Source organism: Diabrotica virgifera, chromosome 1 (assembly GCF_917563875.1).
Source record: "Diabrotica virgifera virgifera chromosome 1, PGI_DIABVI_V3a".
In the NCBI taxonomy this organism is placed as follows: Eukaryota; Metazoa; Arthropoda; class Insecta; order Coleoptera; family Chrysomelidae; genus Diabrotica; species Diabrotica virgifera.
The window spans coordinates 261,844,405-261,916,493 of NC_065443.1; the positions used below are offsets into that span (position 1 = coordinate 261,844,405).

Sequence of the window (72,089 nt, forward strand, 5' to 3'; positions counted from 1 at the left end):
CCAATTTCATTTGATATGGTCCCCAGGTGGGTACGGTATGTTATGCCAAGTCCCACACCCAGAAAAGGGTCTGCCTCGTGGAATCTGGGGGAGGCAAGAATTCGCTTAGTACACACAAAATGCACATCGTAACATATAACATCAGAACGATGAGGACAGAAGATAACCTAGAAGAGTTGCAAGAAGAACTTAAGACCATAAAATGGGACGTAGTAGGCTTGTGCGAGACAAGGCTTAAAGGCGAAGAAACGACTCTACTAAAATCAGGGCACACTTTGTACCAATACAATTCAGGAAATAACCAAGGTATAGGAGGCGTAGGCTTTTTGGTATATAAAAGAATTGAAAACTTGGTAACTAAATTCCAAGCGATTTCTAATAGAGTTATCTATCTGGTGATAAAACTAAATTGTAGATATAGTATTCAAATAATCCATTGTTATGCGCCAACTTCTTCTGCAGATGATGAAGAGGTAGAACAACTTTATGAATACATTACAAGAGCCAGAAACCTAGAGAAAACATATTACGTAATAATTACGGGAGATTTCAACGCTAAAATAGGAAAGAACGAAAATAACAACGACAACGAATATATTCGAAATTTTGGACTGGGAAGTAGAAATCACAGGGGAGATATGCTCGCAAATTTCCTCAGCAAAGAAAAGCTATTTTGCTTAAACACATTCTACAAGAAAAAGATGCAGAGAAAATGGACGTGGCACAGACGGCAAAGTAAAAAATAAAATTGACTTTATACTCTCTAACTTCAAAAACATTGCTAAAGATGTTACTGTACTAAATTCTGTCGACACTGGTAGTGACCATCGATTAGTTAGGGTGCGAATAGAAGTAAATACGAAATTCGATAGAAGAAAATTATTAACACAGGATAAATTACCAAACATAGAAGCACTCGAAATGAATCAAGAGGAATAAATCAAGAGGAATATCAAAGTGAACTAAAAAAGAAACTAGGACCTTTACCAGTATTCAACACGAAAGATATAAATGAAATAACAGAAAAATTAACGAATGACATAACATCAACTATAAAAAAGATCTGTGGTAAAAATAAAAATCCGAGAAAAACGAAACTTAAACAAACAACACTGGATTTAATGGAAGAAAGAAGAAGAACATCTAAAGAATTACCAGAATATAAGGCTATCAACAATAAAGTTAAAAAGAGCATAAGGTCAGACTTGCGGGCTTATAAAACAAAACAAATATTGCAAACCATCGAAGACAATAGAAACATGAGAGTATTGAAATCAAATTTAACTAAAGGAAAATCGAAGATAACTAAAATCAAAAACCAACAGGGGAATACGGTGACGGAAAAAACTCAAATAATCAAGGAAATACAAACGTTCTACAAGAATCTTTATACATCCACTATACAGAACCCCGGAACAGACCATAGAACAATTCTAAACGTCGACTCGGAAACTCTCCCTAAAATAACTTATTCGGAAATTAGACATGCCTTACAGCAAATGAAGAATAAAAAAGCTCCTGGCGAGGATCATATAACGTCTGAAATGTTAAAAATGGGTGGTAACACCGTTGTAGAGGTTGTGGAAGTCTTGCTGAATAAGTGTCTAATAGAGAAAAGAATACCCAATCTGTGGGAAAACGCCGAAATAATACTTTTACACAAGAAAGGAGACAATACTAATATTGAAAACTACAGGCCTATAAGTTTGTTGTCACATTTATACAAATTGCTAACAAGAATAATAACCAACCGCATAACACAAAACTTGATTTATATCAACCGGTTGAACAGGCGGGATTTCGAAAAGGGTTTGGTACTAACGATCACTTACAAACCATCAGAACACTGGTAGAAAAAACCACAGAATATAATGTACCCTTACATATGGCATTTATTGACTTTCACAAGGCTTTCGATAGTATTGAAACCTGGTCCTTTTTGTCAGCCCTCAGGGATGCTCGAATAGACTCACGGTACACTACACTCATTAAAAACATTTATGAACAAGCCACATTCCACATCAAAATCAATGAAGACCAAAAAACCGAAAAAATACGCCTTAGTAAAGGTATTAGACAAGGTGATACTATTTCACCAAAACTTTTTACCTTAGCATTGGAAAATGTATTCAAACAGCTCGACTGGGAGGAAAAAGGTATAAACATTGATGGTGTACTTTTGAGTCATTTGAGGTTTGCGGACGACATAGTATTATTCAGTACAGATATCAAGGAACTGGAGCAAATGATGAAGGAACTAAACCAGCAGTCAAATAAAATAGGTTTCAAAATGAATCTTCAGAAAACAAAAATAATGAGTAATGTACAAACCAATCTTGTTATTGACAACGTCAGTCTTGAAAATGTAGACCACTATATATATCTTGGACATACCATCAAAATCGGCAAAGAAAACCAAATAGCCGAAATAAAAAGACGCATACAATTGTCTTGGGTAGCTTTCGGCAAGAAAGCTTTAGGCTTTATCTTGAAGAATAGAGATATACCCATGTGTCTAAAACGTAGAGTTTATGACAAATGTATCTTGCCTGTAACTACATACGGACTGGAGACCATGGCCTTTACAAAGAAAACCTTAGAGCAGCTCAGTACAACTCAAAGAGCGATGGAGAGGGCCATGCTAGGGATTAGTTTGAGAGACAAAATTCGAAATATCGACATTCGTGAAAGAACAAAGATTACTGATGTCGCAGAACGTATAGCAAGGCTCAAGTGGCAATGGGTCGGACATGTTGCCCGAGATAATCCCAAAAAATGGACACAGAGACTAACAAACTGGAGACCAAGAGAGAACAGGCGAGGAGTAGGCAGACCGCAGAAGAGGTGGGCAGATGATATCAAACAAGTCGCGGGCAAACAGTGGAGGAGAATTGCCAAGAGTAGAAATCGATGGAAGCAAATGGAAGAGGCCTATGTCCAGAAGTGGACGAACACAGGCTGAAGAAGAAGAAGAATTTCATTTGTATATCTCGTGCGGTTTTAGAGCAATAAATAAATCGTCAGATTGTACGAACAAATTCAACATCCCGTATTTCTGAAACGAAGCATTTGCGAACATATGAATATAAACCTAACGGTCATTATTTTTTCATGCAGAATTACCCCTTAAAGTTTGTCGTACTTATTTAGAAACACCCTGTATTGATGAAGAACGTTGCTAGTTGTTAAAATACCTAACTTTTTTATTATCCAACATAAGCGAATGAATCAAAAAGAAAAATGTTAAGAAAGCCCAAGGCTACAGTTGGGTTTTAATTTCAATATTTTATATACGCTAGAACAGTGGTTTTCAATGTTTTTGAGCCATGTACCACCAAAATTCTTATAATTATTTTTGGTACCACCTAACTGAAGATTTATGGAGGTAGATAATCTAATTAACTACAAATATGCTGAATTTTGGCAGTGGTTTTGCGTTTTGTGTACCACCGCACCTAATGAAATGTACCACCAGTGGTACATGTACCACAGATTGAGAACCCCTGCGCTAGAATATTCCACAGGGTGTTCCGAACTTTGAGGAAAAACACACTATCATTGTTACACCCGGTATAAAATAACACTTACCTGTTCAGCAACAATATTATTACAGCGATATTGTTGAAGAATAAGGCTATAACATATTAAAAAAATCACTTAAATCGGCCAACAGGTTTAGAAAATACGAGACTTCAAAAATGACCAAATTTTTAGGTGCGCCGATTTCTATGCACGTAAGTTTATTTCATTATTTTCTGTTAATTATACATTTTAGTATAAACGGTAAGAGGAAAACAATTTTCGCTAAATTTTTATATACATACATTACAAATGACAAGTATAAGTAAAAGTATTTTATTTAATGATATATTAAATAGATAAATAGGGATACATAACAAAAAATTGTATAGGTACTTAAATAATTAGTTTAATCAATCATCTCCAAGGTGGTCTTTTTGTACTAGATCGGCTACCTTCAGGTTCACTTTGTGACATTTTTCTACTCCTTGTAGAAGAAGGACCACTTGGCCGTTTTTGCTGAGAACTGGGCGGCTTATTGCTTTCAGATGGGGGTCCATCACTGACCGTAGCGCTAGTAGATGGCGAAGTAGACTTATTGGCGTCAGATTTCCTAAATACTTCTCTAAAACTATCAAGTATCCCATGTTTCTTTTTGTGTTCTACCAACTTGTTATTTTTCATAAGATTGTGTATATCTTCTACATGCTCTTTTAATTGTTGCTGATCTTTATGGATCACCAAGTGGTGACCTCGTAATTCACTAGGTGTGAAATAAAAGTGTCTGGTAAGAGTAGAAATGATTATTGGAGACGTTAATGAACCGACACAACTGGCAAGTGTAATGATGTTTTCCTTATCTCCATCCGATTTAATGTTATTACAAAACTGTAATGTAAACTGACTGTCATCTTCTACAAAGAGCAAAACAAAACAAATTAATATCATATATATTATTAGGATCAGTGTAGGTATAAGATTTTTTAAACTTTAATTGAATGTTCGCCCCGAATAAGGTTGTAACCCTCAATATTTGTGAATCAGTGTTATTCATAGATATATAATGTTATTAGCGGAATAATATTGTAACCATCATTTCTCTATACTGGTATGCAATTGGTCGCAGAAAACCACCTGTTTTCATTTTTATTAGACTATTCAAGTAAAGCCGCGGCGAATAGGGTTGTAACATCGAAATATTAGACATGGCGGATGTAGCATGTGTTATTGTAGGTTTGGCCACAGAAAAGCAGGTAAATACGTAAATCGCGAAAAAGAAAAATTAGGTTTAGTGAGTGGAAGGACAATCAAAGAAAACATAAAATAAAAGCAATCCATAATATGGGTGCAAACGAGGGTTTTATGTGCCAATGGCATAAAATTGTAGCAAAAAAGGTTCAGCTGAAACAACATCCTGCCTACTGAAATATATTACCACTAACTTTAAGTCCATAAAAAACAGACAGAAAATTAATTGTTTGGTCAGACCAATTTATAAGACAAAATAATAACTGGCGTAGTATTGCATTATACCAGTACCTGGTTACTATTAGTTATTTTATATCTGTGGAACAAAAATTTTGCATCAGGGGGCACAGCTGCTTACCCTGCGATAGGGATTTCGCCCTTATTTATCGCAAGAAAGAAACTGCACCAATATATCATCCAAAAGATTGTATTGAAGTTATAGCCAATGCAAGCCACAATGTATTGCGACCTTGGACTACTTGAGAATAGTCCACGAGTACAGAGTCTTGATTAAAAAAGAAAGAGAAGTTAAGAAATCGTTTTTTGCCACCAGTTGCCATTCCAATTGAAAGTTTTCCTGTGTTATATAAGAATCCTTTGCCAGTAAAGAAAAAAAAAACAACTTAGTGGATATGTCTGCTTATATTACTAATCCAGAATATTGGGAATTTTACTTAAACTTGCCTTCAACGGAAAACTAAAAATGGTTTTTTTTATTCCCTTACATTTCCACACGAAATGTTAAAAGGTTTTAACCAATGCATTTTGATGAATTTTAGTGATGTTGCAACCTTGTTCCACTAAACTGATTTTCTATCGCAGTTTATAGTCTTAATTTTTTATATATAAAATTTGTGGTATTTTACTTGACAAATATATATTGCTTTTCACATAAATTCAATGTAAACCAGTAAGGATCTGTTTTTAGGTGGATGTGAGAGGTGGCATTCAGATTTTTGCGGATAAAGTTAGGCGACAACTTCGTTAATAATAATTGAATTATGCTCCTTCTCAAATATGCCCGGAACATTAATAAAAAAAATAAAATATTTAAAAATTTCAAAAAATTTCGTTTTTTTTTCTACTTTTTTTGCTTATAACTTAAAAACTATTCATTTTACAACAAAGTCGTACAGAAATAAAACAAAGATAATTAAATTTTCTATCAGATGCGATTGGCTAAAAATGTCTTAATTTATCACCCTTGCTTCAAAATAGAATTATATAAAATAAGGGGGCAAAACAAGCCTGTCCTTATTCAATGATTTTCCATCACTTAGGTTACACTTGGAACATTCCTAATTCGCTTAGAAAATTTTTGTAATGTGCTAGAATCGTACACCAAATTTCATTAAAATTGACTTACTAGATTTTGCATAATAATTTTGCAATCTAAACTTTTTTAAAAAATTAAAATTTTTTAAAATTTTGCACAACAAAAACTAGAACATACAAAGATTTGTCAATTTTTTTACATATAAAGAAGTACTCCACCTATCTAATGCACTTTACAGAATTGAAATCGGATTATTTAAGCAGCTTCAGCAATGTTTTAAATTTATAAACAATTTTTTGGCTTATAAACAAATTAGTGCTGTGGCCAGGAGGGGGTGCTACGGGCTCCTTTATTTAGATGGACTTACCCAAGTTTTCTTATGTATTTTGACCCGTATAACACGATTTTTTTGGGTAACAGTTGATCCGGATGTCGATAAGATTGTTATCAACAAAGAACTTGAGGAATTACAGAACATCGATTTTTCGCAAAATAAAACATTTTTTTGTATTTCTTGGGTAATTCTAAACAAAATATGTTCTTACAAGTTTTTTCGTAGGATGCATAGTTTTCGAGATAAACGCGGTGGAACTTTCAAAAAATCGAGAATCTGCAATTTTGGAACGCGAATAACGTTTGATTAAAAAATAAAATAGCAATTCTGCTCACATCATTTGAAAGTTTAAGTCAAATTATACCGGTTTTAATTATTTGCATTGCTAAAAATTAATTTTTTTAGTATTAAACAAAGCTATTTGTTTATAAGCCAAAAAATTGTTTATAAATTTAAAACATTACTGAGGCCCCTTAAATAATCCGATTTTAATTCTGTAAAGCGTATTAGATAGGTATAGCACCTCTTTATATGTAAAAAAATTAGCCAACTTCTATAATATGGTCTAGTTTTTGTTCAGAAAGATTTTAAAAAATTTGAACTTTTTTAAAAACATTTAGATTGCAAATATATTATGCAAAATTTATTAGGTCGATTTTAATGAAATTTGGTATACGATTTAAGTATGTTACAAAGAATTTCCTAAGCGAATTACTAAGGTTCTATGTGCCACCAAAATGGGTAAAAAATATTGAATAACAACAGACTTATTTTGCCCCCTTATTTTGTATTTATTGCTATATTGCAGGACAGGTAATACCTTAAGACATTTTTTACCACTCGTATATCATACAAAATTTAATTATCTTTATTTTATTTCTCTACGACTTTGTTCCAAAACGAATCGTTTTAAAGTTATAAGCAAAGATAGCAGAAAAAAAATCGATGTTTTTCGAAATTTTTAAATATTTTAATTTTTTTATTAATGTTCCGGGCATATTTGAGAAGGAGCATAAGTCAATTATTATTACTAAAGGTGTCACCTAACTTTATCTGCAAAAATCCGAATGCCACCTCTCACATCCAAAAATAGACGTTTTTTCGCAGATCCTTACTGGTCTAATGTTCAAGCTGCCACCCACCTGCTTCTTGGTAATTTAAACATTGAATTTGTTAAATAAACCGACAGCAGTACAGTAGTGAATACATTTGTTTTCCAAAAGCAGTAAGATGTATTTTGAATTAAATAAATTACATACAATCTTCTTTTAGTATCAATTAATTTCTACCTTTCAAATCAGCTAGCACACGACCCCGATTCTCACTTAAAAACTCATCGATTACGTTATCAAGCCCGCATGGGCTTAAACAATCATAATTTAAAAATAAAATTCGACCCGTTTCAAGATTTTTCTTTGAAGTTACCGGATGGTGAAATAACGAATTTATTCCTTTCTTTATTTGCACCATATTATGTCAATGATCATAATTTAAAAATAAAAATCGTCCTGTTTCGGGATTCTTCCTTAAAGTTACCGGCTTAAGAAATAACGAAATGAATCCTTTTATTTGCACCACACTGTATATCACGTTGGTGGCCGTGAGACACAAATGTTGTGTCTCAGGCAGTGCCGGATTAACCATTAGGCAAAGTAGGCAGTTGCCTAGGGTCCTCGGCCCCAAAGGGGGCCTCGCAGCCCTCGCAGAGCCCAAAACGAAAACTATAAAATTGTTAAAATATAAAAATTTGCTAAATTTTTACCTTCACCCAACTGACAATATATTCTAAATTCTAAACAATATGTTTCTACAAGTTGTATCTGTTTTGAGTAACACCTACTAAAATATTTTTATACCTAAACTGTTGAAAAACATTTCAGTTAACCTAGTAAATACAAGATTTTAGCAATATAAGTACCTACAATGGGATAAAGTTATATCAACTATAATAAATTTATTTGAATTTGGACATTTGCCACGTACATTCTATGAAGTTTTATAATTCTATTGTATATACTAAAACTTAATATTATTGGTGTTGGGTGGTTTTATTTAAACATCGATGGTTCTTTCAATCTAATATTTATATCGAAGTCATCTTTTCTTAGTTTGGTTTTGTTTGTTCTTTGGAAGAGAATAATTGTTATCGTGTAGTTAAATGCAATAGTTGATTTTATAAATTTGCACATCAGACATCAGATTGATTAATATTTTATTCTAATAACTCTTCATTTTAAAGCAGTGCAGGGCACTTTTAAGTGATCGCCAGACACCTTAATTTTTGACTTAGGGTATTTATCTGTTGTGCTTGGTATAATATTGGAATTTAATCATTTGTTTTGATCTCTACAATATTTAAACCAGGTAAGTTATTTTCAATAAAATGTATATAGTCCAGGGTAATACCTAAGGTTTTTTCCATGGCACTTCAAGAGCAAGGATACTGAAGCGTTTTTTCGACAAGTAATGCCTATGAGAGCAAATTGTAACTATTTCCTGCGTAGGATCTGGCGGCCATTTTTATTTATAAACAATTTAGTGTCAAAAAACGGCATTTTTCCTTTTTTTTTCAAATCATTTTAAAACAGTGAAACTTATGGGTTTTTAGTACAAACATCTTCGAGAGTATGGAAAAAACTTTAAAATGGATTATTACAAAGTTTGATACACTCAATTGATACTCAAAGTTTGATATAGTAATGGATTATTACAAAGGTTAATATAATTGCGAAAAAGGTCAAAATTGCAAAAAAATTAATTTCGCATAACTATTGTAAAAATGAATGTACAGCTTTGAAATTATTGTCAAATGAGGGTTCTTTGGTGTTTAATATGTGACAAAAATTTCAAAGCGGTTCATTCAATTGTTTAAATTTTATACAATCCGCAATGAAAGAGCATGAGCTATATTTTCAACTTGGTTTAAAAAAAGTAAATAAACAAGTAATTGGACTTCGTAAGTCCTAGGTTTTCACCCAAAGTAATCGAAAGTAGAACTGGAAAACGATATTTGAATTTTACGTGTACCTTTCCGTGGATTAATATACGAATTTACTAATTTTGAGTCATTTTTACTAAACTTTGACATTTGTCACCTCATTTGTCATTCTACCCGGTATAATGGCGGAGGAGTTATATTGGCGGTCGTACGGACCGACAGAAAGATTGCCTAGGTCAAATATCTCACCTTTAGTACCATCCTTGGATTATAAGCTTTCATTTGACACCTCATTTATCATTCTAGCTGGTATAATGATGGAGGAGTTCTATTCGCGGTCGGACGGACCGACGGACAGACTGCCTAGGTCAAATATCTCACCTTTAGTACCATCCTTGGATTATCAGCTTTCATTTGACACCTCATTTGTCATTATACATAGTATAATGACGAAGGGGTTATATTCCCGGTCGTACGGACCGACGGAAAGACAGCCTGGGTCAAATATCTCACCTTTAGTACCATTCTTGGATTATCAGCTTTCATTTGACACCTCATTTGTCATTCTACCTGGTATAATGACGGAGAAGTTATATTCGCGGTCGTACGGACCGACGGAAAGACAGCCTTGGTCAAATATCTCACCTTTAGTACCATCCTTGGATTATAAGCTTTTAGACACCTCATGTATCATTCAAGCTGGTATAATGATGGAGGAGTTCTATTCGCGGTCGGACGGACCGACGGACAGACTGCCTAGGTCAAATATCTCACCTTTAGTACCATCCTTGGATTATCAGCTTTCATTTGACACCTCATTTGTCATTATACATAGTATAATGACGAAGGGGTTATATTCCCGGTCGTACGGACCGACGGAAAGACAGCCTGGGTCAAATATCTCACCTTTAGTACCATTCTTGGATTATCAGCTTTCATTTGACACCTCATTTGTCATTCTACCTGGTATAATGACGGAGAAGTTATATTCGCGGTCGTACGGACCGACGGAAAGACAGCCTTGGTCAAATATCTCACCTTTAGTACCATCCTTGGATTATAAGCTTTTAGACACCTCATGTATCATTCAAGCTGGTATAATGATGGAGGAGTTCTATTCGCGGTCGGACGGACCGACGGACAGACTGCCTAGGTCAAATATCTCACCTTTAGTACCATCCTTGGATTATCAGCTTTCATTTGACACCTCATTTGTCATTCTACATGGTATAATGACGAAGGGGTTATATTCCCGGTCGTACGGACCGACGGAAAGACAGCCTGGGTCAAATATCTCACCTTTAGTACCATTCTTGGATTATCAGCTTTCATTTGACACCTCATTTGTCATTCTACCTGGTATAATGACGGAGAAGTTATATTCGCGGTCGTACGGACCGACGGAAAGACAGCCTTGGTCAAATATCTCACCTTTAGTACCATCCTTGGATTATAAGCTTTTAGACACCTCATGTATCATTCAAGCTGGTATAATGATGGAGGAGTTATATTCGCGGTCGGAGGGACCGACGCACAGACCGCCTAAGTCAAATATCTCACCTTTAGTACCATCCTTGGTTATAAGCTTTCATTTGACACCTCATTTGTCATTCTACCTGGTATAATGACGGAGGAGTTATATTCGCGGTCGTACCGACCGACGGAAACACAGCCTAGGTCAAATATCTCACTTTTAGTACCATCCTTGGATTATAAGCTTTCATTTGACACCTCATTTGTCATTCTACCTGGTATAATGATGGAGGAGTTATATTCGCGGTCGGACAGACCGCCAAGGTCAAATATCTCACCTTTAGTACCATCCTTGGATTATCAGCTTTCATTTGACACCTCATTTGTCATTCTAGCTGGTATATTGACGGAGGAGTTGTGATTACAGACAGACGGACGTGGATAATACAAAGTTTTCACATTGTTTCAAAATTGGGTGAAAACAAAAATGCATTTATTAGTAATAAATAATTATGCAAAAGTATCATCAATCTTTCCTTATAAACTTCGCAGAATAAATTATATATATTTATTACAATTTTTTATCACTATGTATATTTTTGGAGTTATTATCCAAAGAAAATGAAAGCTATGTACTTATATGGAAAAAAAATTTAAATCATATTTATTTCAAAAATATTCATTCTAAACCGGTCAAAATATTTGAGGTTCTTACTAATGCTAAAGTATATATATAAGAATTACTATAAATTTTAATTTTGTGGAAATAACGATGTTTTATTTTTCACTTTTTTCTAAAAAATTTGAAAGTGTCCTCTTATTTTCACCATAACTTGCTTAATTTTGATGTTATTATTAAATCTATTAACTCATTCATTTCATAGGTTTACCTGATTACTTTGACAAGTGTTTAATAAGTATATTTATCTACTCTATGTCATATTATGTATAAGTTTTTAGTTTGTGAAAACTGTCTATACATAGATAGCAGTGCGTGAAGGATTTAAAGTTTGCGTGAAGTAACAATGTATTTTAAATGGGATTTACTTTTTCGCACTGTTTTCAACTTTCGAGTTGTCATGGTGACAATCCTTAACTTTCGCGTTGTCATGGTGATATGACAATATGAGCAATGAATTACAACAAAAGTTTTGACAGTTTTGTGGTTTGAAAGTAGTTAGAATTTTTAAATTTCAAAGTTCTAAAAATTTTAGAATAGAAATGAATTCCAGTGACAAAGAGTTTTTTTTAGAGAGCTTTTTTTATTTGTTTATCGTATATAAAATATTGTATGAAACTGTGCGTGAAGTACTTTTTGCTAACTTACGCGATTTATAGCACTCGCTCCGTTGTCGCTCGTGCTCTAAAAATCGTGTGCGTTCGCAAAAAGCGTACTTCACGAACTGTTTCATAAATAACTATTTTTGTAAAATACATCGTGTTCCCGATATTTAAGCTTGAATATGCACCTATAATCCATTTGAAAATTATTGATTGTATAGTTTTTATGACGCAGGTCATTTGCACGTATTTACGGACAGTAGACTTAAGAACTTGGAGGAAAAAAAATAGACTCTCAATTAACTATAACTTAATTTGAATTAATATTATTATTAAAAGGTTTTTAATTAAGGAATTTATTGTATTTAACCGATTTAAAACATGTATTTTTTTCACAAAAAATTAAAATCTTTGATCTTTAGTAACTCAAAAAGCATTGATTTATTTTGATGACTTGATATACCATATTTTTGGCTAAAAATTAATCCCTCTGTCCATTTATGAGGTTATTTTTAATAAAATAATTTTCTCCCCTTGAAAAGGGGTGGCAACCGCCTCTGTTTTATTTATATGATCAGATCTGTAAGTGTCATATATTCAAAGTGCTTATTTTTAAACAAATTGGTTATAGTAGAATTTTTAATTTTGAAAAAAATGCTTTTGTTTTCAAAATAACTTTAAAATTATTAGAGATACCAAAAATCTCAAATTATAAAAAAGTAACTTTTATAAAAAAAAGTAACTCTTAAGGGGCCTCATAGCTTTGGTTGCCTAGGGGCCTCAAGATTCTTAATCCGGCACTGGCTCAGGTTGCACAGGATAACATCCGCGTGACACACCGTAGATGTCTCAATATAGCATAGAAACAGGAGCCTCGTGGCCGTAGCGACCATTGTTTTTAACATTATGGCAGCCAACGTGATATACGATTTATTAATAGAATTGATAAGTGCTCACCTTCGGTATCTTTGTTGCAAATTACTAAGATGTCCGCTTCAGAAGGAGTATCGTACGCTGAGATAGTTAATGACTGGACTGAAAACCTCCGAGCGTCGCGTTGTGTGGGTGGTGCATAAACTTTTAACTAGAAAAATTATTTAATAATGTACATAAAGTGCGTGGTGTTAATCAACACCTTAAGCAGGTGTTAAGCTAGTATTTTAATAACATCTTTTATTCACAACAAAAGACATGAATATACAGGGTGTCCAGAAACTCTACCGACAAACGAAGACAGGAGATTCTTCAGATAATTTTAAGATAATTTAACCCAACTCACTTAGTCCGAAAATGCTTCCTAAGGGAGCTAGAGCTCTTTGAAGATGGCGTCTTGTAATTAGTTTTTCTTAAATACCTCCAGAATGCTTCTATTTAGAAAAACAAAAATTGGTACGCGTATTTATCTTCAAGATATAAATCTAATCCATCTGTTGCAAATTTCTAGTACCGATCATAGGCGTCCGTTTTAGGTAGGGCAACGGTTATTTTATCGCATAACTTTTTTATCTTTAACTTTTATGCATTTCTGACACTGGATTATTAAATTGTCAAGTATTCTAGTACTAAAAGGTACTCTTGTTTTAAATCGGTAGGACACACCGTTTTCTAGAAAAATCGATTTGAAAATTTTTCGCTTTATGAATTCTCAAAGGCCTTCTCATAGTCAATAAATACAGCAAAGACGTCTTTCCTTTGATCTCGACATTTCTGCAATAACACATTTAGTGCAAAGAGTGCGTCCCGGGTTCCCAGTCCATTTCTGAAGCCAAATTGTGTTTCATCCTGGTCTTCTTCACATTTATAGAATCAGAGATAAATGTGAAGAAGACCAGGATGAAACACAATTTGGCTTCAGAAATGGATTGGGAACCCGGGACGCACTCTTTGCACTAAATGTGTTATTGCAGAAATGTCGAGATCAAAGGAAAGACGTCTTTGCTGTATTTATTGACTATGAGAAGGCCTTTGATCGAGTACAACATCACAAATTAATTAAAATACTAAAGGATAAAAGAGTTGATAGTCAAGATGTACGAATCATAGAAAAATTATACTGGCGTCAAACAGCGACAGCTTGCATAAATGGAAAATCAACAGAAATATGCAAAATACAAAGAGGCGTCAGACAGGGTTGTATACTGTCCCCACTGTTGTTCAATTTGTATTCAGATAGAATATTTAAGGAAGCGCTGCATAATTTGGAATGGGGTGTGAAGGTTAATGGAATTCTGATAAATACAATCAGATATGCAGACGATACAGTTATTTTAAGTGATGATATGAATGGATTACAACACCTTTTAAATGCCATTGACAGAGTGGGAAGAGATTTTGGCCTAAATATAAACTGTTCAAAAACAAAGTACATGGTATTTAGCCGTTTGGCCCATCAAGATTCACGGTTATATGTTGATGGTCATATGATTCAAAGAGTACCCAGTTTTAAATATCTTGGTTGCCATATTACTGAACAACTAGATCCAGATAAAGAGATAAAATGTAGAATCGAGATAGCCCGCACGACATTTTTAAAAATGAGGTCATTCTTCTGTAATGATACCTTGCAACTTCAACTTCGAAAGCGCATGATTAAATGCTACATTTGGTCAGTCCTCTTGTATGGTGTCGAAGCATGGACATTAAAAATATCCACCATTAACCGTTTGGAGGCCTTTGAAATGTGGCTGCACAGACGTATTCTAAAAATACCATGGACGGCTATGCTGACAAATGTGGCAGTCCTTAAGAGAGCAAATGCTACCCGCGAGCTGCTTGATAACATCAAATATAGAAAGATGGCCTATTTTGGACACGTAGTAAGGGGAGACCGGTATAATATTCTTCAACTTATTATGATGGGTAAAATCGAAGGACGCAGAGGAATTGGTAGAAAGCAGGCCTCTTGGTTGAAGAATATCCGGGAGTGGACAGGAATAAAGAAAGCAGAACACCTATTTAGAATAGCTCGAGACAGAGACAGTTTCGCCATGTTAATCGCCAACGTCAAGGGGACTTGATAGGGCACGTTAAGAAGAAGAATTAAAAAAAAATCAAAAAAAAACTGTTTAGAAAGACGAAAACTGGTACATTTATTTATATTCCAGAGATAAATCGATTTCATTAATTGCGAATTTCTAGTACCGGTCATAGGCGTCCGTTTTGGGTAGGTCAACTGTTATTTTATAGCATACCTTTCTTGTCTTGAATTTTTGAGCATTTTTGACACTAGATTATTAAATTATGAGGTATTCGAGTACTAAAAGTTACTCTTACTTTATGTTGGCAAAAAACTTCGTTTTTTGTTGAAAAGTTCTTCCAATTGTTTTTCAAATTCCAAAAACAAAAAACTTTCAAATCCATTTTTCTAGAAAACAGTGTGTCCTACCGACTTAAAACAAGAGTACCTTTTAGTACTATATTACCTCACAATTTAATAATCCAGTGTCAGAAATGCATAAAAGTTAAGGACAAAAAAGTTACGCGATAAAATACCCGTTGCTCTACCCAAAACGGACGCCTATGACCGGTACTACAAATTTGCAATTGATGGAATCGATTCATCTCTGAAAAGTAAATATGCATACCAATTTTCGTTTTTCTAAATAGAAGCGTTCTAGAGGTATTTAAGAAAAACTAATTTCATGACGCCATCTTCAAAGAGCTCTAGCTCCCTTAAGAAGCATTTTCGGACTAGATAAATTGGGCTGAATTATCTTAAAAGTATCTAAGGAATCTCCTGTCTTCGTTTGTCGGTAGAGTTTCTGGTAGGTTTCTTTGCCTTTTCACCGGTAGCAGAACGTTTGGTATATGTTACGCTCAATCTCCGAATTCGGACAATGTCCGAAATTTTTACTCACTTCGCGATGTGGACAACGTGATTTACCCACATCGCGTCGCGGAGTGAGCATTTTATTCGGACATTGGCCGAAGCGAAATACCCAGAACGCATTGTGGGTAAAAGAAAGTACAGTGGAACCTCGATAAGTCGGATTAATCGGGACCGCGGCCGATCCGGGTTATCGAAAATCCGGGTTAGCCGGAGAATATGATAAAACTTAATAAAATACGGTATACAGTCGAACCCGCTTATTAGAATACCGGTTAATGGAATATCCCGGTTTAAGAAATAGAAATTTGAGATCCTAAAACGTTTTTACTAGGCTTATATGATCGGTTATTAGAATATCCCTGTTATAGGAATACTTTTTCTTGGCACGACGGCTATTCCAATAAGCGGATTCGACTGTACTTACAGAGAAACTCCATTATAATTCCAAAAATATGAAATACATAAAATATGCACAATACAATACATCTATAGAACAGAATAGAAATATGCTTTATTGCCATGAAAATTTTTACAATTCTATCGACAAAGCTTATAAATAGTCAAAAAAACAAAACAGTAACAATCCAATTTACTAAAATTACATAAATCGTCAATATATTTAAATAATAATAATAATGAAGTTAAAACAGAAATAATCAATTGCAAAAATTTAAATAAATTGCAAATGCATAGTGTAACCTACCTAATAATTAATAAAAAAGGTTTAAAAGTTAAAAAGTTAAGCTGCTGCATATGACACCCAAATATAGATAAAAAAATAATAAAAATACTACTTGTGCAAAGTGTACTGTAATTTCTTAGTTATTGACTAAAAAAATCTTCTACTGAATAATATGGTCTTTCAGACAGGTAGGCTTTTGTCAGTTTACGGAATTTGTGGAAAGATGGTGCAGATTTTAGTTGTAGGGGGAGATGGTTGTACATTTTTTTTGCGGAATATAATATCGATTTCTTTACGAACTCCGAGGACGGGGTCGGCAAATAGACGTCAAACGTAGAATTTCTCTTGAAGTAGTCATGATTAGGTCTTGGTGGAAAGACATGTAGATGTTTACGAATTAAGCAAACAGTTTCTAAAATATACAAAGATGGAAGGGTTAAAATTCCGTGATCTTTAAAATAACTTCTGCAATGTGTTGTTCTTCTGAGGCCAAACAGATATCTTATTGCTCTTTTTTGTAATTTGAAAATAACATCGAATTGGGCAGCTGTACCAGAACCCCAAAAAGGAAGACCATAACGAAGATGTGACTCGAACAAAGAAAAATATGTTATTTTGGAAGATGCTAAATTGAGTTCATTCGAAACAGATCTTATAGCATAGCAAGCTGAAGAGAGTTTCTTCCGTAACAAATCGATATGGAGGGACCATTTAAGGTTCCTGTCTAAAAAAATACCAAGAAATTTTACAGAATCAACGGTACTGATCTGGCTGTTATGGTTGAAGAGCTCCTTTATAAGACAATGCTACTGTTTTATCTACGTTAAACGAGAGTAAATTTGAGTCAGACCAGGTTTTTATTGTAAGTAGATCAGAAGTTATAGTAGCATGAAGAGTTGCAATATTTAAGTTGCTCCAAGTGATACTGGTATCATCATCAAAAAGAAAGATTTTTCCATCGATTTTTAAATTAGTGATATCATTAATAAACATAAGGAAAAGTAGAGGACCCAATACTGAACCTTGAGGTACCCCACATACAATGTTTGTGAGACTAGAGTCTGTATCATTTGCTCTAACCAGTTGTTTCCTATCATCCAAGTAAGATTGGAACCAATCTAAAGAAATGCCTCGAATTCCGTAGAAATTTAGTTTTTTTATAAAAATGTTGTGATTTACACAATCAAAAGCTTTGGCGTAGTCACAAAAAACAGTGGCAGTGTGAAGATTATTGTTCAGTGTTTGATAAACCTCATGTAGTACAGAAAACATGGCATCAGTGGTGCATTTATTATTTAAAAAGCCAAACTGATTTTGTGAAAAAAATGTTGTTTTCAACTAGAAAGGACATAAGTCGGGCTTTTATGAGTCTCTCAATAATTTTGGAGAGTACCGGTAGTACTGCAATAGGTCTATAATTGCAGGTATTAGATATTTCACCACCCTTATGAAGAGGAATAATGATGGCTATCTTCAGGCACTCTGGAAATTTACCTTTCTCAAAAGAATCATTAATTAGTAGAATGAGGACTTCTAACACATTTTCTGGAAGATTAGAAAATTTTTATCGATAGACCATCAGTACTACATGAAGATTTGCTTTTGATACTATTGATTGTTTGGATCAGTTCAGATTTATCGACTGGTTTTATAAAGAATGAATTCGAGACCTTTCTTGAATTAGGGAGATAGGAAATTGGATCTTGTTGTGGCAAAATAGTTGATGTAATATTTTTACTCACATTAACAAAGTATTCATTTAGATTTTTAGGGTCTGGAAGGGAAAGTGTTTGAGCAGTGTGGGTTTTATTTCGAAGATCGTTTATTATGGACCAAGTTTCTTTTGCAACACTTTTGGAGCTTCCCAGACGGTCCTGGTAGTAGACTTTTTTAGCTGATTTTATAAGTTTAAGATAGGTTGCCCTGTACTTGGTGATATATTCAGTGATAGAGACGTTGGTAGTAAATTTCTTGATATAGAGAAGGGAACGCATATTCTTGGAAGATATTCGGATACCTTTAGTAGTCCAGGGTTTGTGATGTTTTGGCTTAATTGCAATTAAAGGAAATGCTTTATTGAAGATACAGATAAGCTTATCTAAGAATTCACTGAAATTATTATCCACGTCCATGGCAGGAAAGCGCCACTCAGAGGTTAAGCATAAATTTTGGAATTTACGAAAGTTCCGGGTGGAAAAAATCCTGCCTAAACGTCGGGTTTTCGAGGAGGGTTTGCTGGAGATATTAAACTTCGTATAAACTGCTTCATGATCAGATAGTCCAGCATTAATAATTGTAGAGTGCATAGGCGTAACCAGGATGATCCTAAGGGGGGGGTTACAACTACCTGAAAGGGGGGGGTTACAACTACTGGAAGGTCTCTGAGGGCTATGGTGTTAAGCGTAGAGAGCTCAAAGTACATCCCAATGGGGGGGTTACAACCCCCAAAACCCCCCCCTGGTTACGCCTATGGTAGAGTGAACATCAAGGGGTGAGAAATCTGAGACTGTATAATCAATTATGGTAGATGAAGTTTTTGTAATCCTTGTAGGAGAATCAACGTGCATTGTTAGACCATACGATTCAAATATGTTGACCAAGGATATTTGTGTAGCACAAGCAGCAGCATAATCAATGTTAAAGTCCCCGCATAAAATTGTTCTACTTTTATGGGGCAGGTCATCTAACAAATTTAGCAGGTTCTGAAAAAATAGTTCCACGGAAGAGGCAGGTGATCTATAAATGCAAATAATATAAAGATTAAGATTCTTATTATAACCTAAGGAAAACTCAAAGGAGGCTTCACTTAACAGAAAGTCATATTTTGTTACCAAAGAGAAATCATTACTCGTAGACAGAATTAGTGTCCCCCCATAAGCTGAGCTTGGACGATCATACCTAGCAATTGTGGTGTATTTATCTACAAAAAAAGGCTCGTTGACTTCAAGCCAGTGCTCTGTAACCGCAACTACCGGGGGAAACCCTAATTCCTCTAGGAACAAAAACAATTCATCAGTTTTGTATCTTATAGAACGAATATTAATCAAAACCATGCTAAAGTTGTTATCACTAAAACAATTTGAGGATTTTAGTCCCTCAGAATACGTCGTGTTCTGTTGTGTTGTAATCTAAATTACTTACAGTTGTATACAGTGTTGTTGTTGTTCGTTTATTGGTAAAAAACTCAGTCAAATTGAAAAAAAGTTTGTTTTGTGTGATGAAAATCGGTCCGAGTTATCCGGACTTCCGGGTTATCGGTGGCCGACTTATCGGGGTTTCACTGTATTCAATTGCCGAAACAAACAGGTTTACCGGAGACCGAGCAAAACCATAATACCTACCCATGACCCGACGTGGGTAGGTAATCTATTTTACCCACGTCGGGTTGTCGGTATTTCTAGTTTGCGCAAACGCCGAAATCCGTCTCTCACGGTTCAGACGTGCAGGTCGAGACATGTCACTCCCATGTAATAAAATTAATAAAAACGATGTACCTGATGAACACCTCAATCTCCGTATAGAAGCATGATGTCATCTGGGTCCAAACAAGATTTCATCAGATGTGGATGCAAGAAGAACTGTTCGGGCAAATCTTGCAAATTTGTAAAATCAAACATAAAATACAATTCTAAATGTTACGGTAGCACTTCTTACAAGTAAAGTGAGTATTTTCTGAAAAGAACTGTGATAAACATTGCAAGTGGTACATGTATGAAAAAGACTCAAATAAAAAAAATCAATGGGAAAATCCCAATAGTTGGCGGTATACCACAGTTTAAAAAAATCATGCAGAAGTAAAAACTTCAAATTGTATTCTGGTATAAAATCGTTAATTAAAAACTATCTAAAATGTCATCCAAATGGATTGCAAAAACCTTTTCGTTCTAATTCAGAACATCTTCAGTGCATTCTGCTGAGTAGTTTGTTGGTCTGTGCCCATTGAACTGGCAAGTACCTAGCATTTTCGAGCAGGGAAACATGTTGCTCTTTGAGCATGTATTCTATTATATCTAACAACATCGACTTGTAGTCACCATATTCTATTAAAATATAATTATTAGGGAGCGGATTTTATGCTAAATGCATATTGCATGCATATTTCGCATTTTTGAGAACTTTACTAAATTTTGCATATTTTTAAAGGAACATGCATATTTTGTGCATATTTAAAAGATTTAAGTCCAAAAAAAATATTTTAAATTTTTTAATTCGACACAAAATATTTCCCCGCACAAGCTGTCGTATCTATTAATTCGGGAACTACCTGAAGAGATGCCTTTTCATTTTTTCTTAGAAAATACCCGATCTTTACACAAAGTACTTATAGTGCTTATAGTACGCCGTTATAAAATGATTGTAGGATGTTAAAATGATGAAGGATGGTTTACCGGGAAATCCGAATTTTATTCACTTTTATTATATTTAGTACCTAGGTATGTTGTTAAGAGAATTTACACCTTCAACCATAGTTTTACGATTTTCTAACGGAAATTGAAATATTCAAGCTTTAGATCAGATCCCGTAAATCAGTAAAATTAGTAAAATTACATGGTTAAAGCTGGTCAACAAATTAAATTAATTTATGCAAATTTAGTTCACGTAACTTGTTTAGAGCATGGATGTAACAGAGTAGCTGAACATATTAGGGGTGAATTCCCTGATGTAAATGTACTAATAAGTAGCGTAAAAAAAGTATTTGTCAAAAGTACTTTACAGGTCTAGTTGTACAGGAACAAATTACCTAATGTACCTTTAGCTCCCGAATCAGTACTGAATAGGTGGAGAACTTGGTTGGAAGCTGCAATTTTTTCTGCTGAACATTTTGTGGCAATTACGGAATTACTTTTAGAATTTAACGCCGAAGACAGTGCTGCTATTATAAAGACACAACGTATTGTTAAAACTACTTCTTCATTGGCAAACCAGCTAACTTTTATCAAGACGAATTATACTTTTATAGTAAAAACCATAAATAATTTAGAAAATCGGAAAATGTCTTTAACAGAGTCCGTCGAAATAGTTAGAAATTTTAAAGCACACATTTCGAAAGTTCCCGGTAAAATCGGTAATTCAGTTAAAAAGAAATTAGAATTGGTTCTAGAAAAAAATAACGGCTTTAAAACTTTGGAGGACATATACGAAATTTTTAGTGGACATTTTGAAATTGATTTTGGTGTAGAATTTTGGGCTTTAACAAGTTATTTTTAATACGCCCCAATTACTTCCGTTGATGTTGAAAGGAGTTTTTCAAGTTATAAAAATATTTTATCTGATCAAAGAAAATGTCTCGTAAAAAATTTGGAAAAAACATTGTAGTGAATTATAATCGAAGATATATGTATATAGTGATATTGTTGTTTTATTTTAAATAGGTAACTATTGGCATCAGTTTTTGTAAAAAATGTGAATAATTTGCATATATGAAAAATAACGATTTTATTTGAAAGATAATAAATAAGATTGCCGCCCCCCCCATATAAAAGAACCCCCTAGAATAGAATAAAACAGAAAATTTGTGGTTTCTCGAAATGAGCATTTTTGAAGTTATACTTCTTTACCGGCGATAGAGGGTGAATTTTTATATGTTAAACCTATCAGCCCGGCGCATGCGCATTATAACTTTGTTCTGATTGGATGTTCAAATGACATGTCAAAAATTATCCGATATGGCAGCTGCAGGACAGCTGTGGTTTGGAGGTAAAAGTAAAGGTAAACAAATGTATAATATATTAGTTTTATTGTTGTGAGGACAGAAACAAAAAAGTTTATAATATTGTAGTGACTTTTAAATAGTTTTTAAAAGCAACAGGTACGTAATAATTGTTAATGTATCATGGGTATAAACCTACCTATTTGATCTGCCAAAATACATAGTATGTAATACTTTTATTTATATAATTTGATTACCATCAAAATTTCTAACAATATTCACCTAATATATTGTTTTCTTACTCTACGTTTTGTTGTTTTTTTTTTTCAATTCTAAATCATTTCAATTCAAAATTAAAATAATTTGATCAATTTTCAAAATATCAAAATATCACAAGTTTAATCCGTTTAGTTAGTCAATCTTCGTAAATAATGACACATAGTGTCCGTGGCTAAGCGTTGAAGGCGAATGAATTCCAATACCAACCGCGCTTATCAGCGCTGGTTCGAGTCCCAATAGAAACTTTCTTTTTTGTTTGTTTTAATACATTTTATGATTGTAAGTATATTTATTATATAATTGTATTTTCAGAAAATACGTATTTAGTTAAAAAAATTTTCGACAATTAATGTTCAGACATCATTTGTGGCTTGTTTAATGTGTTTGTGTGTGTTTTATTCTTTTATTATTTTAATTTTTGGCACTGTTCTAATAAAAATGTTTGAGAAGTAGTAAGTATAAATTAGTTTAATATTTAAACAAAATGTAAATAAAAAGTATATTAATTTCGTTTAAATCATATAATAGAAGTATAACTTCTTACGTGCGTACAAAGTACACACACATTCTTTTTTTTTTAATTTTTGTGCATATCTTGCGCATATTTCGTAATTTTTTACTGCATATATATGCGCATATTTCATCAAAATTGATTACATATAAATCCGCTCCCTAATAATTATGTTAACCATATATTATGGGGTTAACACTTTAAATAGTGTGCTAGTTTCAAACTACTCAGCAGAATGCACTGAAGATGTTCTGAATTAGAACGAAAACGTTTTTGCAATCCATTTGGATGACATTTTAGATAGTTTTTAATAAACGATTTTATACCAGAATACAATTTGAAGTTTTTACTTCTGTATGAGTTTTTTTATTCAAATAAAAGACGTATACCTATGTATGGAAACGTTTAATTTAATATTTTTTTCTATTTTCAATAAAATACTTGCTGTATTTTACGGTTTGTTTTTTTTTAATTAAAATACACTGAGTGGCACAAAAAATGGCCACCCCAAAAAATGGGTAATTTTTGATGTGAATTTTCTAAATCTGTTGTCCGATTTAAGTGATTTTTTTAACATTTTATAGCCTTATTCTTTAACAATATCGCTGTAATAAAATTGTTGCTAGACAGGTAAATGATCATTGTATACCGGGTGTACCAATCAAACTGTGTCTTATTCTCAAAGTTCACCACACCCTGTGTAATATTCTAGCATTTATAAAATATTGAAATTAAAACCCAACTATAGCCGCAGGTTTTCTTAACATTCTGTTTTTTTATTCATTCGCTTATGTTGGATAATAAAAAAGTTAGGTACTTTAACAACTAGCCATGTTCGAAACACCCTGTACAGGGTGTTTCTAAATAAGTGCGACAAACTGCAAGGGGAAAATCTGCATAAAAAAATAATGGCAGTTTGCTTTATAAACACATGTCTGCAAATGCTTCGTTTCCGAGATACTGGATGTTTAATTATTTTCTTACAAACTGACGATTTATTTATTGCTCTAAAACCGGTTGAGATATGAAAATGAAATTTGGTAACTTTTAAGATACAATTATTGCACATTTTTTGACATACAACTAAGAATTTTATATTCACCATTGGCGTGCATGCGGGTAATATTACCCGTCATATTACCCGTATGCGCGCCAATGGAGAATATAAAATCCTTAATTGAATGTCAAAAAATGTGCAATAACTGTATCTTAAAACCTACCAAATTTCATTTTCATATTTTAACCGGTTTTAGATCAATAAATAAATCGTCAGTTTGTAAGAAAATAATTCAACATCCAGTATTTCGGAAACGAAGCATTTGCCGACATGTGTTTATAAAGCAAACGGCCATTATATTTTTATGCAGATTTGCCCCTTAAAGTTTGTTGCACTTATTTAGAAACACCCTGTATTAAGGAAGAACATGGCTAGTTGTTAAAGTACCTAACTTTTTTATTATCCAACATAAGCGAATGAATCAAAAAACAGAATGTTAAGAAAACCTGCGGCTATAGTTGGGTTTTAATTTCAATATTTTATAAATGCTAGAATATTACACAGGGTGTGGTGAACTTTGAGAATAAAACACAGTTTGATTGGTACACCCGGTATACAATGATCATTTACCTGTCTAGTAATAATTTTATTACAGCGACATTGTTAAAGAATAAGGCTATAAAATGTTAAAAAAATCACTTAAATCGGACGACAGATTTAGAAAATTCACGACATCAAAAATTACCCATTTTGCGGGGTGGCCATTTTTTGTGCCGCTCAGTGTAAATGGAATTTCAAGAAAAATTTAATTTTATTTTATTTGTTATCACGGAATTAATGTAGGGTATGGTTGTGTTTGGAGGCTTTTCGGCGTTTGCGCAAATTACAAATACCCACAACCCGACGTGGGTAAAATAGATTGCCCACAAACCGGTTATGGGTATTATGGTTTGAGTGATTATTGAGTGCTTTCGTTTACCCACAACGCGTTCTGGGTATTTCGCTTCGGCCAATGTCCGAATGAAATCCTCACTCCGCGACGTGGGTAATTCACGTTGTCCACATCGCGAAGTGAATAAAAATTTCGGATATTGTCGCATTGTCCGAATTCGGAGTTTGAGTGTAACATATACACTACGCGACATTAAAAAGTTGCCACCTAGAATTTTATAAGAATTTTTCAATAATTTTAAGTTTACACAATAGGTTTGTTCCAACACGACCGAAAACCGTCGCGAAACGGTAACGCTCCTGCGCAGTAAACAAAATCCGTTCCAACAAAAATATGATCGTCCTTCCCACTGTTCCAACAAGAATTGTTTTTATTTATTTATTTATACGGGCAAGCCCAATTCGGTAATACATTAATAAGATATTGATAATTACAGTGTTGAATATATAAGAATAAAATGAGATAGTACAAAACATTTAAAAAGACATGACAAAGTAAAATAATTACAAAACATTAATTACTAACAAATAACAAGGTTATGACATTGCTAAATATTTAATTTGGTTAAATGGTTCTTAAAAACATCAACAGAGTTACCAAAAATTAAAAGGTCATCTAGGGAGTTAGCAAGTCTTATTAGGCTACGGCTCCACGGGCTGGAAATTGACGCTAGCAGTAGCCGCAAAACGAACTTAAGGTTCCGCAGAACGGAATAGGAATAGCCGAACTGTACGGACTACAGGACTTGTGCGTAGTCGGTACGGTTCGGCTATTCCTATTCCGTTCTGCGGAACCTCAAGTTCGTTTTGCGGCTACTGCTAGCGTCAATTTCCAGCCCGTGGAGCCGTAGCCTAATAAGACTTGCTAACTCCCTAGATGACCTTTTAATTTTTGGTAACTCTGTTGATGTTTTTAAGACCCATTTAACCAAATTAAATATTTATAGTGTTCTAGGAACAAAAGTAAAATATGAGTAATTATATCTATGAAAAGAAATATGAAAGGTTTGAATTTGTCTTGTTGATCGTGGTGGAACAAACAACAATATTTTAGCAAGGAGTTCAGGGCAGTAATATATGCCATTGATAATATTAAACAATACTGTAAGATCTTTACGCTTCCTACGGACATCCAGAGAAGAGATATTCAAAAATCGTTCCATATCTGTATAATTATAATTGATGTGTTTTTTGAACCCAATATATCTAAGAAAATTATGTTGAACACTATCAAGTTTGTTCTTGAGGTGTAAATAATGTGGGGACCAAACTGGAGAACAGTAGTCAAAGTGCGTCCTGACTAAAGAACAATAGAGCATTTTAATAGCGAACACGTTCGTGAAATCACGAGTTGTCCTTTTAACAAAGCCAAGCATTTTCATGGATCTTTGAGTAATATTGTTGATGTGATGGTTAAAGCTCAGAGAGGAATCAAGAACAACACCTAAATCTTTAATTGAGTCTACCGTATCCAATAATTGATCATTTATGGTATAATTAAATACTGATAAATGATGATTCCGACAAAACTGGATAATGTGACACTTGTTGACATTCAAATCCATCCCATTATCAAGACACCAATTGGCTAAATTATCTAAATCTGATTGCAATGATATTGCATCATCTTGATTATTAATGATTTGATAACATTTAAGATCATCAGCGAATAAGAGAGCAGAAGTGTTAGAGAATTGTGATCTTTTAGTGACGGTTTCGTGATGACCATTTCAGTAATCGGGCAATAGGGTTTTTCATTGATTTTTATTTGTTTCGAGCTTCTGTCATGTGTCACATAATATTAATATATCTACGGCATACGTCTTTGGTTTTTATCATTGGATATACCAACAACAATATACATATTGATTGATAGATAAATCAATTTTCAGTCAGATAACCGTTCCAACATCGGTTTCCATATTACCGTCATCGGACGATAACTGGGCGATACAATTACGAACATGCGCACAACAAACGGTACAAGTAGTTTCGTGACGGTTTCTGGACCGTCCAAAAGTTCATGTTGAAACAAACCTAGTGTATTCTATTGTAACTAAACTCCCACAATGCAGAAACACTTTTAGGCACTGCTAAACGGTGCCAACAGGACAATAATTAAGGGTAATCAGTTTGCAAAATTGATATCAATTTTAAGACTTCGGATATTGTACGTGTTGTTTGTACCTACCTTATTTTTCTTAAAATATGGCTGCTCCATTTTTCAAAAATCTTTCATTAGTATATGGTTGTTCAAAGAGTGAACTTGTGCAATTTTTTAATTTAAAACTATGGCTGAGAGATTTGCTAGATCTGTTCAAATTGTTACTTTGATTAATAATAGAATAGAATGAGCCAAAGAGAGGTGGCCAGGCAGCTTGGAGTCAGTTGTTGTATGGCCCAAAAAACATTACAACGATTCGTAGAGACTGGATCTCACGAACGATCACCAGGATCAGGCCCGTGAAGAATCACGACGGTCAGGGAAGACCGTTATTTACAACGAACTTCTTTGCAAAATCGTTTCATTACGGCTAGAGCAATCCGAAACCGTTTTTAAAGTGCTCACGGGTGGACATTAAACACTTCTACCGTGAGAAGGTTGAGGAACTTTGGTCTAGGGGCCCGCTGTCCAGCAAAAAGACCTTGGTTAACAGCAGCACATTGACAACGCCGACTTCGGTTTGCTAGAGACCACGAGCATTGCACGATAGAAGATTAGAAAAGCGTTTTGTTTAGTGATGAGTCCAGGATGGTTCTTTATGGCTCAGATAGTCGCATCAAAACATACAAAAGACGTGGGGAAGAATATGATGCTTCTATTCGAAGAGTACGTGTTACTTTTGGAGGAGGTTCGGTAATATTTTGGGCAGGAATTTATTGATAGAGGTTTATCGATAGAGGAGTGTCGAATGCTAACCGATACATTAGCGAAATTCTAGACTAGCATGTAATGACTTTTGCTGGGTTTGTGGGTGAAAACTTTATTTTCATGCAAGACAACGCGCGGCCATATGTAGCCAGGATGGTAACGCAATACCTGGAAACCGTCGTTGTGCCAAAAATGAATAAGCCAGCTCAATGCCCGGATTTGAACCCGATTGGGCATATTTGGGTTCAACTCGAACGGAGACTAAGAAGTAGAATATGTACCTGCTCCAATAAATCATGAGCAGCTTCGGTTGGCGCTCATGTAAGAATGGGAAGCTTTTCTTCAAGACAATATCCAGAATTTGATCAATTCAATGCCAAATCGAATGAGGAGTGTAATTCGAAATATAGGTGGTGATACAGAATATTAAAAATAGCGATTTAGTGTAATTTTTATAAAGAAACCAGAAAAAATTTACAATGTTAATTTTTTTAATTTTCCATTAAAATCATCACTTTGTTGGGAGAAGTTTTTTATGACATTTGTTAATGATTGCATACTGCTTTTGAACATATTCTTAAACATTACACAAAGATCTAATGATAATTAAAAATTGATAAAGGATAAAGATCCAGAAACACCGTGTCAGAGGATGGCAAGAGACTCGAATTGAATCAAAACGAAAACGATTATTTTCTTTTTCTTTTTCATGCTTTACTCGGTTTAGAGTACAAAATGACCAAGTGTTCTTAAAGTATTCTGAGACGCATTGTTGGAGAAGCTCCTCCTAGCGGCGCCGCTTGATACTATAGTATCTCGGTTAACAGAATCCTGACTCGTGGTCGAAATTTATTTTATTTATTTTGTCATTCCCCGTTAGAGGACAGTCTAACCACAATATACTGCAGATATTTTAATAGATGCAGTTCTTCTTCGTCTCGAGTTGATTCAATTCAGTCTACTTGCAATAGCCTCTTTGATAAAGGATAAAAATCCAGAAACACCGTGTCAGAGGATGGCAAGAGACTCGAATTGAATCAAAACGAAAACGATTATTTTCTTTTTCTTTTTCATGCTTTACTCGGTTTAGAGTACAAAATGACCAAGTGTTCTTAAAGTATTCTGAGACGCATTGTTGGAGAAGCTCCTCCTAGCGGCGCCGCTTGATACTATAGTATCTCGGTTAACAGAATCCTGACTCGTGGTCGAAATTTATTTTATTTATTTTGTCATTCCCCGTTAGAGGACAGTCTAACCACAATATACTGCAGATATTTTAATAGATGCAGTTCTTCTTCGTCTCGAGTTGATTCAATTCAGTCTACTTGCAATAGCCTCTTTGATAAAGGATAAAGATCCAGAAACACCGTGTCAGAGGATGGCAAGAGACTCGAATTGAATCAAAACGAAAACGATTATTTTCTTTTTCTTAATGATAATTAATTTATTGTAGGGTTCGTTAACATTAAAAATTGCCAGAAAATTTAGGCGGCCTCTTTTTAATGACACGTAGTGTATATGTATTTTAAATTATGCGAATAATGTTTTTGGGTTACATAAAAAAAATAGGAAAGTCGACAGATTTAACCCGTTGACAGATCTAACCCGATCTCAAAAATGCATAGCTCTATGTAGTGGCACTCTTTGATTTTATTATTTTTAGAGATCAATTGATCATATGAAACAATAAAATCTCTTGAACGTCTTAATTCTTTATTAAATGGCATTATAGTCAATAGCTGTATCAATAGTTAAAAGCAGTAAATACTTTTTTAAGATCAAATAGGTTTTTAAATAATTTTCAAACAGACTCCACTAGTGTCTAACGATATATTTTAAAAGAAAATCAATAGTACTTACATCATATATAAATATTTTTGGTTTATTTTTTAACTTAAAACAGTTAAAGGAATTAAACTCCAGCCAAATCTTTTGAATGCTTATGTCATTAGATGGTAACTTAGTGTGCAAAATCCCTTGATGTTGTTTAACCATTCCAGAAAAGTACATAATTAAACCAGTAGTATCATCGCTGCAATTTTCCTTAACTGAAATAAATATTACAATTATTATTACAATCGGAGAAGCGCAACTCAGGTTGGTAGGACATAGAGTTGCACAAGTTTGACTTGAATGTTTGAAATTGACTTGAGTTTGACTTAATTTCAAGTCAAACTCAAGTCAATCCTTCTGACTTCTGATAAATAATTCAAGTCAAGTCAATGTTTACAGGTTTGAAAATTAAACTGTTTGAAAGAGTTTGAAAAATATTTTTTTTATCGAGAGAGAAATGTTAGTTGCCAATAATTAAAATAACAAAATTAAAAATATAATGAGTCCCATAAAAAAGTAACTTGATCTTGATACGGGAAGCGATTAAAGTCAAAATATAGTTGTAAATTCAAGAAAATGATTCTTTTACGCTTGCTTGCTGGCAAAAGTTTCATCTTATCGGTAATCGTTGACAATGTTATGAATTCTATCCACTTTTTTATTTCTTCTATTTGATTGTTAGATTACAACAAAAAATTCGTTGGATGGTTTTTTATCATACCAAGTGTAATTTTTAATCTACTTCAACCAAAAATTTATGAAGGAACAACAAAAAAATATAAATATATTTTGACAGAGTAGGTTCAATGAATTTTTTGTGACTTTGCATCATATGTTTTTTTAAAGAAATCTGTGCAAAACGGCGGGTTCGTTAGAAAAAATATTCCTATGAAATCATTTTGCATAATCACATTCGTGAGACATCCCAGAATTAGGTTCAAGAAGTCGCCCACGTGAAAAGTGGTACAATTTTTTTTAACAATTTTTTTTAAACAAATTGCAAAAAATCAATATTTTTGGCCCGTACAATTTTTTTTTAAGTTTTTTTTGACCATTCTGGACAAAAAAGGTCTCTTGTAATTTTTCTCTAAAGTTGATCGTTTTCGAGTTATAAACAATTTTAAATTGAAAAAAATGAAAAATAGCGATGTTCAAGGCTTAATAAATTGGTTAAAAGTTATTATTATGAAAGTCAGAAAGTGCCTAAATCAAAGTTTAAAGCACCCCCTACAGGATCCTGAAGAAATTTTTGTCATAATTTTATTACTAAGCTGTTATTTTTAAGTGATAATAATGAGCGCCAGCACGTACTAGGCGGCCGTCTATGGTGAGTGTGAGAGAGATGCCATTCCGGCAGTCCAATGGGAAATCTTACTCGCACTCACATTTACAGCGCGTCAATACGCTCTTACGGCTTATTGCTAATAATTAAAAATAACAGTTTAGTAATAAATTAATGACACAAATTTCTTCAGGATCATGTAGGGGGGCTTTAAACTTTGATTTAGTCACTTTCTGACTTTCATGATAATTTTTAACCGAGTTATTAAGTCTTAAAAATGGTCATTTTGCGTTTTTTAAATTTTTAATTGCTTATAACTCAAAAACCATCAACTTTAGAGAAAAATTACAAGAGACCTTTTTTGACCTTGATAATTTTTGCCATTTGATTAAAAAAATTGGACCACTTTTCTCGTGGGCGACTTCTTGAACCTTATTCTGGGGTGTATTACAAATGTGATTATGCAAAAAAATCTCAAGGGAATATTTTTTCCAACGAACCCGCCGTTTTCGCCTTGCCTATATGCAACATCAAATAAATCAGTATATTTCTTTTTCTTAATTAATTCTGTTTCGTCCACAAGTTTTTGTTTCACTTAATTTTTGCAGTGGGAATACCTACATTCAAAATCAGACTCAATTTGTTCTGGTATGTATTCTGAGCCGTAAAAGGTAACAAACAAGCCAAGCATATACTTCTAAATATGAACTATAACTAATTTGCGGGGAGTAGCAGTGTACAGAATCAGACCTATCCAAATAAGTCAAAACAAAAGGCTCTTAATTAGAATTGGAAATAAACACGTTGCGTAATATGATATTCAAACTTCAAACTGTTTGAAGAAGTTTGATTTCAAGTCAAACCTAATAAGATATCGAAGTCAAGTCAAACTTTTTTACAAAAAAGGTTTGGTTTTTAAGTCAAGTCAAGTTTATTGAGTAAAATCAAACTAGTTTGACTTGATGATGCATCTCTAGTAGGAAAAAAGAAAAGGTAACGAAGAGCCATATATGGGTAATTAAGAACCACGAACATTAACAGCAAATCTACTAAGATGTAAATAAGAGCTGGATGGTAAGCTAATAGAACAAGTGGTGGAGTTTAAATATCTAGACATTACACTATCTAGCTATGGAAACAGAAGTGGAAGACCAAGTGAATAGAGTAAACAGAGCCTCAGGTTGCCCATCTATCTATAGCCCAAAATCTATTCATGTGCTGAATATAGGCTTCCCTCATTTGTCTCCATTTGTCTCTGTTTTCTGTTTGCCTTTTCTACATTGGACTTGCGCTTTGTTCAATGTCATCTTTCCATCTCATTTGCGGTCGACCTCTTGATCTTTTTGCAGTATATGGTATCCAGCGGCCAATTTCTTTATTCCATATTCCATCTTCTATCCTGATATCTTTCGTAGTGCCCAGCCCATTTCCATTTTAATTTCAATGCATGTTCGACAGCCTCTGTTGTTTCGATTTTGTCTCTTATCCAATTGTTCGTCTTTTTATCTCTTAGCGATATTCCCAACATTTGTCTTTCTATAGCTTTGAGTTTTTTTTTATTCTATCATATCATATTGAATTTTCTTTATTCAGGCATGTTGCCTGAATGAAACAATATGCAGAAATGTAAATATCGGAAAAGAAATGAAAGGCAGAAATTACAAAACAGCCATCAGACCAATAATGAGTAACGCGACTGAAACACGACCTGATACACAGAGGACAAAAAGAATGTTAGAAACAGCAGAGATGAAAACCCTTCTAAAAATCCATGGTAAGACACTATGGGGCAGATCTAGAAGTGCAGATATACGATGGAGATGCAAGGTGGACAATAGTAATAACTGGGTAAAAAAACAGAAGAGTAGAATGGAACTCCATGAAATGGAGTCATAAGTCGAATAACAACAAATAGAGTAGGTAGTAAGGACGGCGAGAGGCGCTTCCCCAACAGGATGAAGATCAGTGGGATGACCACGAAAACGATTGATATAGTCCAAGTAAAAAATACTGTAGAATAGCTTTAAGCCGGTGAAATATGATATTCTTCAAATATAGATGTTAGGTCAAACGTTTAAGAAGCGGCCCTTTGAAAAGCATCTGTGTTTTTACGGCCAGACCTCCCGCATATCTATTCACAAGTTTCGTGCAAAACATTAGTTTTAGTTCGGTAGCCTAGCAGTGTATTAGTACTGGAGTGTACGTGTGTTAAGTGATACGAGTGTTTTGTTTGCTGTAATTATTTTAAATATTGGTTTAGTATTTCGTTTGGAGAGTGTCAAGTGTTGATTATTGTAATTTAATTCATGTGAATAGTGATGTGGCGCCCGTGGGATAATGTAAATATCGCGTACGATAACGCTGATATTGTAGAAATTGCCAGTGCTAGTGTGAATGTAATTACTAAAAAAAAGAGCTCGTAAAGAAGATTCGAATGCATTTAAATGCAGAAACACAGCAAGTATGTTTGAATGTATACAAAAATCTACGTACGAAATTCGGCTTCGATGAAACACTATTGGCACAAGCCACCTCTGATTTAACAGAAATTCCATTTTCTACTGTATATAAAATAGTTAAAAATGAACCCTATCATCGCAAGAAACAATGTGACTACAAATTTTCAAGACCTTTAAATCCTTCACTTGTAAAACTATTGAAAACCACAATATACGACTGCTACAAAAGCAATGAAATACCTACAATAGAAATAATAAGAAAGAAATTGGAAACAACCGGTCGAAATAAGAACTGCTGTGAGAAAACTCTTCAAAATTGGATAAAAAAAATGGGCTTTAAGTTCAAAAAAATAAATAAACGTCAATCAATTATGGAAAGCCAAAGAATAGTCAACAGACGTAATATGTACCTAGAAGAAATTACTAAAGATAGGCAAGAAAATAGGAGAATTTATTATTTAGATGAAACTTGGTATGATACCCACGATACAGTAAAGAAAGGATGGACAGATGGTTCAAGCATGTGCATACCAGAAATGCCTGCAAATAAAGGCTCGCGACTAATTATTGTACATTGCGGAGGAAGTGAGGGATGGGTTCCGAATGCTTTAAAATTATGTGGGAAGAAAATGGAAGATTGTAACGTTGACTACCACAAGAATATGGAAGCTGACATTTTTGAAGATTGGTTTGAAAACTCGCTGATCCCAAACTTGGAGAAAAACAGCGTAATAGTGCTTGACAACGCTTCCTATCATTCCCGACAGCTCACTAAAATACCAAATACATCTTCAAAGAAAGCTGACCTGCAAAATTTTTTAATGGAAAATGATTTGTATTTCGAAGATTTTTACACAAAAAAACAACTTATTGAAGTTCTACACACGAAGCAATTTAGAAAATTATACGCTCTAGAGAGTATTGCCGAAAAGCATGGACACACTATATTGAGACTTCCCCCCTACTTTTGTGTTTTCAATCCTATTGAGTTAATTTGGGGACAATTAAAACCAAGTATAAGGCGTTCAAATAAATTTCCTAAATTTGACAAAAAGGTAGTTGAGATAATTAAAAAAGAAGTAGCCAATATTACCAAAGTAGACTGGCAGAAAAGAATCGCCAAAGTGATCAAAGTGGAAGAATATTATAAGAAGATTGGGCACTTCCACATTAATGGTGAAAATAAATTTATTATTGAATTGGGCGATGATAGTGACGAAGAAAATACGGAAGAAGGAGAAAATGAGTTAAGTGTATCAGTATTTTAATTGTTGTGTTGTGCAATTCATTTTCCAAGCATAAGTGTACTAATCAAAAGACTCGGTTAAAAAAATATTTTTAGATTTTGTATTTTTAATAAAAAAAGAGCGGGGACATGCTTGCATTTTGTGCTGAATTTTAAAAGTTTTGAACTGTATACCTAAAGTAATTTTAGATCTAACTGTGTTTTTATAAAGTTCTTTTAGTATCAGTAATTCTAATAACAAGATTAATTATAAAAGCTATTCTACATCAGTTATTAATGCAAGCATGCGGTAAGAGGGAGGTCCCTGTGAGGTTAAATGTTATTAAAAAATTGATAAAATTAATTTTAACACATACAATATTATGTCCTGCTTTAACGGTATTTACCTAAGTATAAATACATATTTTAACTACATATTTAATTACCAGAAAACACCAGCTGCCGGCCTAATATTAAAGAAGAACAACCCAAAGAAAACTACAAATCTTACCTATTACACTATATAGATTGCTTGAACAATAACAACTTACTTGACTGTCATATTAAAAAAACAGACAGTCATATCTACACAAAAATAAAAAGAACAAAATTGTTAAAAAAAATTATTGCACCCCTTACTTACGTTATTACGTTACGCCAGCGGCGGATCCAGAAGTGTTAAGAGGGGGGGCCGATCGGCTAAATCTTTAGATAGTTTTCTACTACGCCGGCCTTTTTTAGTCTACCGACCCACCGGAAAAGTTTCGTACTATCTCTGTATCTTTAGAGTACGAAGGGTGAGTCAAGTCCCACAGCACTTAGGCCACAATTGACCCATTGTGCATCCTCCCAGGGGGCTGTCGTCCTTAGCTCATTGTTCATCCTACCATTTCCAGGAAGGTGGACAAATAACCAGGGAACATCTCCCCTATGTCGGCACGTGTAGGACAAAGGTCGCCGAACGCATACTCTCGTATTGACGAAAACTCCAGCCATTCATATAGAATATAGAACATGCTCGACAGTTTCGTCATCTCGTTCACACCTCCTGCATAGAGGTGTGTCTCCTAGCCCCAGTGTGTGAAGGTGTTTTCTTACTTGACAATGGCCAGTTAAAAAACCAACTGTTAAGCGTAGGTTTTTCCTGGTCATAAGTTCTACCTTCTGGCTGAGACAATGGTCTACCAGATCTTCCATCTCCTTTGTTGGTGGTACGGTGACTGCAACTGAGGGTAGGTAAACCGATGCTAGTATTAACTCTATTTTTGCCTTTTGACCATGGCAATTTTACTTTAACCGCAGTTATGTCTGAGGTGCAAAGCTTCACGAGGGGGAGGCTTTGATTTTTCTGGGAACATATATTGCTGTTCTCGGTTGTTGGTTGTTTTTTAAGCTGAAGATTTGACCATTTAGACTGATAAAACCAGTTATTTTGGTCTTAGTTATCCAAGGTTCTCGGATTAATGCTATTGCATTCTCCGTTACATCCAGGTCACGGCAGATTGTCGTCGTTGCCACCTTTTTGTGTTGGAGATTGCATTGAATAATAATTACTTTTTTCCCGATGTCCTTGGCCATGGCGAAGGTGTCGTACTAATTCTTTTAGGCGTTCATTTCCTCCTCGATTGAGGAGGCGACAACCTTAGTCACTTTGCGCTTCCTCTGCAGGGTTCGTCGACCACCATCTGAGGGTCGTCGTCCTGCTGTGGACCATGGGTGTCTCAGTCTCAGTGACCGTCTCCAGCTGCCGAGTAGGTTCCCTTGGACGCGTAGCTCAGCCTCATTGGTCTTTTCTTAACGACAGCCATGTCCTCGTCTACGATTCCAAAGACGAACAGGTGTCTCGAAACAGGTGGAATATCGAAAATTGTTATTAAGAAAAGTTGTTTGGAATTAAAAAATTTGTTTTAATGTTCAATTACATCCTTCTAATTAAAATATTGTACTTTTTTCCCGATGTCCTTGGCCATGGTGAAGGTGTCGTACTAATTCTTTTAGGCGTTCATTTCCTCCTCGATTGAGGAGGCGGCAACCTTAGTCACTTTGCGCTTCCTCTGCAGGGTTCGTCGACCACCATCTGAGGGTCGTCGTCCTGCTGTGGACCATGGGTGTCTCAGTCTCAGTGACCGTCTCCGGCTGCTGAGTAGGTTCCCTTGGACGCGTAGCTCAGCCTCATTGGGCTTTTCTTATCGACAGCCATGCCCTCGTCTCCGATTCCAAAGACGAACAGGTGTCCGTTTGGATCAGTCTTTACCTCGTGGTGGAAGGTGCACTGTCTCGTAACTGACATGTCTGGACTTTACGCCGTTAGCCTCTGCAGCACTCTTTCTGGGAAATCGGAGGTGGTAGTAACATCCCCCGAGATCCATAGAGAGGCTTTGGTAAGCTTCCGGAGCTTATCCTGACTTATAACAGCTAGTGACGCTTCCTCCCACGGTTTGAAGTCATCTATAACCTTTTCCAGCCACTCAGTCGTCACCACATACTACTCTGATGATCTCACCAGAATAGGTCCACGATTTAAACGTGTGGCTTTTGCTTGACTGTTGGAGTTGGACAAGATTGCTCTGTCCAATTCCTCCATCAGGCTGCGTTTGATAAGGTCTTCCCGGTCAGCAGAGACCGAGTGACCTTGCCTTACGGGTTTACCTAATCTATGATAGCGACCTTAAGGTGTGTCACGGCGACTTCTGCGAAGCTTTGGGAAGGGGCAGTGGCGTTTCCGCTTCTGCGTTCTTTCTTGTGCCTCTGCAGCCTGCCTTCCGTGGAAGTGCTTGGGTGAAGGCGCTTCACATCGGCGCCTGTCGGTTCCTGTCCACTTTTGGAGGTGGAACTATTGTCAGAGACTCTGATGCGAGCACCTTCACCTTTGTTTTGGGAGGGGCTGGAGAGGTATGGGTGGCTCCCGTAGGCTCGTAGGTATCTTCCTGGCCTTCCTCCTTTTTTTACCTCGGCACCACAGGGTCTGAGGCGTTTTGGTCGATTTCTCTGAGGTGATCCGTGTCCAGTCTTTGTTTGGGCCGATGTTTGAGGTGAACATTGCTGTCCATCCTCCACTCCGGCTTTCGACTGAAGTGAACGTTTTGTCCTGTACTAATAAAATTTATTTATAATTCATATAATATAAAATTTATATTTATAGGTATATATATTTATATAGATATATGTAATTAATACATATATCTTAGTCAATATTATAAAATCTATTATAAAAAATGTCTAATTATCTGTTTGGAAAAAAAAAGTTAAATCACTTGGTTTGAGAGGAGGGCCGATCGCCCCCATCGCCCCCCTTGGATCCGCCACTGCGTTACGCCCATGGGAATAGAGGCCCAGGGAGGCCTTTCAATAAAACAATCGAGGGAGACAGGGAGACTACTTATATGATAGGCAAATGAGTAAAAAGAATAGAAAGAAACTCATAATAAAGATAATTAGAAAATTATTTTTTAGAAATCTTGAAAGAAGCGCAAAGAAAGTTAAAATTGGTATATTTAGACGTTATAGGGGAGTGCATTTAGATTTTCACTTCGGAAAAAATCAAACAAGATAAAACTTTTTGTAATTTCATTAAGAAATGTTTAATAAACAACATATCAAAAAGTTCTACTCGAGAAGTGGGTGCTTCATTTTTTATTAAACAAATGAACAGCGAAGTTAGATGTTTTTTTAAATACCTCCGAAAATATAATTTTTAGAAAAAAACTGACTTGACCATTGAAAAATTCAGAAAATTTTACAAAAAAAACCTTATATAAAGATTTTTCTAAAATTAAATCTCTAGCTTCTGTAATTTTTTATTTATAACGCTAAAGTCACCCTTCTCACACACATTGGCGCAATGTAAACTAGCGTTGGAAGAAGTGCACGGTTGAGTTTTTTTAATATAATTCTTTAACTAATGGATCAAAAGAAATTTTACAAATTGGACATGAAAGAAGATATAATAAGCTATCTTATGGTTGTAATAAAAAGAAATAAAATGTATGGACATAAGTACGGTGTGGGCGGAAAGTGAGACTTACATGAATTTTGTTTAAAAATGATTTAAAAATGTGTAACTAATACAATTTTACTTACAAAGCTCTCAAATTTGCACAACTTACCTCTCAATCATCTTACTAAACGATGTTTCATTCAAAAAAATCTCAAAAATTGAATTCAAATAATACGCTGTCTCAAAAAATGTAATTTTTAAAAACTTCGTAGTTCTACAGAATTCCCACCAATTTAAGACGGTATTACTCAAGTTTGAATAAATCTAATACAATTTTTTTAATATTTTTTTAAAGCCTAGGATGTAATCTTTAAAAAACACTGAATTATTTTAGATTAAAAATGAAATAAACAATTTCTTTTTGAGAAAACTAAGAAAGATACCAAAAATGTAATACAAAAACCGAAAATTACCAGCTGAAAAAATGTATATACAGAGTGATCAAAGCTTTTTTCTGTAAAACTTACCTAAAATTAATGTAATAATAAGCTTCAAAAATAATAAATGTTCAACAAAAAAATTGTTTTTTAGCTCTTATACAGTATGTCTGCGTAACTTGGAACCTATTGATAACTTTTTTTAATATCAGTTTTACGAAAAAAAGTTATTCTTTATAAAATATTCTGCATCGTACGTAACATAAGATGCAACCATAAAATATCAAATTTTGTTAATTTTGTACGAGGTATGTCAAAAAATATGAATTTCACTCAAGAGTAAAGTACCTTTATATTTCACAATATCGAAAATTTTTATAAAGAAAAGTTGTTTGGAATTAAAAAGTATGTTCCAATATGTAATTATATCCTTTTAATCGAAAATTTGTTTTTTTTAATATTGTTTCAAATTAATGATACCAAACATCATTAAATTTTCACTTATTATTTATGATAACTGATTTATTATTAATTTTATGAAGAAAGTTATTCGTCATAAATAGCTGTGCATGGTCTAACACTTAATATGCAAATATAAAATATTATATTTTATCAATATTATACGAGGTATTATGTAAAAAATTTGCATAAAAGTGTAATTGCATATTGACACATCGTTTTTAATTCTGAACAACTTTCCATAATAACAATTTTCAGTATTATGAAAAATATAGGTATTTTACTCCTGAAATTTTTATTTATTGACATATCTTGTACAAAATTGATAAAAATTGATATTTTATGATTGCATTTAAAGTTTTAGAATATGCAGAGCTTTTTACTAAGAATAACTTTTTATTTATGATTCCATTGCAAAAATTTTTTAAATATTGAAGAGATAGATTTTGAATAATTGGTTCTTTCTTTCTAATACATTTTAATTTTTTATATTTTTGTGAAAATTATTTTTTTATCTTTTTTTTTTAAGAATGAAATTCCATATTTGTTTGATTGGATTCTACTTGTTTTTCATTTAAATATCCGCCATTTTGGATCCGCCATTTTGAAATTTAAATTTTTAATCTTTAATTCAGATTCAACAACCTGTTAAAAATAAAGACAATAAATGTTTTAGAAAAATGTTCTTTTTTATGTTCTTTTTAGAAAATCCGCATTTTGGATCCATTTTATAGTTTATAATGTTAACATTTAAGCTAGGTTTATCAAAGCTCTCAAAAATAAATATATGTAGAAATAAATACATTTTGTAAAGAAATTATGATTTTACAACTATTTTTTAAGTTATCCGCCATTTTGGATCTGCCATTTTATAATTTAAATTATCAAAATTTGATTCAGGTTCAGCAACCTCTCAAAAATATCCACATATATGTAAACAAACACGTTTTATAAAAAAAATTCGGATCTTACAACTGCTTTTTAAGGAATTTTAGGAAAAAATCCGCCATTTTGAATCCGCCATTTTGAATTTGCAAATTGTAATGTCAGATTCGGGTTCAGCATAATCAAAACTAAAATAAAAACATTTTTTATCAAAATAAAATGTTAAATTCACCCATATTCTTAACATTATTTATACAAAACAATTGTTATTGTTTAAACAATTAATAAACAATTAACGGCGAAATTTGTGAGTAGAACTTTTTACTTTAACATATTTATAAACTAACAAAAAAAGTTTTAGAAAAATATAACCTTGTTTGATTTTTTCCGAAACATTGTATCTTCTCGTTCTAATTGCACTCCCCTATTACTAAAATTAAATAGATGATTTTAGTAACTATTAATCACTTATCAAGGTCTTTTTACACATAAAAGATAATTGAGGGTCACAAAGGGTATTTAATGCATATGTTATTAAAATACTAAAATACGAAAATAAAACTTACTTCTGTTTAAAATTTCGAATATCTTCTCTTGATCAAGGTTGTGCCTATCCTCATCTTTGCATGTAATTCCTATTTCAGATAAAGTTTTCAGAAAATCTTTTTCATTATCTTTGTCTGCTTCAGTGTCTTTGAAAAATGTGTGAACTAAGAATTTTGGTTGATTTCCGAAATGTTCATATTCATCCGGTATAAGTTCGGTTGAAGGATGTACCTCTATTTCTTCTTCGTAAGCAGAACTACGATTACTTCTCGCCATTTTAATTAAAATACATCACAATAACAGAGTAATATCAAATAACTTCGTAAGTTAGAAACAATAGACCGTCGTAACAAAAAGTATTTCGTCATTTGATCGAAAATATCTGAAAATCGCCTATATTTATTAGAAACAGATAAGATAATATAATTTTGATAAATTTATCTATAAGTATATCTAATCAGAAATCTTTGGACAACCGTTATTTCCACTACTATCTGACCGTATTGACATTATTGATAACACTGACTGTATTTTGGTCTTCCTACCAACTTAACAAGGGGAGGTTTTTATAGTGGTAGGGGAGCTCAAGCGGGGATTTTTGCAGTAACTCGAGCGCGTCATATTATCATATGGGGAGAACCCTGGTACCCTGCAGATGTACCTCTACCATATATTGGCTCTAAACACAGGGGAGTTCGTTAATGGGGGGCCGAAAAAAAAATCTATCCTTAGAAAAACTCGAAATCGTCAGATTAAGATAAGGTAAGTTAAGTACATGCAAAACAGTGTATATTTCAAAAATCTGACGATTTGGGCGGGGCGTAAGGAAATGGGTGAGTCACAAAGTTTCACAAGAAAAAAGCGAATATTTCGCGAAATGAACGATAGATCTAAAAACTAAAAAATACGTGCTCAATATTTGTCAAAAATGTATCGAATGATACCATACACGACTGCCCACGGAGAGGGGTGGGGGTAAATTTAAAATTTAAAATACGAATCCCGCGATATTTCGCGAAATGAACATTAGATCGAAAAACTGAAAAATACTCTTATTCAATATGTTTATAAAATCTATCGAATGGCAAAAAATGACCGCCCACGGATGTGGGGTGGAGGGATACTTTAAAATTTTAAATGTTTTAATCTTAAGGTGAAACAGTAGCGATCAACAGGTAGCGAAAACGCGTTCCAAGATTGCGGCTGTAATTTTGAAAAATTTTTCGAGATATTTGGCACACGTATTCGTAATATAAAAAAGAATGGCGGTACAGATCCCAATTTGAAAAATATATTATTATGTGGAAATTACTCTGTAATTAAATACAATATTAAAAAAACGAGCCTGTACCGCCATTAAGAAGAACAAAAAAATACACTTTCTTCAAATAAACATTTTTATCCGATGCCTAGGTTTTGTGTCATTTTGGAACTACTAAAAATTTTTATTTCATTAGTAGTTCCAAAATGACAAAAAATCTAGGCATCGGATAAAAAAGTTTATTTGAAGAAAGTGTATTTTTTTGTTATTCTTAATGGCGGTACAGGCTCGTTTTTTTAATATTGTATTTAATTACAGAGTAATTTCCACATATTAATATATTTTTCAAATTGGGCTCTGTACCGCCATTCTTTATTATATTACGAATACGTGTGCCAAATATCTCGAAAAAATATTCAAAATTACAGCCGCAATCTTGGAACGCGTTTTCGCTACCTGTTGATCGCTACTGTTTCCTCTTAAATGTTTCTTTAGAATTTTAAATGTTTTAATCTTAAATGGGAGCCCCAATTTTTTATTGCAGATTCGGATTCCTTACGTAAAAATAAGTAACTTTTATTTGAAACATTTTTTCGAATTATGGATAGATATTCGGAAAATAATCGGAAAAAACGATTATTGGAAATGGAAAATTAAATTAAAAATGGAAAGACCTCACTCAAATGGAAACCTTTACTTAACTTTTTTTGGTTTTAGAACCTACTCTTCACAACCCAATAGGTCCCCAAAGCGCTCGAGTGACTGCACATTTAGCATACTTTCCTCCTCTGATATAGTTTAAGTTATATATGTATAAGGATACCTCCGTTATAATAGGTAAAATGGCCTCACTCCTAGAATTCATTTTTTTACATTCTATGTGAATAAAAAAATAAGATTTAGCGCCATCTTAACCCATTCACCCCCTTCCCTGACCACCAAAAACTTCATTTTTGATTTTATCATTTTTAGATGAGATGATGCAATCAATTTAAAAATTTCAAAAAATTCACACGCATACCTGAGACTTTTGCAAAACATCTCTATTTTTTATAGACCCATTCTTTCACGGTTTTTGCGGTAAATTTTAAAGAACCGCTTGGATTGAGATAAAATTTGGCATACACATAGCTAACATGTCAAAGAAAAAAAGTGATATTGTGCCGATGTGTGCTTTTGCCTTGGGGGTGACTTTCACCCCCTCTTGGGGGTGAAAAAATATATGTCAAAAATAAGTCCAAAAATAGATAAACTGACTAATTTTAAGTAACTTTTGTTCTATAGAGTTTTTTCGTCAAGTCAACACTTTTCGAGTTATTTGCGAGTGAATATGTTCATTTTTCAACAAAATAACCACGTTTTTAGACGGTTTTTCGCAAATAACTCAAAAAGTAAGTATTTTGTCGAAAAACCGTTCTTAGGAAAAATATAGCCTGTGAAAAAAATAAAAAAAATGGTGTACGCATGAGGTCTCTGGACCTTGTAGAACTAGAATTATAGCCAATGAAAAATAGGTTCATATTCGCCAAATTTCAAATAGGCTATTTCAACGTGAAATATCCAAAAAATAAAGCACTTTTTGGGGAAAACCTATTATAACTTTTTTCGTTAACATTTTCGTTACAGCAAAATTTATGTTGAATTTTAAAAGGTGGATCAACTCTCCCACCTGGTCATGTCTCCCGGGCTCCCCCTACATACTATGGCCGTGTTCACTAGTATGCGTAGTATCTTGTATTGGAATCTTTGGAAGCTATATGTCATATGTGATGCCATAATAACAGTGTCATCAGCAGTTGATTTGGTTGCTTACTTACTTACTTATTCCTCTTAACTCCGCCTGTGGGCGGCATGAATAGGGTGCCGTCTGCCTCCATGCTGTCCTATCCTTTGCAATGATCTTTATTTCTGCCCAGGGTCCGGATTACGTACACTCGATACGCATCGTATCCGCCATGTTTTCCCATAAGGCGCTACAGTAAAACATGGCGGATACGATGCGTATCGAGTGTACGTAATCCGGGCCCATGTTTTCCCAATAGCATTAATTTCTTTCTCGACACTTCTTTTCCACGTTTCTACGGTTCTACCTGGTCTTCTCTTTTCATGTGGTGTGTATTCTAGTTAGGGCTTGCCTCACTATGTCTGTGTCAGGTCTCCTTAGTGTGAGTCCCATCCAACTCCATTTCCTTTTGCATATTGTCTTAGATATAAGTTCCTGGTTAGTTCTTGTCCATAAATCTTGGTTTGATATGCGGTTTGGCCAGTAAATGTTAAAAATTTTCCTGGCATTTATTTATGAAAATATATAAAGTATATCTACCACAATGCAACGGCTAGAGTAAGACTCTCTGATCAACAAACTAATAAATTCTGTATGCAGCGAGGAGTACGGCAAGGAGACACCATCTCACCAAAGCTGTTCACAACCATTTTAGAGCACACTTTTAAGAAGGCCGATCTGAACGAATATGGTATCAATATAAATGGAGAGAAGCTCAGTCATTTGAGATTCGCAGATGACATCGTCCTTATAGCCGATCGTATGGATGATGCAATAATAATGTTAAACAAGTTATATCACGCTTCCTTAGAGGTCGGACTAAAGATTAACATCAACAAGACGCAAATAATGACTAATCTGGTGCTAAATCGTAATATTGTTGTTGATGGAATGGATATTGAGCAGACTGCATCTTATAAGTACTTGGAACATGAAATTCGGTTCGGAAGAGATAACCAGACGTGCGAGCTCCCACGTCGCATAGGATTAGCCTGGGCAGCGTTTGGTAAACTGAGCTATGTATTTAAATCGGACTTACCCATATGCCTGAAAAGGAAAATCTTTGACCAGTGTGTATTGGATATTGAGCAGACTGCATCTTATAAGTACTTGGAACATGAAATTCGGTTCGGAAGAGATAACCAGACGTGCGAGCTCTCACGTCGCATATGATTAGCCTGGGCAGCGTTTGGTAAACTGAGCTATGTATTTAAATCGGACTTACCCATATACCTGAAAAGGAAAATATTTGACCAGTGTGTATTGCCTGTACTCACTTATGGAGCGGAAACATTAACACTCACAAAAAAAGCAGTGAACAAGATTCGCATAACTCAGAGGGCTATGGAGCGCCAGGTGCTTGGTGTCTCCTTGAGGGACCGAATCCCAAACGAAGAAATACGTCGTAGAACAAAAACAACGGACGCCGTCGAAAGAATCGCGTCGCTCAAGTGGAATTGGGCAGGACACGTCGCCGGATTGTCAGACAACAGATGGACAAAACGTATTGTCGAGTGGAGACCACGAGAAGAAGCACTACGGAGCAGAGGACGACCACCAACCAGATGGGCTGACGATCTGAAGTTTATTGTCAGCAACTGGATGCAAGCCGCGGCGCACAAAACAGAGAAAGATGGAAAGAGCTGAGGGAGACCTATGTCCGGCACTGGACGAGTACTGGTTGATGATGATGATTTATTTATGAACACCTGCATCTGACCGATACATTTTCTTGACACTTTCCAAGTTCCTTGTATAGCAGCACAGTATTCACGTTGCAATAATCGTGTCTTGGTTTTACTTGTTATCTGGCATGAAGACCACATTTTCCTTAGCATATTGAGTGCATTTTGAGCTAATCCTATTCTTCGTTTTACGTCCTCCTCCGTCCTGCCTTTGTTGTTCAAAATACTGCCCAAATAGTTACATTTCTCTACCGTTTCTAATTCCGTGCCTCCCAGTAATAATCTCATTTCTCTTGGTGTATTTATTTTCATTATGTTAGTTCTTCTGACGTTTATGTTAAGTCCGACCTTCTTCCTTGCCTCTGCTACTTTTTCAGATTTGCGTTGCATGTGTTGTATTTTTTCTGTTAAAAGGAATATATCATCTGAAAATTCCAAGTTCTCAAGTTGGTTAAAAACATTCCATCTTATTCCAGTCTTATTACTAGTAGCCTTGGACATGATTCTGTCGATTACTATCAGGAATAAGGTCGGAGAGAGCACAGAGCCTTGCCTTACTCCTGTACCAATACTATTTGTTCTGTTAACTTCCCTTCGCGGACTATGCGTGCTCTGGATCTTCGTAGAACAGTTTTATAATTCTGATATACTTGGGAGGCATTCTGTATTTCTCTAGTAATTTCTATAAGGCTTTGCGATCTACACGATCAAGCGCTTTTAAGTCTATAAGTTCAAAGACTATTTGGTTGCAGATTGCAGGCACTAAATAAACTACAGGGTTGGTACTTCTACAGAGATCCGAAAAATTTCTGGGATTTCTGCAGAGATAGGTGGAGATAGGGTTGCGTTTATTTTGACTTTTCGCATATCCAGATAAGATTTGATCATTTCATAGAAGGGGTATGATGTTTTGTTTTATTTTTTTATGCTTCTTGTCATCCTTTATCGAAAGGTGAAATATCAGAAATTGAATCTGCTTGATACTCTTATGATTTTTATTAGGTAGGTATAGTTTCTTTTCGAATCTCGTTCTACACTTTTCCATTTTAGTTCTTTAAAATTTGTTGTTTCTTATTTTTGTTCTCCTTTATTACATCGTAAAGTACATAATTATGTAGATATAAACATTTTTTTTTCAGATGAATCATATTTCTGCGTAAGCCATCCAACTTATGTTATCTACTATTAGCCTTGTTCTAAAACAGATTTAAAAATAGATAATAATTTCTTTTCAATATTTATTATATTTTTGTCAATATATAAAACGCCTTATTAAAATTCTTATTTTATCTATGTAAATAAGATTTATATATTTGTAATTCAAATAAGTAGGTACACGCTTGTCGCAAAAATGTGATAGGTATAGTGAAAATTATGATTAAACTATTTCACTTATTTTTTGTTACAATTTATTCATGAATGAGAATTGGTATAATAGCAATCTAGAAGCAATCTACAGGCCTTTTAGGCCCTTAACTGAATATTATCTTCCTTCACTCTCTCCTGTTCTTAACATTTTCCTTCCAATTTCTAATTTGCTCATCTTCACTAGTAATTATCTATTATTCATTATTTATTTATTATCTTTTAAGTTAGATTTTCTCAATGCAGTGGAGGATCTACAGCAGTGCCGGTTAACCTAACTTCGGGCGCTGGAGGTTTAGGGGCCCCCTTCATTGCTATTCGTTGTCAGTTTTTAACAAGAAAACACATGCATTAACTGTAAAGGTTTATTGTAAAATCCATAAAATATTTTTTTAAACAAGCAAGAAGAGTAGCAAACGTAAAAAATAATCCAAAAAATACATTTAAAATAATAAATAAAAAACAGAAAGTTCCACAAAACAACACATGACAAGGCGCTTTTACCATGGGGGTGGTTGCCACCCCATCTCGGGTGTGGAAATTTTTATTATATTTTGACCGCAACAGTTGGTAAAAAACATTCATTATAAGCAAAAAACGATCTATACATTTTTTTGATAAAATTAATAGTTTTCGATTTATTCCCCATCGAAAGTATTATAGTTTTGTATCGAAAAAATCAATGTTTTTAATCAGTTTTCTGCTAATAACTCAGAAAGTTTTCGTTTTATTAAAACAACTTTACTTAACAAAAATGTACCTTTTGAAAAAATAAACAAAACCGTTTTTTTTTGTAATTTTCTTTAAGACCAATAGTAATCGAGCTATACTTTATTATATGTTGGCTCTTCTTGGTCAAATGCTAAATATTGTAGTTTCAAAGTCCAAAGACGGGAAAAGTGTGCATTTTTCGAGGATAACTTGTTTAAACTAATTTAAAGTATTTAAAAATATCTGTCTCCTGAAATAAAAAAGTAGTCTCTAGCTTAAAAATTAAGTGACTTATAATAAAAAGAATGTCAGTCCCTATTTTTTCAGCGAAAAAGTGATTGGAAACTTCCCCCTACTCACCACCCTAATTAAAATTATTCATTGACCTTATTTGGTCTTCTTTATTTATGTATGTTAATAGGTTCTAGAAGTTTGATCGGCTTTAGAATGATTAGTTTAAAAAAAAATGGAGTTAAAAGCGAATAACGAGTTTTTGTAGTTTGGTAAAAAATGCCCTTTTCTTCAGAATAGAAAGATTAGCATCAGAGATACGAAAAAATATTTAAGTATTAAATTGTAGCTTATTTAATTCCCAAGAACTTGGTTGGCAAACATTTTTTACGGCAAAAATTGAGTGAGCTATTGACAATTAAAACTTATAATATCATGCAAAAACCACCTTACCAACCCTTTCAATGCCACCTTTTTTTGTGACTAAGAATTTTAAAAGGATTTAATATTAATAGCCTTATAGATCTTCTAAAAACCTACAAAATTCTTTTTTAACGAACTTTCTAGTATAAAAAATAAAAAAGTTACGGTTAAAAAATCAATATATTTTTTTGAAAGAAAAAAAGGAGAAATCTAATTGGAAACATAATAATGTAAGTTAGCGGTGTTTTTAGTCACTGGCCTTATTTATTCTTCTTTATTTATGTATTATTAATATATTCTAGAAATTTGACTGGCTTAGAATGATTAGTTTTTAAAAAACTGAAGTTTAAATCGAATAACGAATGTTTGCAATTTGGTAAAAAATGCCATTTTTTTTTCAGAACAGAAAGATTGGCATCAGAGATACGAAAAATTTAATTTAATTCCCAAGAACTTGGTTTAATAAAATTTGTTCTACGGCAAAAATTGAGTGAATCGTAAATGAATATACCTACCATCGACAAACAAGATATAAAACCAACACTTTCGATAGCGAATAAATCAAAAACTATTAATTTTATCAAAGAAATGTATAGAACATTTTTTGATTAGAATGAATGTTTTTATTAACTTTTGCGGTCAAAATATAATAAAAAATTTCCACCCCCGAGAAGGGGTGGGGCAACCACCCCCATGGTAAAAGCGCCTGTCGGCATCATATAGATTTTGATCCATGGACTATCCACTACTTATTCTCAAATTTTCAAGCAAATTTTTCCATTCTGTAAAAATTGCGAGGTGAAAAGCTTTGGTTCCTGGACATATTTCGCGAAATGAACACCAGATCGAAAAACGGCAAAAACACGTATTCAATATTTTTTAAAAATCTAACGAATGACACACCAAACACGACTCCCCTCGGAGGTGGGTGGGGGGTTATGTACTTTAAAATCTTAAATAGGAGCCCCCATTTTTTATTGCAGATTTGGATTCCTTACGCCAAAAAAAGTAACTTTTATTCCAGATATTTTTTCGAATTATGGATAGATGACGCCATAATCGGAAAAAACGATTGTTGGAAATGGAAAATTAAATTAAAAAATGGAAAGTCCCCCACTTTGATGAAAAACTTAACTTAACTTTTTTTAGTTTTAGGACCTACTCTTCACAACCCAATAGGTCCCCATAACGCTCGAGTAACTACAAATTTAGCATACTTTCCTCCCCTACTATATCCAAGCATAAAAAAATCAACTAGTAATCACATTTGGCACCTTTTTGTCTACTATTTTGAGAGAGAATTTAATTGAAGATCATAAAATGAACATCATAAATAATTGAACATCATAAATGTTTAGAAAAATTATATTTGTTATTTTGGGGATCTTATAGGCTATTGAATATTTATCTTATCAGTCAGGTTAATCTCTTTATTGCACTCAATAAAGTACACAGACAAATATAATTGAATAAATAAACGTATTGTTTACATTCCTTGGATAAGAAGTTAAAAAAGTGTCATGAATATGTTCTTGCACATAATGACAGAAAACCACTAGAAACCACGCGAAAATAACTCCAATCTCTCGTCGAAGTAAAGGGACGCAACTGTCTCTGCTTTCTCCTCTCCAAAAGAGCAAACATACGAATAAATCTCTGGGATATCGCTTTCCATATACCTAGTACTCATAGACGTAAAAAGAATAGACAGGGCAAACAATCGATGAAAAGCCCTATTGAGGAGTTACCCGTCCAGTCTGTCTTCTGTGGAGTGCTGAAGAAAGCGATCAGTTGGACTGATAACGGACGATAATAGGGCTTTTCATTCCCAGTCATTTGTTTCGAGCTTCTGTCATGTGTCACTTAATATTAATATATCTACGTCATACATTATTGGTATATAACAATTATACAAACCAGAGACGTATGACGTAGATATATTAATATTATGTGACACATGACAGAAGCTCGAAACAAATGACAGTCGATGAAAAGCCCTATATACTAGAGGGAAATTAAAAACAGGTTGACTCTACACTCTATACCTATATGAAAGAAAAAGTTAAATCTAGTAAACAAAATATTCGAATTTATCAGAATTATTTATCAAATAATTTGGCCACTTATGCTAAAATCATAATAAAGATGCACTAGAAATAAACAAACCAAGACACATGGAATGTTACGAGGAGTACTCCTAAATCATGATTTACAATGTATGTACTATTGAGCTCTGTATTTTCTCCTTGTTATGAGATTAAGATGTCTCTTATTAATTAGATTAATTAATTAATTATTTTAATTGCTACTCATGAAACAAAACCAAAATTTAATAAATTTTTCAGTAAAAAATAATCTCAGGGCTAATTGATTGGATGTATTACCTTTATTTTGTGGCTTCTAGTATTTCTCGTTACTTGCTTTATCCAGTATAAAACAGGGAAAATAAATATACTCAAACTCATATAATTTTGTAACTACTATTTATTTATATACTATACCATAAATATTAAAAAAAATCCAAATTCATGCTAAACTTTATTCTGTTGTTAACTCTCTTATCTAATCAAAAAAACCATTAATTCTATTATCTCCTTTTGTGAACCAAAATTCATCCAATTGAATCGTTCTTATTCGTAGACTGTTCTTATTATTATTAAAAAAAAAACAAAATTTAATTTCCACTTTTTAAATAGATTACTTATATCTTCTATGAATTTATGAATGAATAATTTGTGCTAAGTTGACAAAAACAAATATGGTATGTAATACAAAGCAACTCTCTCTTTTCACAAATAATCTGACTAACCTTTTCTAACATCCTTATTTCTTCTGCTGGATTGTGTTGTTCCTAGTTCTCCCACAACGTGTTCCTCGGATTCTGCAAACTATCCTTCTCCTTCAAACTGTTTCAAAAAACGGCACTCGTTCGAATTCTCTCCTCAAATTAAAATCTCTGACTCGATAAAAACAATATCAATTTTTAGAATTCCAAGATTTTTTTCTCAGCTCGGTATCTCGTGCAAAATTTATATAATACGGCTACTCGTTCCAGACAGAAACTGGAATCTATTCGGACACAAGGAGTTTGTACTTCTCAACTTGATCACGATTTCGTCTCACACGAATCTGCTTCCACGGCCACCAAATTAACACACTTTACACAAAAATACTACTTTCAAACTGGACTGATTGCTTTCGATGATAATTACACAATGAATTCCTTTTTCTCTCATCAATTTGAACTCACCACTCTATTCTCCTTCCATCGGTCTCCTAGCCAATCACAAGCATTCTCCACACATCATATTACTACTTTTTTTAAGAACAAATAGTGTTGCATACAAAATTTCTTTCTTGTCAATTTCCAGGAGATATTAAAATTAATTTTATTTACAATCTAGAAAAACCCTATACTCTAAACTAAACAAAAATGTTTACTATCCGTTTCTTTCTGGAAAACCATTTAGAAAATCTGTCTATTGTTCAATCAAACCGCGGCTATACATTAACTTTCTAAACAACCGTTTGTAGTCCGTTCTGTTGAGATGTATAAATTGTTCGTAGAAACTTACCACTAAAATTTTTCTCTTCCTCGAAACACTTCTTACGCCTAAATTATTTTATTTACAAAATTTGACCGTATACAGGGTCATGAAAATTTACGGTCTCGTGGTCTTTGACATAAAATTAATTTTTTAAATTCTCCCCATAAAAATTATTTAACAGTACATTATAAAGTATACAGTAGGCGCCACGCTAGTAGACGCATGGGTAGGTGCCTAATAGCTATGCTTATGGGCTAATCTGATCCGTTCTCAGATGTGACTTTCATGTCTCTCATGTTACTGTCAAGAAACTCTTCAAAATAATTGTTTTTCCATACAAAAAATACATTAATTAATAGTATTGTTACTCTACTTCAAAATACCTTTATTTAAACACCAAGAATATTACACTTAATAAACCTTACCTTTAAAACTTTTACAACTTTATAAACGTCAAATACAGCTGTTTTATCTTTCTACAGTATGTCCCTGTAAGTTGTATCCATATGGAAAACTTTTTTATTATTAATTTTACGAAAAAAAGGTATTCTTTATAAAATGGTCAATGGTCCAAAACCTAAGTTTTAACCATCAAATATCAAATTTTTTGAATATTATACGAGGTATGTCAAAAAGTTTGAATTTCACTCAAGAGTAAAGTAGCTTTATTTTTCGTAATATTGGAAATTGCTAATATGAAAAGTTGTTTGGAATTAAAAACTATATTCTAATATGCAATTACATCCTTCTAATTGAAAAATTTTTTTTTTTGAAAAATTATCGTTAACTATCATTATTTTTTCAGTTATTTCAATTCTGATAACTCTTTTATTATTAATTTTACGAAAAAAAGTGATTTCTAATAAAAAGTTCTGGATGGTCTAGAACTTAAAATACAACCATCTTATATCAAATTTTATCAATTTTATACGAGGTGTGTCAAAAAAGATAAATTTAGATCATAAGTAAAGTACCTTTATAGTTCAGAATATTTCAATTAGAAGGATGTAATTACATACTGAAACATAGTTTTTAATTCTAAATAACTTTTCATAATATCAATTTTCGATATTGTGAAAAATAAACGTATTTTACTCTTGAGCGAAATTCATATTTTTTGACATACCTCGTATAAAATTGATAAAATTTGACATAAGATGGTTGTATTTTAGATTTTAGACCATGCAGAACTTTTTATTAAGAATTACTTTTTTTCGTAAAATTAATAATAAAAGAGTTATATGAATTAAAATAACTGAAAATATGCTTAGTTATCCACAATTGTTCAAAAAAAAATAATTTTCAATTAGAAGGATGTAATTGCATACTAGAATACAGGTTTTAGTTCCAATCAACTTTTCATAATAGCAATTTTCAATATTGTGAAAAATAAAGCTACTTTACTTTTAAGTGAAATTCAAACTTTTTGACATACCTCGTATAATATTCAAAAAATTTGATATTTGATGGTTAAATCTTAGCTGTAGAACCATGCAGAGCTTTTTATAAAGAATAACTTTTTTTCGTAAAATTAATAATAAAAAAGTTTTCCATATGGATACAACTTACAGGGACATACTGTATATTAAGAGGATCGGTACGTATTTTCGGCTGCAATGCTATTCAAATGGGGATTCATTTTTTTCGAATCCTGAGAAAACTAATAAGTATTTTTTAAAAATTTAAACGCAGAATGAAAGATTACGTTATTAGCGAGGGCCGAAAGTCCCTGAGAACTTCTATAATGTTTATTTTAATAAGTTACAGGGGTGAAAAACTAAGAGAAAATTTAGTGTGATTTTTAATTTCAAATATCTCATTCAAAATAAACTTTTTATTTATTCTAAGGGACTTTCGGCCCTCGGTAATAATTTAGTCTTTCATTCTGCGTTTAAATTTTTCAAAAATATTTATTGGTTTTTTCAGGATTCGAAAAAAATGAACACAATGCCGTGGTAATATTTTCCAAATCTATCTTTGTCTTACAACGCACTCAGCCGAATATAATATTGTCAGCATATATTGTCAGTCAGACACTGACAATCAGTGACAATTTTAAATATTTGACATTGCATCGGGAATATTTTGTGTTATTGATTAAATAGTATTGATATATAATTTATTTGATAAATAATTGATTTAAGACGTGAACTTAATAAAAAGTTATTTATTGTGTATTATTTGTGGAAGATCCAAGCAGAGAATACATCAGGATAATATATTCTGTGATCCAAGTATTTTTTTGTTAAAGATGTTCAAAATTGTAAGCGTTCCATAACAATATATTATTAAAAAATCACTTTAACTCTTTTCCTCTTTTCTCGATTGAGTATTAGTTTTTGTTGTACAAATAAATTATTAGATACAATCACTGAATACATAGTTAGTGAAAAAATTATCACATTTATTAACTGAATTAATAATTTGCAATTATAAAAATAACAGTTATCCAAGAACATTCAAAAGCCATCTCTTTAAATTAATGATGACATTTTCAAGTAGAATGACATTCTAGTAATGTTTACATATCCATACCAGTTTGAATTTTACTACACGTAATTTGCCGTGTAAAGACAGAAAAAGTAGGGATACACGTAAAATATTTGCGAATTATGTACCCATAGCCTTAATATTCGGTTTCTATACATTTTCTGACATTCTAAACGTCACTAGACATAACAGTAAACAGTGTAACAAAAAGTGAAGGGTCCCAGGACTGTATTATAATAGCTCAATATTCCCGTGTGTCTAGTAGCGTAGTGGTTACTGTATACAAAGTTTATACATTGTAAATCATGATTCGGGAGTGCTCCTTGTAACATTCAACGTGTCATGGTTTGTTTATTTCTAGTGCATCTTTATGGTGATTTCAGTATAGTTTGTTAATAGGTATATATAGAATTTGTTTATAGTTATAATTTAATATTATAATTATTGTTGAAGTTTAAAGCAGCATTACTGTAAATAATATTATTTTAGTTAATTAATCCTCATTGTTTTTGTGGTAAGCGTGTCCTTGTTTAATCTGGATAGTTTATTCTTATCTGCAGTGATAAGGGAGAAATTTTCAATAAGCTGTTTTACACACATGGAATGATTATAAAGAGAAAATATTGAACAAAAATAATTCTTTATTTTAAAAATACCAATATTTTCGGCCAAGGATGATGATGATAGCCGATAACATCGGCCTGATGATTCAGCTTTTTTTATATGATTCATCTAAGAAGTATTTGTTCGGTATTTTTTTATGAAATATTTTTATAGAATAAAATTTTTTTCCGAAAATCGATCAAGAATTTATGTCCAGTTGCACCAACAAATAAACGATTGATTTGGATTGTCCGTTTATTTTAAAATATAATTGTCAAAAAACTGCCAAATTCAAAACAGAAATTTTAACGATTCTCCCAAAAAATATTAAATTTTAACCTTTTATGTAAGAAAAGAAAAGTGTTCTGTTATTATTATTTGATGGTAAAAGATTTAATATTTTTCGGGAGAATCGTTAAAATTTCTGTTTTTAATTGACAGTTTATTGACAATTATTATATTTTAAAATAAACAGGCAATCCAAATCAAAAAATCAATCGTTTATTTGTTGGTGCAACTAGACAATAGACATTTTTACAACATTTTTGAAAGAAACGTTTGATATATTTCCTTATACTTAGCCGTTGCCTGGAAACGAAAAATAACTGTACGGAATAGTATATTGTACAACAAGAGAGAAAAAAGACATATTTCTTACGAGCGCAGAAGTTTGTTGGCACGAGCCGAGGCACGAGGCGAGTGCAGCAAATCAAGCGAGAGAGAAATATGTCATTTTTTCTCGTGTTGTACACTGTACTTTTTCTATGGATGCGTTTTTGTCAAGAGTTCAAACTTCAAAATTAAATAATTTAGGTACTTTTAGGTATATTATATGCCTAAATTGAAATAAAATACATATATACACATAGGTATTTAATATTCTTAATATTTATATAATTTATTTATTTAAAATTATAATTCACAGTTGAACAGTCTTAAAAGTAGTTTTTGATATTTTGATAAGTTTTGACTAGTTGTTTGACATTTTGTTTGACAAAAATAATTGTGTTTGTATTGTGCATGTTACCATGGAAATGGCGATCGTGTGTATGTAAACCGGTGGTGAATCCGTGAGAAAAAATATTTCTCACTGCAATGGCCGACTTTTCTCACTGCCTGAGAAATTGCTCATTTTGAATGTATGTAAGTAGTGAGAGAAGTTGCACATTGTATAGCATCCATAGAAAAATGTTATTTTTCTACGAGCGTGCAAATATTTCTACTTTCGCGCACGCATTTTAGTTTAGAAAGTTTCATTTTTCCGCACGAGTGTTACTTTTCCGCACGCGTGTTACTTTTCCGCACGCGGTTTCTACTTTTCCGCACGCGTGTTAATTTAGATATGTTAAGATAGCCTTAAAGTAATTATAATACATGCAATAAACTAATATTTAGATTTTATTTACTAATTTATTTCAAATATATCTTACTGTGTTCCTGTTTTAATGAAATTAACGCGACAATTCGATGAAATAAAATTATTTTGACATAATATTCGAAAGTCAAATCGGTAGACAATAACAGTCGTTTTGATTCATCGTCATGGAAACCAAGATAGTCGACATGCTAACTAATTATATTGAAAGTTTGGTTTTGACAACCTTGTCAAAGAATTAATTTGTGTATGTATTTTCATATTAATTAAATTAATTGATTAAGATTTGGTATTTTTTAAAGACTCTTAGAAAAAATATTGTTCCTAACTCTTGCAGAAAGTCTCTTTTCCGCACTCGACTGCTTACCGAACTCCCGCTTCGCGTCGTTCGGCAAACTGCAGTCGCGTGCGGAAAAGAATGACTTTCTGCACTTGTTAGGGAAATAACTCTTCCTTACTCTAAGGAATAGTTATTTATGAAACAGTTCGTGAGGTGTGCTTTTTGCGAACGCACACGATGTTTAGAGCACGAGGGACAACGGAGCGAGTGCTATACACGTAATGACAGTTTTCACAAACTAAAAACTTATACATAATATGACATAGAGTAGATAAATATTTTTACTTACAGCAGATTCAGAACAAATTTATTAAAGAACAACTCTTCAAGAAGTATGCCATTAAAACATTTTCTGAGAAAGAACTTGCATTTTTATTTTTACGATAGTCCATGAAACGGTTGTATGAATAGTTATATTGGTCTCTGGATTTTGTTGGCAATAAATCTAATGAAGCATTATTCACTACTTCCATCAGTTCTGGAGGGTACCAGGAATCGAACACTCATCATCACTCATGATTAATAGGTACCTAATTTTGCTTTTTAAAACGATTACAATCACAGAAAACACGAAAAAACACCAAAAATACTGCCAAAAATAAGCAAATGCGTCAAATTTGACAATTCAATATTTTTGTTTCGATAGTTATGGTAGTGGAGCCCAAGTGGGGATTTTTGCAGTAACTCGAGCGCGTCAGATTATCATATGGGGAGAACCCTGTTACCCTGTAGATGTAACTCTACTATATTGGCTCTAAACACAGGGGCGTTCGTTAAGGGGGGGGGGCGAAAAAAATCTATCCTTAGAAAAACTCGAAATCGTCAGATTAAGATAAGGTAAGCTAAGTACATGCAAAACAGTGTATATTTCAAAAATCTGACGATTTGGGGCGTAAGGAAATGGGTGAGTCACAAAGTTTCACAAGAAAAAATCGAATATTTCGCAAAATGAACGATAGATCTAAAAACTAAAAAATACGTGCTCAATATTTGTCAAAAGTCTATCGAATGATACCAAACACGACTGCTCACGGAGAGGGGTGGGGGGTAAATTTAAAATTTTAAATACGAATCCCGCGATATTTCGCGAAATGAACATCAGATCGAAAAACTGAAAAATACACCTATTCAATATGTTTGAAAAATCTATCGAATGGCACCAAACACGACACCCCCACGGATGTGGGGTTGGGGGGTTACTTTAAAATTATAAATAGGAGCCCCCATTTTTTATTGCAGATTCGGATTCCCTACGTAAAAATAAGTAACTTTTATTTTATTTAAAACATTTTTTCGAATTATGGATAGATGGCGCTATAATCTGAAAAAACGATTGTTGGAAATGGAAAATTAAATTAAAAATGGAAAGTCCCCACTAAAATGGAAAACTTTACTTATTTTTTTTTTTTTTGGTTTTAGAACCTACTCTTCACAACCCAATAGGTCCCCAAAACGCTCGAGTGACTGCACAATTAGCATACTTTCCTCCCCTTATATTATAAAACCTGTATTTGGTGGCATCACGAATATTTGAGTCAAAATAATATGTCTATTTGACTATTTCACTCATCTTAAAATTTTCACATAATCTGACCAATCACAAACCAAAGACAGCTTGTGTTATCGCGAAAACATCAACTGTCTTTCAATTCTGATTGGTCTATCAGCTTCGTGTTTTCAACGACGTAACCATGGATACCGATCGCAAAGCAAAGTTTGACGTTTGCCAAAAAAATTATTGTAGCTGTATACGTCAAAATGAGTCGTTTCGCTGGTACAGTGGAACCCCGATAAGTCGGCCTCCGATAACCCGGAAGTCCGGCTAACCCGGACTAATTTTCGTCAGACGAAATTGACACAACCGAAACTGACTTGAGTTTTTTACCAAGAAATGAATAATACTGTAGGATGTACATAACTTTACGTAATTTAGATGTACATACTGTGCATAATATGTACTTCATGTTTTTGCAATTATAATGGAGTTTATCTACAACTACACCATATTTTATTAATTTTTACCATATTCTCCGGCTAACCCGGATATTCGATAACCCGGATCGACCGCGGTCCCGATTAATCCGACTTAGCGAGGTTCCACTGTACTTCAAACGAAGTTATAAACCAAAACATTGAAGAAAATATACCGAGTAACACAAGAAAATCTAAATCTTATATATGGAGACAATTTATGATGTTCTGTCTGGATCGCAACTACAAATTAGATGCAGAAAATAACAACGAAAGACTAGCATTCATTCTAAAAGACTGGGCCTTCAACATGCGAAAAATTGATGGTAGTGATTACAAGGAGAGTATTATTAAAACCATATGGAACACTACTGCAAAATTGGTACAAGAAAAATATTTCTGTGAGTATCAGAGACATATTGATCCCTTCAAAGATATAACCTTCAAGGAAGCGAGAGCGGCTCGTGATAGTAAGAGAAAATTGTTGCAAACTGTACCCGATAAAAGGAAAATGAGTTCTGTCGCTATGACTTCGGATGAATATAAAAATATGTGCTTACAATGGGACGAAGACACGCCAGACGGACTCCAAAAGAAGTTTTTTCATATAGCTGCCGTAGAATTAGCTTGGAGAGGTAACGAAGCAAGTTTTTCCATGTTACATTTTTTCAAGGAAGAGACTAACAACAAAGGCTGTTTAACAAACAGAATTGCATATAACCCGATATTCTCCAAAACCCGCCAAGGCGGTGATAAAAACTGTGCAGATAATAAATGGCTTACTCAAAATTTGAAGAATCCTTATATCGAAAAGGGAAACTATTACCAATGATAGACTTTTTCTGACTGTGAATGGCAAGTGGAATAAATATAATAATAGTAATTGGTACAAGAATTGTCCTATTGGTATTAATACAATATCCAAATGGACAAAAATGTCTGCAGAAAAGATAGGATTAGACACTAAAAAAGTGAAAATAACGAATCACTCTAATCGTGCAACTGCAGTTAGTTACTACAATCTGGCGTTAGTGAACAACAAGCTATGAAAATTACTGGACGTGGAAGTTCGAACTCGATGAAACCGTATTTACATCTTAGTGCCGAACATCATCAGAACATAGTGAATACTTTTAGGAATGCTCCAAGTACATCAAGTAATAATAGCAACAATACATTGTATCCACCTAATAACGGTCATACTATTCAAAATTTTTACAATTGCACCGTTTATAATAATTATAGTCGAGAATAATGTATTTTTTGTGTACAAATTATTTATTGTTATAGGTAAAAAATAATTATAACAAATTATTTATAGTTATAATAAATATTTCATGATTATGACTAATTGTGAATTATTCAAAAAATGGGTAGATTTGGGTTACCTAGATCAAATGTATTTTGACCTGTCACTTTCGTGAAATAGTCTAATAAAATACCACTCGTGATTTAATTTATCTTATAAGTCTGTCTTTTATTTCTAAACTCAACTGAGTTGCTTAAACAAAACACCACTCGTCCTACGGACTCGTGGTGTTTTCAAGCAACTCAGTTTCGTTTAGAAGTAAATCGACAGACTTATCGCGAAAATTGAATCACTAGTGGTATTACTATTGAAAATCCAATAGGAAGACGATTAGTGTGTGTGTGTGTGTGTGTGTGTGTGTGTGTGTGTGTGTGTGTGTGTGTGTGTGTGTGTGTGTGTGTGTGTGTGTGTGTGTGTGTGTGTGTGTGTGTGTGTGTGTGTGTGTGTGTGTGTGTGTGTGTGTGTGTGTGTGTGTGTGTGTGTGTGTGTGTGTGTGTGTGTGTGTGTGTGTGTGTGTGTGTGTGTGTGTGTGTGTGTGTGTGTGTGTGTGTGTGTGTGTGTGTGTGTGTGTGTGTGTGTGTGTGTGTGTGTGTGTGTGTGTGTGTGTGTGTGTGTGTGTGTGTGTGTGTGTGTGTGTGTGTGTGTGTGTGTGTGTGTGTGTGTGTGTGTGTGTGTGTGTGTGTGTGTGTGTGTGTGTGTGTGTGTGTGTGTGTGTGTGTGTGTGTGTGTGTGTGTGTGTGTGTGTGTGTGTGTGTGTGTGTGTGTGTGTGTGTGTGTGTGTGTGTGTGTGTGTGTGTGTGTGTGTGTGTGTGTGTGTGTGTGTGTGTGTGTGTGTGTGTGTGTGTGTGTGTGTGTGTGTGTGTGTGTGTGTGTGTGTGTGTGTGTGTGTGTGTGTGTGTGTGTGTGTGTGTGTGTGTGTGTGTGTGTGTGTGTGTGTGTGTGTGTGTGTGTGTGTGTGTGTGTGTGTGTGTGTGTGTGTGTGTGTGTGTGTGTGTGTGTGTGTGTGTGTGTGTGTGTGTGTGTGTGTGTGTGTGTGTGTGTGTGTGTGTGTGTGTGTGTGTGTGTGTGTGTGTGTGTGTGTGTGTGTGTGTGTGTGTGTGTGTGTGTGTGTGTGTGTGTGTGTGTGTGTGTGTGTGTGTGTGTGTGTGTGTGTGTGTGTGTGTGTGTGTGTGTGTGTGTGTGTGTGTGTGTGTGTGTGTGTGTGTGTGTGTGTGTGTGTGTGTGTGTGTGTGTGTGTGTGTGTGTGTGTGTGTGTGTGTGTGTGTGTGTGTGTGTGTGTGTGTGTGTGTGTGTGTGTGTGTGTGTGTGTGTGTGTGTGTGTGTGTGTGTGTGTGTGTGTGTGTGTGTGTGTGTGTGTGTGTGTGTGTGTGTGTGTGTGTGTGTGTGTGTGTGTGTGTGTGTGTGTGTGTGTGTGTGTGTGTGTGTGTGTGTGTGTGTGTGTGTGTGTGTGTGTGTGTGTGTGTGTGTGTGTGTGTGTGTGTGTGTGTGTGTGTGTGTGTGTGTGTGTGTGTGTGTGTGTGTGTGTGTGTGTGTGTGTGTGTGTGTGTGTGTGTGTGTGTGTGTGTGTGTGTGTGTGTGTGTGTGTGTGTGTGTGTGTGTGTGTGTGTGTGTGTGTGTGTGTGTGTGTGTGTGTGTGTGTGTGTGTGTGTGTGTGTGTGTGTGTGTGTGTGTGTGTGTGTGTGTGTGTGTGTGTGTGTGTGTGTGTGTGTGTGTGTGTGTGTGTGTGTGTGTGTGTGTGTGTGTGTGTGTGTGTGTGTGTGTGTGTGTGTGTGTGTGTGTGTGTGTGTGTGTGTGTGTGTGTGTGTGTGTGTGTGTGTGTGTGTGTGTGTGTGTGTGTGTGTGTGTGTGTGTGTGTGTGTGTGTGTGTGTGTGTGTGTGTGTGTGTGTGTGTGTGTGTGTGTGTGTGTGTGTGTGTGTGTGTGTGTGTGTGTGTGTGTGTGTGTGTGTGTGTGTGTGTGTGTGTGTGTGTGTGTGTGTGTGTGTGTGTGTGTGTGTGTGTGTGTGTGTGTGTGTGTGTGTGTGTGTGTGTGTGTGTGTGTGTGTGTGTGTGTGTGTGTGTGTGTGTGTGTGTGTGTGTGTGTGTGTGTGTGTGTGTGTGTGTGTGTGTGTGTGTGTGTGTGTGTGTGTGTGTGTGTGTGTGTGTGTGTGTGTGTGTGTGTGTGTGTGTGTGTGTGTGTGTGTGTGTGTGTGTGTGTGTGTGTGTGTGTGTGTGTGTGTGTGTGTGTGTGTGTGTGTGTGTGTGTGTGTGTGTGTGTGTGTGTGTGTGTGTGTGTGTGTGTGTGTGTGTGTGTGTGTGTGTGTGTGTGTGTGTGTGTGTGTGTGTGTGTGTGTGTGTGTGTGTGTGTGTGTGTGTGTGTGTGTGTGTGTGTGTGTGTGTGTGTGTGTGTGTGTGTGTGTGTGTGTGTGTGTGTGTGTGTGTGTGTGTGAAAAAATGGCTTGGATGCGGGTCTGTTAGCCACAGATTTTTATTTTATTTTTACCTCAATTTATTAGTTTTGTTATATTCCCACCTATCTGACTCAAATGACTATATTTGTTTCTTTCAAGTAGTTTATGAGTAATTTAAATATTTCCATTGTATGACAACTTAGTAGATATTCTATACGATTAGTGGGAAGACCACGAAAACGATGGAGTGACAACTTGCTGGAGGCACATTGAAAAATAGACAGTCATGTCTACACAAAAATAAGAAGAACAAGACGAACACTTCTAAAGAACCGGTATGACGTAAGTTAAAGTTGACGGTAATTTTCATTATCTGCAGATAGAGAAGTAGGTACTTCCAATAAGCTGTAATTTGCAATTTACCTAATTCGTCAAAGAGAAAACTTCTGAGATCTCATTGCTTCATATAAAGGTTGCTGTTAGCGTACTTGAGCCTGTTACAATGGTTAAGTGCGCATATCATAACTGCTAAATTTCGGTTTAAGCTACCACAAGTGCTCCTGATGAAAGGTGAATACTTCGAAACAGGTGTAGATCAATGGTGGAGCTTGAATTGAAAATAAAATGTAAATAATCGTCTCCTTTCATATTTCAACATTCCCCATTAGACGGGATATTGAAATCCACCTTGAAATGAACTTAATTATACTATGCAGTATCTGATAACATATTCAAGTACAAATAGATTAGTAAGAAAAATCGTAACAACAATAGAAATCATTTTAAAACGCCATTAGGTATTGGCTAATCGTTTCTTAAAACATTTGAGTTCCTATGACTTCTTTAAACTTGTATTAAATAAACAAACTTTTGTCTATAAATGTCCATATGACATAGTGAAATAAAATTAAAAACTCAAAATTATAGATAACTGATGCTATCTGGTACTTTATTCTATAATATGAAAAAATTCCTATTCTTTATTTGGTACTTATCTTTGCATATTTGCAATCACATCAACCAAATTGACTTTAGCAACTAGTGTTCCGAATGGGATCCACCGAATAATTGTCTGGTGGATCACATTTAGGTCCGTAATCTACAATGTTTTAACCATGATCTTTTTGTACGATCTGTAATTCGACTATGACACTATGACTGCCTTGTGGCTTGGTTATAAATAAATATACAAGGAAATGTTGAATAAGATGACTGGTTTCAATGCCTATTTTAGCAAAGACTGTTTCAAAACATCTAATTATGTTAATGAGGTCTAAATTTTTAGTTCATTTGAAAAATGTTTCCTAAAGTCAATATTTGATACAACTAACTTTGAAAAAACAATTTAACTTTTGTCTCAAAGTACACAGTAGCAGATTTTCTACTACTAAGTACTGTCAGTCGTACTAAAGCCTACTGTAGTACAGATCTACTAGACTGTTACCATATATTTTTCTGGTCACTTCGTAAAGTGTTTGCCGGCTGCGACCTAGCAGGCTCCGCACTCATCCAATACCTATACAGTGTGGGCCAAAGAAAACAGTCCACCTCGATATTTGGCAGTAGTTATTAGATTTTGAGGAAAAGCCGAAAGAGGTCGATTTTTGATCTAAGAGGAATACATTTTTACGGTACATAGCTATGTTGTGATGTTGATTATAGTTACTTTCAAGTATTCGTTACAAATCTTTACTTTTGTATAAAGTAAATCATTTACAGTATTCGTACTTTGATTACTATGATTACAGTGAGTACCTACCGGTAATCATATCGAGAATCGTATTTCTCAGTAGGTGTAGGATTATAGTTATAGTTAATATATATTTAGATTTATACTATGTACTTAGGTTAGTGGAGTTTGTTGATTGTCAGTGTCATTAAATAAAATATATTTAACGAACATATCATGGCGCAGTCAGTAGGTATTTTGTATAGGTATTTCGATATAACAACGACCTTCACCGATCTGTTTAAGGGATAAAAATGATTTGATTACTATGATTACTTTTGTATTCGAGTACCGGTAATCATAGTGAGAATCGTATTTCTCAGTAGGTAGGTATTTTGTACAGGTATAGGTATCTAGATAAAAATATAGGGTTCTCGCATTGATCTTTGTTAATGACATACATTACATATTTTACGTATACCATTATACCTCCCTCTGTTTCATCATCTATCTTCTCCTCACCCTCACACCCTTAAAACGCTTCATACCGATAACGATATTCGATAACACTCGTAAAATACCGGTCCCGTCCGTTACTCGCTGGGATACGATTGGTAGAAAGTAATCAAGTGTACTGGTTGTAGATACAATAGTCGTTACTCGCTCTGATACGATTGGTACGAAGTAATCAGAGTAATCAAAGTAACGATTTGCCTCTCTGTATAGTAATCGTTACTTTCGGTATTCCTAAGTAACGAGTACTTCGTAACGAATAGATACTTTTTTAACATCTCTAATAGGTACATCTGTCATTTGTCAACCCCTCCTTTCCACTTCACCACCCCTTATTCTTAAATAGGGAATAGGGGTCGTGTGTCATGTGCTATCTCACAGATAATGTTTGCTAGGAGTAGCCCAGGCGGTAGTATGTACGACTTCCATGCAGGTAGGCTGGGGTTCGAATCCCAGCGCCGCCGGCGAGAACAACTAGACATTTTAAAAAATGTCTATAGGCCCCAGGTTGAGTCAGCCTGAATAAAATCTGTACCTTGGGTAAAACCAGGGGTAATAATAGGCGATTGAAGCGTAGCACTGGTCCTGTTACCTTCCTTGTATACCGTAGGCCCTATATAGCAGACTACACTACTACTAATAATCTCAAAGCCGCGTTAGCAAACGGGAGACTATTATTATATAATGCTTGCTAACAAAGCATAATTCTCTCTGCTGCAGACTGCAGGTGTTTGGATCCAAAGACATCCATAGGGAAGTAAAGTTTAAAATATATAACACTATCGTACGGCCAATATGGCGTAGAAACATGGATCATGACTGAAAAGACAATAAATCTTATTGATACTTTTGAAAAAAAGATATTAAGGAGGATATTGTCACCCATTTGCGGCAATGACATATGGAGAATAAGGTTTAACCAGGTTTAACCACGAGTTATAACAATATTACAAAGAACTCTTTATAGCAAATTATACAAAAACACAAATATTACGCTGGGTAAATCACCTTATAAGAATGGATAACGACAGAACACCTAGTAGAACGCTTAGCGGAACTATGGTGGGATGTCGGCCAATAAGAAGACCAAGAAAGAGAAGGATAGATGCAGTGAGAATCGATGCTAAAGAGGTATTGAGAGTGGACAACTGGAAGAGAACAGTCAGGGACAGAGATCCTTGGAGGCGGATGCTGGGGGAGGCCAAGACCCAGCTTAAGCTGTAGCGCCATAGGAGAGAGAGAGCCCTCTGCTTTTTGGCACTCCTATTGGCGGTTTATCAGCTTGTTCATTGCTTTGAATTTCATGATGACCTGGCACTCATACACCAGTGTGACACTGTGATGTTCCACCGGTTTATCGAAGTCTTCTTAGCATTTCCACCCTACTCTAGAGTCTACCTTAGGGCTCCTAAGCTTCAAAACTATTACATATTTAGGGCACAGAAGAACGATACACTTTTCAGCAACGAGTAGGTACTAGGTATGTAGTAGAAAAGATAGAGGGTAAGAGAGATCTAGTACGTAAAAAGATGCCATGGCTGAGGCTGCGTAATATTTGCCAATGCTTCGCAATGTTGCTAAAAATAAAATAATCTAATCCTGACTATCTAACAAGTACCTGACAAGACAATGTACGATGGAGGCCTACGCAGAAATGCATGGCAACTTAAAATGAGAGGATTGAACTACGGTTTTTATTGCGTTTTTGTTATATTTTTATTAGTCGTTTTCCAAGTTCATGCTTAGATGCAATATCAATAGTTTACACTGTAAATTATTTGCCAATTGTACTTGTTGTAGTTGTAATTAAAAGTACTTCTCTACACTGTAAATTTTTGAAGTTATGTATACTTCTTTAGGCACGAGGGTGAATTTTTACATTCCCTGGCGCATGCGCACACCGACAGTATGTTGTTAGTTGCTAAATCATCTAATTTATGTATGTATCAGCGCAACTAAGGTTTGAAAATAATATATTAGTGTTTTTAATAAATATATTTATTAAAATTTTTGTGTCTTTAGATTTGTCTTCCTGTGGAGTAAGATAATAAGTATTTTAAACATTTTTATATTTAATAGTTCACTTGATCTATTTGTTACCGTCGCGCGTCGTTTGTAATTACGTCCCAGAAGCCGTAAAAACAAAACCCTGATGGGTTATTGGTGCATTCAACTATATAACGCGAAGGTCCCGGGTTCAAATCCTGACACAAACGATTGTTATCCTTTTTTTAATTTTTGGTGTTGTTTTAATAAAAAAAATTTGAAAGTGGTAATATCAAAATTAGTTTATTAATTAAATAAAATACAAATAAACTTTTAAGTATATTTATTTCGTTGAAATCATATAATAGAAGTATAACTTCTTACGTGCGTACAAAGTACACACACATTCTTTTTTTATTTTTAAAACACCTTTTTGGACAATTTTTTTACCTTTTAGATAACATATTCAATTTTGCAATATGAGGTGCTACGATAAGGGAGCTCACTCGAAGTCACATTAAAACTTTATGGATTCATCTAAAATTTTATCTACAAGTGGTTGTCGTATTTATGCAAATGCATGCCTTCTGTATCAAAACAAAACGAAACAAAAATGGGCCCCACGCTCAATATAATCATTTAATCCAATTCTTATTCATCAAATTCGATGGCGACTCTGAGATTAGATAAGATACGACATACGATATCTTTCCTAGAAAAACCAATAATAATGTATTATACCTTTGTCTGTGTGCGAATGTACATACATGCCAAATAACTATGGCTACGGAAAGAGACGCAGGCGTCTTTAAACCTCAAAAACTTCTAACACCACCTCCACCGGAGACTCCACCGGCGACAAGTAGAAGTCCATTCAGAGGTAAAATATTTCAAGTATTAAATCCTCGTTATAGTTTCATTTTCGATCCAAAAATTTCTTTTTCTTTCTTTCTCCCCTTGATTTTATCCTATCAGGGTGTCGGATTTGGGCTAGCTATTTTAATTTCCATATTCACCCACATCTTCCATTCTTTTCTATTTCCTGCCATTATTTTCAATTTCTCGAGTGATTTTTCTCTTTAATTTTCCCCTCTGTACTACTTGCTCTATCCGTCTTTTTCTGGTTTCTTTTTCTTTTTAGGATGTTCTTTGCTTCGTGGACTTTTCTTGTCATTCTGTTGGGTTGTATCCTCATCAAAATGCACATATAAGTTTATTTGACTTTTTACTATTTTATTCATTATTGGTTCTTGGTTAGTCATTCTCCTAATAAGAGTCTCGTTGCTTAATATATCTTATTTTGTCTTCCCAACTATCCTTCATAGGTCTCTCATCTCCATTGTACTTATCTTACTCTTTTGTTTATCCCGAATTGTCCAGTTTTCACTTGCATAGAGCATAGTCGGTATCACTATTGTGTTAAATATTTTTATCCTTGTCACTCTTATAAGTTCTCTTTTTCCCAGTATTGGGGCTAACACATGGTATAACTTCTTTCATATCTTTGCTCTATTTGTTATTTCCCAGTCTATTTTTCAGTTGTTGGTTGTTAATATTATTTTATTTATTTATTTATTTGTAGGCACATATTTTTTGAGGTAATTCCAAAGACTGTCCCAAATTTATGTCCCGTTCTGTGCCAACTATAATACAAGTAATTGGACTTCGTAAGTCCTAGGTTTTCACCCAAAGTAATCGAAAGTAGAACTGGAAGACGATATTTGAATTTTACGTGTAACTTTGCGTGGATTGATATACGAATTTACTAATGTTGAGTCAATCTTACTAAACTTTGACATTTGTCACCTCATTTGTGATTCTACCCGGTATAATGGCAGAGGAGTTACATTGGCGGTCCTACGGACCGACGGAAAGATTGCCCAGGTCAAATATCTCACCTTAGTACCATTATTCCTTGGATTATCAGCTTTTATTTGACACCTCATTTGTCATTCTACCTGGTATAATGACGGAGAAGTTATATTCGCGGTCGTACGGACCCACGGAAAGACAGCCTAGGTCCAATATCTCACCTTTAGTACCATCCTTAGATTATAAGCTTTCATTTGACACCTCATTTATCATTCAAGCTTGTATAACGATGGATGAGTTATATTCGCGGTCGGAGGGACCGACGTACAGACCGCCTAAGTTAAATATCTCACCTTTAGTACCATCCTTGGATTATTAGCTTTCATTTGACACCTCATTTGTCATGCTACCTGGTATAATGACGGAGGAGTTATATTCGCGCTCGGAGGGACCGACGCACAGACCGCCTAGGTTAAATATCTCACCTTTAGTACAATCCTAGGATTATCAGCTTTCATTTGACACCTCATTTGTCATTCTACCTGGTATAATGACGGAGAAGTTATATTCGCGGTCGTACGGACCGACGCACAGACCGCCTAAGTCAAATATCTCACCTTTAGTACCATCCTTGGATTATAAGCTTTCATTTGACACCTCATTTGTCATTCTACCTGGTATAATGATGGAGGAGTTATATTCGCGGTCGTACAGACCGACGGACAGACCGCCAAGGTCAAATATCTCACCTTTAGTACCATCCTTGGATTATCAGCTTTCATTTGACACCTCATTTGTCATTCTAGCTGCTATATTGCCGGAGGAGTTGTGGTTACGGACAGACGGACGTGGATAATACAAAGATTTCACATTTTTTCAAAATGGGTGAAAACAATATGATTTCTTTGGATTATACCGTGGCCTACTTACTTACTTTCCGTGTCCGGAACACCAACAACTTTAAATTCTGTATTTCCAATGGTTGGCCACATAGATGGCCCTGTCATTTGCTATAATTAAGTCTTGTTCTGTACAGGTCTCTCTCATCTCTGTGCATGATAGTAGATGCCGGCTGGTCTGAACCGCGCCACAGTCGCAGGTATCGTCCTCCTGGTATCCCCATTTTTTCAGGTTACTAGCACAACGTGAAACGCCGGTTCTTAGTCTGTTTAGCGCTTTCCAAGTCGGATACGGTAAATTGTGTCCAGCAGCCATTTCCTCCGAGGGAGGAAAATGTGTCGCGGTAGCTGACGCTTGCCATAGGTGTATTCGGCGCGTCTCTGGCGCTTCGGGGATGGATCTTGATGTTTTCAGGAAGCTTTTCCGAGATCTTAGTCTGCTTGGCTGAGTTTGGTGGTCATATAAGGGGTGTCTTCGGTCCGTCTCCTGCTTTTTCCGTTCTACCTCTGACGTGACCTTCCTCCTGATAGGTGGTGGAGCAATTCCAGCAATGGGGTATACCTCTTCGATAGGTGTCGGTTTCAGGCAACCCGATATTATACGGACCGTTTCATTTAGAGCCACGTCGACGTTCTTTGCGTGAGCAGAGTTTGCCCATACTGGTGCTCCAAACTCCGCGGCCGAAAAACATAATGCCAAGGCAGAAGTGCGGAGAGTGTGTGGTTGTGCTCCCCATTTTGTATTAGTTAGCTTGCGGATGATATTATTTCTGGCACTTACTTTCTTCTTGACATCTTGACAGTGGTATCGGTAAGACAGAGTTCTATCCAGACGGACGCCAAGGTATTTTGGCGTCTTGTTGTGTTCCAGCATCTGACCACGCCATTCCACCTCCAGCGACCTTCGGGCATGCTTGTTTCTCAGGTGGAAAGCACATACCTGGGTTTTTGTGGGATTGGGTTTCAGATGGTTTTTATCATAGTATAGAGCTAAGTCTCCCAGGGCATCTGTCAGTTTCACTTCGACTTCATTGAAGGTTCTTCCCTGAGCTGCCACCGCTGTATCATCAGCGTAAATGAATTGCCTTGTTTGTTGGTGTATGGGTTGGTCGTTGGTGTATATGTTGTATAGAATCGGCGCGAGGACACTTCCCTGTGGTAGTCCATTTTTTTGGTCCCTCCACCGACTGTTCTTGGACTGGAGCGTTACGTAGAAGCGTCTATTCTGGAGGAGACATTTCACTAACCTTGTTAGTCGGAAATCCTTTGTAGTTTCGTAGAGTTTTGCGAGTAGCCGTTGATGGTTAACTGTATCATAGGCGGCAGTTAGGTCTATGAACGCTACTCCTGTTATTTCCTTCCGTTCAAAACCATCTTCAATATGTTGGGTGAGATTAAGAATTTGACTGCAGCAGCACTTTCCGGGCCTGAATCCTGCTTGTTCTGGAATAATTTTAGTCTCCACATATTCTGCGATCCGGTTCAGTATCATTCTTTCAAAGGCCTTGAAAAGGTGGCACAAGAGAGATACAGGTCTAAAACTCTTTGTATCCGCCGGATCCTTCCCTGGTTTTAAGAGGGCTACCACTCTAGCTTTTCTCCAGATTTTGGGGATTTGTAATGTACGGATGCAGCAATTCATCATTTTTACGAGCCACTCTACGGTTTTTAGTCCAAAGTTCTTTATTTGCTCTGTTCGTATGTCGTCCAGGCCAGCCGCTTTATTATCTTTCATTTGATGGATCGCGCCTCTCATCTCCTCTAGACAAAAAGAGGTACCTAGAACATCTCTTTCTTCGTCGATATACCGTGGCCAGTCCTTCATATATACTTATTGTATCGCAGTCATCATCATCATCATCATCATCTAGCCCTTATCGTCTACTGCTGAGCATAGGCCTGCTCTAAGTTTCTCCATGTCTCCCTGTCTTGAGCTACCATCATCCAGTTCCAGCAGTTCTCTTTACATCGTCACTCCAGACGATTTTTGAAAAAACTCACTCTTTTCTCATGTAAACTTTTAAGTTTTCGGTATAAATCTGTACTGGAGAAAACAAGTTTTGAATAGAAAATTCTAATTCGAAATTTGGTAATCGAAGTTACAATTCATCTAATCTTAATTGCTAATCATTATTTTCGTGCCGCAAATCGGTTTTATGGCGATTGCTATACTCTCATGCACTGAGGCTTAAAAACATTTGCTTCGATTGCTTTCATGGAAAAATTTTGGAGAACTATTCGGCAGCAAATATTTTTTGTCCGGAATTTTTTGTGTGGATATTTTGTCCAAAAAAATTGTGGGGATTATTTGACCGGAATTTTTTGTGAGTATTTTTTGTCCAGGAATAATTTGTGAGGATTTTTCGTCCTGGATTATTTGTCCTAGGTTCACCAAAACTCATCACTAACCATTCATCCTCATATTTTCTCAGCCGGGCTTGGAACCGCTAATTTTTTATCCTTTGAAAATGAACTAATATTTGCAATCAATTCATCACTTTTTAAAACGTTTTTATATACTTGGCTTGGTCGGTGTCACGGACTCCGCAAATTTTGTAATCCATTTTAAAAATAGTTCTAGGCTACCTAGGTACCTGAAATTTTCAGAATAGCTTTGAACTAGCTAACAATGCAATATTCAACTGCTATTATACAGGGTGATTGATTAGTAGGGTAAAGCTCCGTAGATCCGTTATAGTAATGGATAGCGATAAAAGTTAATAACAAATAATAACACTTTTATAAAAAAGAACTTTTTTATAATAAAACATTTTTATTATTTACAGGAAAGAATATAAAATTATTTAACGATAAACGATTTAAC

The 72,089-nt window shown here is 34.5% G+C and overlaps 2 protein-coding genes across 3 annotated transcripts in view; one reads left to right on the forward strand and one right to left on the reverse strand.

Annotated features, from left to right (window-relative positions):
• Positions 1–3,839: 3,839 nt before the first annotated feature.
• On the reverse strand, positions 3,840–50,807 carry LOC114327987 (uncharacterized). Of its 2 annotated transcripts, XM_050642017.1 has the most exons (5): positions 50,747–50,807; positions 40,924–41,285; positions 29,701–29,888; positions 13,027–13,153; positions 3,840–4,433 (listed from the first exon to the last, which is right to left on the reverse strand). In XM_050642017.1, exons 2-5 carry the CDS (start codon positions 41,177–41,179, stop codon positions 3,937–3,939), a joined length of 1,068 nt encoding a protein of 355 aa, XP_050497974.1. In that variant the 5' UTR covers positions 41,180–41,285; positions 50,747–50,807; the 3' UTR covers positions 3,840–3,936. The 2 variants fall into 2 exon arrangements, with proteins under 2 accessions (XP_050497974.1, XP_050497973.1); XM_050642016.1 differs by lacking the exon at positions 50,747–50,807 and having other exon boundaries at positions 40,924–41,365.
• A 16,338-nt stretch (positions 50,808–67,145) lies between these two features.
• The window catches only part of LOC114328008 (caspase-7), a 36,825-nt gene continuing 31,881 nt past the window's right edge, over positions 67,146–72,089 (forward strand). The window contains exon 1 of the mRNA XM_028276747.2: positions 67,146–67,434. Within this exon, the coding sequence (XP_028132548.2) occupies positions 67,335–67,434 (100 nt within the window). The 5' untranslated portion in view covers positions 67,146–67,334. The remainder of the gene's footprint in view (positions 67,435–72,089) is intronic.

Coding starts and splice junctions, on each gene's coding strand:
- LOC114327987 (XM_050642017.1), bottom strand. CDS start 41,179: ATGGCGAGAAGTAATCGTAGTTCTGCTTACGAAGAAGAAATAGAGGTA. Junction 29,889..40,923: donor ATTCGAAATTTTAAACAGAA/GTAAGTTTTATT, acceptor TATTTATTTCAG/TTAAGGAAAATTGCAGCGAT. Junction 4,434..13,026: donor TTGCAACAAAGATACCGAAG/GTGAGCACTTAT, acceptor TGCTCTTTGTAG/AAGATGACAGTCAGTTTACA.